The 72,089-nt window shown below is 36.0% G+C and overlaps 1 protein-coding gene across 2 annotated transcripts; it reads left to right on the forward strand.

Annotated features, from left to right (window-relative positions):
- Positions 1 to 13,137: 13,137 nt before the first annotated feature.
- LOC149831603 (polyadenylate-binding protein 7-like) lies at positions 13,138 to 49,647 on the forward strand. 2 transcript variants are annotated; one of them, XM_090014015.1, is made up of 10 exons: positions 13,138 to 13,470; positions 13,584 to 13,702; positions 14,167 to 14,360; positions 14,601 to 14,857; positions 14,961 to 15,070; positions 15,279 to 15,468; positions 15,601 to 15,911; positions 15,988 to 16,116; positions 48,999 to 49,190; positions 49,271 to 49,647. In XM_090014015.1, the coding sequence occupies exons 1-10, from the start codon at positions 13,281 to 13,283 to the stop codon at positions 49,466 to 49,468; spliced, it is 1,890 nt and encodes a 629-aa protein (XP_089870141.1). In that variant the 5' UTR covers positions 13,138 to 13,280; the 3' UTR covers positions 49,469 to 49,647. The 2 variants fall into 2 exon arrangements, with proteins under 2 accessions (XP_089870141.1, XP_089870142.1); XM_090014016.1 differs by lacking the exons at positions 48,999 to 49,190; positions 49,271 to 49,647 and adding an exon at positions 16,292 to 16,484.
- The last annotated feature ends 22,442 nt before the right edge of the window (positions 49,648 to 72,089 follow it).

The following is a 72,089-nucleotide window of genomic DNA, read 5'->3' on the forward strand; positions in this document are numbered from 1 at the left end:
CGTGCAACGCATGGCCACACACACCAACAATATGTTCCCTCCGAAACACAGGTGCATCTTCAGGGGTCCGAATGAGCACTACATATGTAAGCACATGGGGCTCGTATCACCATGTGTGTTGGCATCAGTTAGTATCAGAGTTCAATGCAGTTGTAAAGACTTAAGTACCTTTTTCCGTTATGAAACGATGATTCTAGAAAAGGACAAAAATGTCATTCATCCAGAAAAAGGATGATTATCTTAACTCTTTAAAGTCCAAACATTATGTTTTTGCCCTAAGCAGTAAACTTCTCTCCTGTAACAGGAGCTTCTCACAATATTTCACCCTAAATGTTCTGGATCACCCTTTGACAATACACCATCTGCTGTAACAAGAGCTCCCTTTGACGATGCACCATTTGCCATCATCTGCTGTCGTCGGAGCACCTTTACCGTCGTCTGCTACCACCGAAGCACACTTTGCCATCGTCTACTACCACCAAAGCACCCTTTATCGTTGTCTATTGCCGCCGAAGCACCTTTTGTCATCGTTTGCTCATGAGAAACAATTAAACTACCAGTGAAATCAGTATTCTGTCTATTGTTCATCATGATACTAGGGTGCAAGCGTTGAACTGAGTAGACAGAGAATATCAATTTATAATAGAGATAATGGTAGCAACATCAAACTGAGTAGACAAAGAGCAAACATTTATAATGGAGATCAGATCAGAGAGTAGTAATTTACAATAAAAATCAGATTAGAGAGTAGCGATTTACAGTAAAAATCAGATAAGAGAGTAGCGATTTATAGTAGAAATTAGATCAGAGAGTAACGATTTACAGTAGAAATCATATCAAAGAGTATCAATTTACAGTAAGTAGTGATTTACAATATAAATCATATCAGAGAGTAGCGATTTACAGTAGAAATTGGATCAGAGAGTTGCGATTCACAGTAGAAATCAGATTAGAGAGTAGCAATTTACAGTAGGTAGCAATTTACAGTAGAAATCATATCAGAGTAGCGATTTACAATACAAATCAGATAAGGGAGTAGCGATTTACTGTCGAAATCAAATCGACGCTGCCACCATTATCTCCGCTGTAAATTGTTATTCTTTGTCTACTCAGTTCGACGCTTGCACCCTGGTATCATGATGAACAATAGACAAAATGTCGATTCCTCTAGTAGTTTAACTATTTTTCATGAGTAGACGATGACAAAGGGTTCTCCGACGGCAATAGACGACGACAAAGGGTTATCCGACGGCAATAGACGACAACAAAAGGTGCTTTGATGACAACAAACGATAACAAAGTGTGTTCCGGTGACAACAAATGGTGCATCGTCAAAGGGAGCTCCTGTTACAGCAGATGGTGTGTTGTCAAAGAGATCCATATCGTTCATCATCGAGTTCATTTCTTGCTGCAAAGCGATTCTATGTGTAACTGAGGATACATCCTCTCCAAGCAAACATGCTCATTAGTAATGGCAGCCCACTGCACCATTTTTCTCGGACAGAGGTTGATTCTTAGATACTCTAGCAATGGTGCACTCTTGAGAATATGCTTCACATACTTCAGCTCAGGCACTGTCCTCTTAAACGAGCTGATGGGCTACATGAGTCGCGGGAATGTGCAAAGCTATTTATTGAAGGACATTTTCGTCAAATGAATATTTATTTTATGGGAGGACATTTTTGTTAAATGCATATCTACCTTTTTTATATGTTATTTTATTATAAAAATGTCATGGGTAACATTGGCATATGAATTATTGCGGTCCCCAAGATATTCCTCCGTACACATCAGAACACACGAATTTGTCTTTGAGGGAGAATAGACAACATGAGTGAGAGGGAGGAATAAGAAGGGGAGAGAGAGTGTCGATAAGAGGAGAGATAGAATATGATAAGAGAGAGGATAGGATAGGAGAGAGAGAGAAAGAGGAAGGAAAAATAGAGGAAAGAGAAAGATGAAGGAAAAATAGAGGAAAGAGAGAGAGAGAGAGAGAGAGAGAGAGAGAGAGAGAGAGAGAGAGAGAGAGAGAGAGAGAGAGAGAGAGAGAGGATGCTATGTGGCGCAGGGGCGTAGCTAGGATTCATGTGAAGGGGGGGGGGGCAAACAGGGGTGTAGCAAAAACTATTTTATTTGTGCGATAGTCGGGGGTTCGGTGGCAGCACCCCCATTTTTTTTTTTGAGATAAAATAAAAAATGGCTACAATTATTAATAAAAATCTATTTCATATGGACAAATCAAACTATTTGCTGCAGTCAGGGCTGGGCTAGGACTGGGCTGAGCTACAAAAATGGATAAAAATCTATTTCATATGGAATCAGGGCTGGGGTAGGACTGGGCTTTTAAAAAAAAAAATTAACTGTTTCGGGAGGCAGGACTCGGCTACAGCCCAGTCCTGCCCCCCCTAGCTACGCCTTTGACGTGGCGACTCCCCATGGAGTGGGAGGTCGCATCCATGGGATGTTCCTAAACTGCACCTCACTGACAATATCTCGGTTTACTGAAAGATTCCAAAAAAATGCTTCGTAGTTGCTCCTTTGAGCTTCGGGTTTCGTGGATCTCTATTCAACCTACTGCGAACACGTCCTGCTTCGTTAAATAGGTTTTTTGGATTCTTTGTCAATCCAAATCCAGTTCATATCGATACTCTGAAGCCTACACTGAAACCAGATTTCCTGGGTTTGGATCATTACCCCGTCGCAAATCTTACATAAATATATCCAAAAATTCTTATTAAAAATTTCAGTTATTACATGGCGGGCTGTTGCCCACCCCTACCCATCCCTTTAGATACACAGATTTTCTGGCAAACATATTAAATGAGAAGCATTGCCATGAATATCTTGGATATGGGTCATGTAAGGTGGGTGTAGAACTTAAAAAACCAATGGCTCACAATACACCAAAAATTTCCAACTCAGAAAAACATGTTTTTTTCTTATCGGATAACACAATCTAAGATGCAATCATCAAAATTTTTGAACTCAGAGAAACATTTTTTTTGGTTGGAAATGACACAATCCCTAACAAACAAACAATGCTGAATGCATTTATGAAGTCAGATTGACTACCCAAAGAATGCGTATATGATTTCTAGATACTATTAGTACAATAGATAGTAGAAGATATACGGATCCATTGTCAGCTCTAAACTCAGATTTGAATTCAGATTTAAAATCCTAGAGATGAATCCGGCCTGATTTTCTAATAGGTTTTGGACATCGACACCGAACTTGACTAAATGGATTCAATTCTGTCAGATTTCCGTGCCAAACCTGTACTGTTGACATCTCTCTAGGAATTTGTTTGAATATATGAGTGGAACATGCAACAGGTTGTATCGATGTGGACCTCGTTCCAGTGTATTAACCAGCATTTATTCATTTTTCTGAATAGTTACAAGCCTGTTTTTCAAATCATAATGGTTTCAGGCTCCATCTTCTTTGAAAATGGAAAGCCCATTTATATATTTCTAGCCCCACTTGAAAAGCCCACTTGTATCCTACCCATTTCTGCTCTTTTGTAAAATTTTCTCGTCTCCTAGCAAGAATTTGATGAGATAGGAGCCATGAAATTTGACCATTATCTCATTTGTCTAGAAAAGAGGTAGGTAAAAGATTTGCAAAATCATATGGGGATTGAGTCCCAAAAATGGCAGGTAAAGATTTGCAAAATCATATGGGGATTGAGTCCTAAAAATGTCAGGAAAAGATTTGCTAAAGGCCCGACTTAGTTGCCTATATGGCCTTGGGCTCAGTATGTAGGGTGGTCCCTCTTCCTCCGAGACTGAGTCTCCATATAGGCATCTCATTCCACAAAAAATAAAGCAGGAGGCTTTCTATAGGTCGAAGGGGCACCCATGAAGTTGTATGTCACCAAGACGGCGACTCTAGGAACGATAAGCTAAGAACATGGTCAGGTCTTCGATCCCAAGTGTGGTTTCTTCATGTAATAAAAGAAAGTTCAAAGATTTTGGCTTATCTTTGTATTTGCTCACACTTGCATCTAATTTACCAAAGTTTGCTGGGAACAAATAAAAGCTATTGAAGGTACTATAATATAATATTGAGCTGGAAATCATAGGAGCAAGTTGTATCAACTCAATTTGTTTACATAAATGTGATATATATATAGGTTAATCTTACATTAAATTAGTTGTGTTTAACATTAAGTAATTTTTATTTTATAAAAATAACTAAAATACCCTTAGAATGATATTTTTTAAAATGCATGATTACTTTTTGAGGCATTATAGGTATTCTGAACTTAGAGTAATTGAAAGTCAAACACTTTTTTAAAAAAAAGTAACTTTAAGCTATCAAAGTTACCTTTTTTTTACCTCAAAAAGTACCCTTTTATTTGTTAAAAATGTCAATATTTTAATGGTGTTATAGTCATTTTTATAAGATTGAAAGCATCAAATGTTAAATATAATTAGTTTAGTGTTAAATTAACTATATATATATATATATATATATATATATATCACACCTTTGATCAAGTTTCACCAACATAAAATTATGATTTTTAGAGTCATAAAATTTTGATACACTATGTGAGCTGTTGATTTTTGTGCCCTCCTAAAAGACCTACTTTCACATTCTAACCACAATGGGAAACCTGTTTTCTACTAAGCTGTTAGGGATAATGTTTTGGATGGATCGGTCACCCCAATGTCTTTCCAAATGGACTCTCACGTTAAAGTCTAGCTGAAGAGAAAGACATCTAATGACTCAAATGAAGATCATGATAAGTCAGTTTTGATAAGAGTCCTCAAACTGCCTTCTACTAATGTCCAACTACGCTTACCTAATCCTAAAGATTGTGATAGAGAGGAGTCTCCATCCAAGATTAGTATTTCTAATTCAAAGGCTAGTCTAGATGTATTGGACTCTCATTGTAATATATATAAAGGCAATAAGAGGAGAGGCTTTATTCAACGTTTTTTAATAGAGAGATTACCGTGGATATAGGTGATTACCGAACCACGTTAAATCGACTTTGTTTATGTGTAAGTTTATTTGGTATATCGTGAGTATAGTTTATATTATCGTGCAAGTGTGATTCATATTATGATATGAGAGCCATAATCGTTTTATTATCAATGGCAAGCTCACCGTCATCCACCAACAATACTCGACAGCATGGAAGTCAGTCAGAAGCTTTAGATAATCTCAATATGGTTTTACCTCAACCGAATTTTCAATTCGGGCTTTATCATTTTTTGACTATTAAATTAATGGCCGATAATTATTTGTTATAAGAATCATAATTTCTTTTCATCTTGAAATCGTATGACCTTATTATTCTCATTGATGAATCAAAGCCATGTCTATTGAAATTCAAAATGGACTCAAATGAAATCAATCAAGATTTTATATTATAGCATTGTCAAGACCAACTTTTACTTAGTTGGATTCTATCATCGTTATCTGAATCGTTTCACACTCATGTTGTGGGACTCTCAATGTCCCATGAGGTTTGGACTTAATTGAAACTTGCTTATATTGCCCAGTCTCAGGCCTCAATTATGCAGTTGAAAAATCGTCTATTTAAATTAAAGAAAGGTTCTCAAAGTGTTGAGGAATATATACAGAATGCAAAAAAAAAAATTATATCAACTAACCGTTGCAACCAAGTCAGTCTCTGAAGATGACTTGGTGGCACATATTCTTCGTGGCCTGCCTTCTGAATTCAATTTGTTTTGTACGACTATTACTACTCGTATTGAACCTATCACACTTAATAAACTTTATAAACTTTTGTTGATTCATGAAGCACAACTAAGTAAAAATGAGTCAGTTCCTGATGTGACCATGCCTATGGTAATCTTATTACTCATCAAAATCAAAATTTGAATTGGTATGGTGGCTATAGAGGCAAGAATAATAATGGAAATCATGGTGGTTATAGAGGAAGAAATAGAGTATATTCTCCAAAGTATAATCAAACTTGAAGTGAACAAAACTATGGAAGTAATATGAATCAATCAAATAAAGTTGTTTGTCACACGACAAGAAAGTATTTTCAATATGCCTTACTCTATCAATCGAGCTCTCCACAAGCTTATCATGTTGTCCCTATGATGTACGATGATAATTCTTGGTACCCTAACTTTAGCACAACTCACCACATCACCAGTGATCTTAGCAACATGTCTTTACATTCTGAATATCAGGGCAATGACACCCTAAAAGTCGACAATGGCTCAGGTTTGCAAATTCATAATGTTGGTATGATTCATTTTCCTAAAGCTCACTTTCTTCTCAAAGATGTATTGCATGTTCCTCATATCACAAAGAATTTGATGTCGGTCAATAATTTGACCATAGATAATAATTTATTTGTTGAGTTTCATCCTGATTGTTGTTATATCAAGGATAAGGTTTCGAGGAGACTTCTAGCCAACAAAAAAAGTGATGGAAGCCTTTATCGTATTTCTCTTCAAGCAGGACAAAATAAAGAAGCAATGGTGGGTGAGCGCACCATATTTGATCAATGGCATCAATGCCTTGGTCATCCTTTATCTAAAATTGTTTAACATGTGCTTCTTTGTTTTCATTTACCTTTTCAAAAATGGTTTGAAAATAAAGTTTGTGAGGCATGTCAAATCGACAAGAGTCATAACTTGCCTTTTATTTCTTTCTCTCATCGAGTCTCTAAACATTTGGACTTATTTTTTTCTAATGTTTGGGACCAACCCCTATTTCTTCAGTTAATAATGAACATTATTATATCAGTTTCATTGGTGCATATTCTGGATATTGTTTGATCTATATGCTACATAAAAAATCGCAAAGTGTTTGATGTTTTTAAGCAATTCAAGGTGCATGTTGAGAATGTTTGTAATGGCAAGATTAAATTTTTTCATACTGATTGGGACGGTGAGTATTGTAATGTTTCTACTTATCTGCAAGTTTGTGAGATTGGCCACTAGGTCTCTTGCCTTCACACACATAAACAAAATGGCAGCGAATGCAAACATCGACACATCGTCAATGTTGGCCTCACACTCATGGCCCATGCTAGAGTTCCCTTAAAATTTTGGCCTTATGTTTTTCAAACTATGGTCTACCTCATTAATAGACTCTCTTCGACCACCATTGCTCATGCAACTCATTTAGAACTTCTTTTCAAAAATTCTGTTGATTACAAATTTTTGTATATTTTTTATTGTGCTTGTTTTCCTTGCCTTCAGCCTTATCGCCATCATAAGCTCGATGCTGGGTCCACCCTACGTATGTTCTTAGGCTATAGTCCCCAACACAAGAGCCATGCGTGACTCAACATGACCACCAACTTATTATTTCTCGGTATGTTGTCTTTGATGAATCCCATTTTTCTTTCTCCCAAATCGGTCGTCTCTCTCTTATCTCCTCCTCAGTCTCTCAGTCTCATTCTCTTGTTTCCATTGCCTTACCCCATCCTTTCAACCCTTCTCTGGCTGCCCTTATACCTCTACCTTCACTTTCTACTTCTTCCCCACCACCCTCCCTTCCCCTACCGGTTTCTGTGGACTCACCTTCACCTCTATCCCCCTCTCATTCTATTGATCCTGTCCTGTCTTTTGTTCCTATTAAACTGGTGTCTTCTCCTTCTCCAAAACTAGTCCCCACCCATCACATGATAACTCAAACCATGGATGCCACTTGCAAACCCAAACTTTACCTCTCCACTAAATATTCCTTTTTCGTCGCCCTTCTCTCTAAACTAACCCAGGACATGGAACCTACCTCCTTTACCATAGCTAATCAAGATCCTCAGTGGCAGCAAGCCATGTACTCAGAGTTTGATGCTCTGATAAAAAATGGCACTTGAGTCCTTGTTTCTCCTGCTCACCATCATGTTATTGGATGCAAATGGATTTATAAAGTTAAAAGATAGTTTAATGGTTGCCTCAAATGCTATAAAGCTCATCTCATCGCCAAGGGTTTCAGTCAACAAAAATGTGTGAATTATTTTGAAACCTTCAATCCAGTTGTTAAACCCGCTACTATTCGCATTATTCTTGCTCTCGCAACTAGACATAACTGACCGATCTGGCAACTAGATGTTTAAAATGCCTTTCTCTATGGTATTCTTAATGAAGAAGTCTATATGGTGCAACCTCTTGGCTTTGAAGATCCTTGATTTCCTCATTATGTGTGCAAGCTACAATGTGCTTTATATGGCCTCAAACACGCTCCTCGCGCGTGGTTTCATTGGCTTAGCATTTTTCTCTTAAGCATTGGTTTCGTTGGTTCCCAGATGAACACCTCTCTCTTTATTTTTTGAAGCTCTTCTATTTTTATTTTTGTGTTAATTTATATGGATGATATCATCACGACCAGGGACTCTCCATCTCAAATTTGCTCTCTTATCTCTGATATGGGCCGTGAATTTGCCCTCAAGGATTTGGAACCGCTCCATTTCTTCTTGGGAGTCAAAGTTATCTCTCTTCCCATCGGGTTGCTTCTCTGTCAGCGCAAGTACATTTTAGAGCTTCTCAATCGGATTAACATGCTTAGCGCCAAACCTGTCACTTCTCCTATAGCCACTAATCTTTCATTGTCAGCTTTCAGTGGTACTGCCTTTGAAGACCCCACATTATATTGCAACATTGTGGGTGCTTTGCAATATATTACTTTGACTAGGCCCGATGTTACCTTTGTAGTGAATAAAGTGTGTTCGTTCATGCATCGACCTACTATTGATCATTGGCAAGCGATAAAGTGTATTTTACGTTATCTAAAGTCCACGATTTCCTATGGGTTGAATATGACTTGTTCCACTAATGTTGACCTCTCTGTGTACACCGATGCAGACTGGGCTGGGTGCCTAGATGATCGAAAATATACAAGTGGTTAGCAGTATTCATTGGTCCTAATTTGGTATCTGAGAGCTCCAAGAAGCAAACCACCGTCTCTTGCTCAAGCATCAAAGTTGAATATCATGCTCTCTCCAACTCTGCTGACGAAGTTACTTGGGTTAGTTATCTCCTCAATGAACTGGGTCTTTCTGGTCCTCCCCCAATCATCTGGTGTGACAACATTGGTGCCATGTACCTTGCCTCACATCCTATTTTTCACTTTCGCTCCAAACATATTGAAATCGATGTTCATTTTGTCAGCGACAAAGTCGCCAAGAAGGAGTTACAAGTCCGATATTTGCATACTCATGATAAACTTGCTGACCTATTCACAAAACCGTTATCTTCTCAACATTTTTGCTTGTTGAGATTCAAACTCAATGTACGCCTTAGCTCATTGTGTTTGCGGCGGGGTGTTAGAGATAATATTATGGATGGATTGGTCACCCCAACGTCTTCCCAAATGGACTCTCACGTTAAAGTTCAGCTAAAGAGAAATACGTTTAATGACTCAAATAAAGATCACGATAAGTCGGTTTTGATAAGAGTCCTCAAACCGCCTTCTACTAATGTCCAGCTGAGCTTACCTAATCCTGAAGATTGTGATAGAGAGGAAAGGTCTCTAGCCAAGATTAGTATTCCTAATTCTAAGGCTAGTCTAAATGTGGTAGACTCTCATTGAATCTATATAAAGGCAGTAAGAGGAGAGTCTCTATTCAACGTTTTTGAATAGAGAGATTACCACCGAACCAAGTTAAATCGGCTTTGTCTATGTGTGAGTTTATTTGGTGTAAAGTGAGTGTAGTTCATATTATAATGCAAAGTGATTCGTATTATAAGCAAACCATGTAGACCACACCTGGTGGATCTAATCTACAAAATGGAAAAAAAGGTAAAAAAAAAAATTACCTGCGATTTCTACTAATAATATGGTAACTTCAATAGCAGTAAAACTTTACCCTAATATCGGTAAGTCTCCCTAGACAGAGTGAACTTGCTCGTTAGATAAAGATTTAGGTTTTATTTTTAAATTGAGACACTAATATGAGAGTAAAGAGCAAATAAGATTTGAATATGCAAACTTTTCCCAAATAATGCGAGACCTGTCTGATCAGGTTTAAATTTTTGCACACCTTTGAACTCAACCTAGACCACTTCCTTCCCTAACCATTGAGTTGGCACTTAGCATAGACATAGTGAGCTTCCCAACATGGCCCACATTCTTCAACTATGAACTCATTATACCATAATGTCTTGCTACTGTAGAGTCAAGTTCTCGAAAGATACCAAGCTCACTCTATTCATAATAATTGGGCATTATGATGGTTAAAAAACAGATGAAAGTAGTTCATGTTGAAGTCAACATCATGAGTTTGATACCCAGGGTGTGCGTCCTTTGCTGCAAGGCCGAAGCATTGAAGAGGCCTTACCAATGGGCAGGGAGGGGTACCCGGAGGTTTTACACTCACAAGGAGGTGTCGGTGATGGGATGAATGAGCTCATCTGTAACTGTCCTGCATGTGTTCTTTCTTTCATCGTTAAAAAAGGGTTTATATTTGATACGATCGATTGTACCTGCAATCTAGTTTGAATCTCACTATGTGAGTTGTTGTAATAAATCTAACATCATAGATGTGCTCTTCATGTTTTATTTAGTAGGAATTGATTCTCAGATCATGTTTTTTGGGCGAAAAAATATGTTTTTATGAGTTAGAAAAAATAAATGGCTTCATTGCCGTTGATTTTTTGATCACCAAAAAAAAAAACCTGAATACAGGTCAGATTCCGGCGATCGAAAAGCCGATAAACAATAAACAACCTGTATCCATGGTGTTAGATGTGAGTAAAAAAAGATCAAACAAGGGGGTTCCGAACCCCCTTTGCTAGGTCGTTTGCACATACAAACAACTGTAGCAAATGTTAACCCTAAAAAAAAAAGTAGGTTAGCAGTTAGCACTGCTTTTGGTAACATCAGTCTTATAACTAGGATGGAAAACCCAATTGGATCTCAAGTACTGACATTCAGGACCAAATTTTGATCCAGTGGATTATCTCTTAGACTTACAGTTAAAGTGATTAAATTTGGTATTTTGAAGAGTACCACAATTTCTAGTAGCTCCAATGATTTTCTAATGCTTAGATTGATTGTTCTATGTAGGGCTAGTAAATGAGCCAAACTAACCAAACAAAGGGTGCTCAAGCTTTTCTCGCTTTTGTGGTGAGCTGAGCCAAGCTCTTGTTCATGGTGAACCTGAGTTAAACGAGCCAAGCTTGAGCTGACTTATTTACCAAAAATATATAAACCTATACTTGAAAGCTTGCGGCCCTGAGTTCAGGGATCCACTTAGACATACAAATTCATTGAAAAATAAAAAAATCCATTGGAAAAAAAAATTGCCATGTCTGATGAAATGGTTGTTGCTATCACAGCTCACTCAAGGTGCATTTGATTGCTTTAGATCTTAGATTCGAGCTTCTTTCAATGGATATTAGATCCAGTGTGTGTGTATATATATATATATATATACACACACACACTGGATCATGTTTTTATATATATATATATATAAAAACAGTGTGTGTGTATATATATATATATATATATATATATATAGAGAGAGAGAGAGAGAGAGAGAGAGAGAGAGAGAGAGAGAGAGAGAGAGAGAGAGAGAGGATCCCATATTCATGAATCTCTAGTCTGATCTGGCTCCCTTAAGCTAAGTTGTCAATAGGTCATGTATGACCCCATCACAACCTGAGCTGGATCTGGTAGGGTCAGGGTTTGGTAACAAAGGAAGGGGTCCAATTAACTATCCACAATGGACCCCTGAAATTTTATACCAAGGCAATTAAGATCCACAAATTTTCAATGCAAAAAACTTAAGACCCAGGTCCAGACCTGGTACCATGACTTCCTATTCAGATCTGGGTCAAGATGCACCCATTTTAGTTGGACGCCCGACCCATTGAGGCCCTTATGTTATATGGTTCTAGAAGAAGAACCACTAGATTTGGACCTAGTCCTGCTCATTTTGAAGTAGGGAAAAATTGGACTTAATTAGTCAGACCTCTGATCCAAAACTCACACATTATTCACCAAATATGGATCTTAATGTAAGACCCAAATATACATTTTAATTGGATTTGGATTTACATGATTGCAGTTTTTTGGATTCGGATTCATATTTATGTGTACCTTCTTTTGGATTTACACACAGATCTTGATCGTTGTGCACTTTTTACATGTAAAACTCGTTCAACTCCTTTTTCTCATATCTAATATTACGTTTGATTTGATTTCCAATTCAACTATACTACATCAGATCTAGTTCAGATTCGGACATGTTCCAAATATTAGGTTTTAAATTTAGATGTATCATGATCCAGGCCATATCCGACCCGTTTTCTCCTCTATAAGAATTTAAACTGCTGCCATTGAGAGAGACCTTTGCACCTTCATGAATTTAGTCCTACCATATATATATATATATATATATAGAGAGAGAGAGAGAGAGAGAGAGAGAGGACCAAACCATGGTAAAATAAACCATGGATGGAAAGGGGTTTCATAGGGATTCAAAAATACCACGTCCTCGTAAGGCAACATATTGATGGTCATTGGTTAAAAATAAGGAGTCCGTTCCAGCCCCATATCACAACTTGCCAATTAAACCTGCCTTCTCTTCTCACCCGCCACCCCAATTCACAGCATTTTGGGTGAAGGTATACAAACACCACGAACACTAGGTCACAAAGACACGGCTAAAAGGATTCGAAATAAAGTGATTTTTTTATTTAAATTAATATATAAGTGGACACGACAGGTGAGTAAAGTTGGAGTATCCGTGTGACACGTTACAAATGAGAACAAATGGGCGCAGCAGCACGTATATAGCAAAAAAAAACAATGGTGGTGGGGCCCAGCTGCGTAACGGTAGTAAGGAAGTGTGGTTAAGGTGTAGGGTTAAGGAGGAGGGTGTGGGGCCCAGCTGCGCAACAGTAGAAGGGAGGTGTGGTTAGGATGTGAGGTTAAGAGTTAAGACTGGGTCTTCCTCTTCTCACCACATCCCCCAGTTTAACCCTTCTCTCCGGGGGAAGGGTATGGGCCCCACCCCCAACCCCAATCCTTTCAACCCAACCATATAAAACCCCTCAACTCCCGCGCTCTCCCACACGCGCGCCCTCGCACGGGCAATTCTCTCTCTCTCTCTCTCTCTCATTTTTATCTTTCTTCTCTCTCTCTCTCTCTCATTTTTATCTTTCTTCTTCTTCTTCTTCATCCTCTGTCTCTCAAACCAAGAAAAATCCAAACGCTAGAAGAGACAGAGAGTGTGTGTTGAAGAAGGGAGGCGAGGCAGAGGAGGAGCCAATTGAATTCTACCATCTGCATGAGAGTTGTAGAGAAGCGCAGAGGATAGAGAAAACTCGGCAATGACGTCTGCTGCCGTCCTCACGCCCGCTTCGCTGTACGTCGGCGACCTCCACCACGACGTTACAGACAAGGATCTCTTCGAGGCCTTCTCACCCATCGGCGGCCTCGTCTCCGTCCGCGTTTGCCTCGACTCCTTAACCAGACACTCCCTCGGATACGGATACGTCAACTACATTTCCCATGCAGACGGTAATTCCATCGATTCCTCTCTGGTTTTTCCGTGTATTTCGTTTATCGAGTCGGTTCATGGTTGGTTCCGTCGTTGATTTTGTTGATTTCTCTGGTTTTTCTCGGTTTCTTAGCGTCAAGGGCGATCGAGACTATGAACCATTCGCAGTTGAAAGGTAAAGCAATTCGGATTATGTGGACCGAGCGGGATCCCAATGTGAGAAAGAGCGGGGTTGGGAATTTGTTTGTGAAGGTGGGTTTGCAATATTTTTGGTTTTTTTGATCAGTTTGGATTGAATTCGGTTGAGAACTTTTGATTTTTTTTCAGTTCTTATTTCAATTGAGTTCCTTGCTTGTAGTATTTGAAGAATTTGGGTTGTTTTTTTATTTGGATTTGTTTTATGTGTGAAAATTGCATTGATTTCAGTTCATCTGAATTTGGATTATTTTAATTTGCTTGAATATAGTTTTTGCGTTTTCTTCACAGAAATCGGAGACTATGGGTTGTAAAAGATTTGAATTTCGATTTTTCTTAGATTACAGTCTTGTTTTTTTGTTTTTAAGTTTAGATTCTTTCTTATACGATTTGAAGAATTTGGGTTGTTTTTGTTTTATTTGTGAAAATTGAATTGATTTCAATTTAGTCAAATTTGGGTTGTTTTAAGATAGAAAAGCTCGGATTAAGATTCACTGTTTTCTTCTTTTAATCGCAAACAGAATCTGCACAAGTCGATGGATAGTGTCAGGCTGAATGAAATTTTTGGGAAATATGGAAACATATTATCCTGCAAAGTAGCTGCCGACCAACTTGGCAAGAGTAAAGGATATGGGTTCGTCCAGTTTGATACAGAGGACTCTGCAAACAATGCCATTGAGAATCTCAGTGGCACCGTTGTCGAAGGAAAACAACTGTACGTTAACTCCATTGGAAATTTTGTGTTTTTTTGTTGGTTTTAGGTTCTGTTACCAGTTATTTAGTTCTGCGTCCATGGTCGATGAATGGTAATGAGTGTGATAATTGTTTGGGTTTCTACATGCTTACCAAACATTATAATTGACACTGTTTTCTTCTTGGTAGTTTGGTTATGATTTTTCATTTATTATTATTTTTTTTTGTTTATCATGTGAGAAGCTTATTATCGGCAATGTAGGTTTGTTGGTGCATTCATTAAGAAGGCCGAAAGAAGGATTACAAGTCCAGATACTAAATACACAAACTTGTACATGAAGAATTTGGATCCAGAAATGATTGAGGAGGTTCTTAAGGAGAAATTCTCTGAATTTGGAAAAATTACAAATCTTGTTATCATGAGAGAGGATGATGGGAGCTCCAAGGGATTTGGATTTGTAAATTTTGAGGACCATGAGGATGCCAAACGTGCTTTGGAAGGCATGGATGGGAAACTTGGTAAATCAAAGAAACTTTGTTTGGCATTTCATTATTTTCCTCTCTTGTGAAATTGGAATATTAAATCTATTTTTTTTTTTAAATACTTTGTAAATTATGCCAGTGGGTACCAAGGCTTTATATGTAGCAAGAGCTCAAAAGAAGGCGGAGCGTGAGGAAATTCTACGCCGTGAGTATGAGGAAAGGCGCAACGAAAAAATTCTCAAATTCCAGGTAGTCCAAATTATGCTTTTGTGGAAGATATATTCCATGTTTATTCTGTCTAATCTCAAAATTTCTTCCTTGTTTTCCTAGTTTTCTTCTGAACTTAATTTGCCCATGAGTTCCTGTTGAACAGACATCTTGTGACATTAACCAGATATTGCTCTTCTTCCTCATCTTTTTCAACTTCTAATCGTGGTTGAGATATCTCATTGTTCAGGGTTCCAATGTGTACGTGAAGAACATCGATGATGCAGTTGACGATGATGAGCTACGAGAACATTTCAGCAAATATGGCACTATAACATCTGTGAAATTGATGCGAGATGATAAAGGAATCAGCAAAGGGTTTGGGTTTGTGTGCTTTTCCTCTCCCGAGGAAGCCAACAAAGCAGTTGCCACCTGTCATGGTATTTACAATATTTCTCTTTGCATTAGATTCTTATTTTCATTCTTTTCTCCTACCATGTGCTGCATGCTGTTATGTTTTTAATCAGTTCTTTATTTGCAAACTGAATTTGATGCCCTTTCTGGTGATCAAGGTAACATGTGTCATGGGAAGCCCTTGTATGTTGCTATTGCGCAAAAGAAAGAGATTAGGCATGCACAACTGCAACTGCAGTATGCCCAACGAATGGGAGGATTAGCAGGACCTATAGGACCTGTCATTCCTGCTGGATATCCTCCATTGAACTACTATTCAACTCCTCCTCCTGGTGTTATTCCACAAATTCCTCCTAGACAGGGACTTATTTATCAACCTCTGGGTATGAGACCAGGATGGCGGCCTAGTGGCTTCCCGTCAGGGCCACCTCTTGCCCGACCTGTATTCCAGCCAATGCCTGTACCGTTGGTGAGTATTTATCCTTGTTATCTACGACTTGTTTCATGTTCCTTTACCTGGTCTCTTATTCATATTTGAAAAACAGGGTCCAAATAATCAGAGGCATTATAGACAAAACAGGGGACGCATGAATGGGCATTGGGTTCCACAGAATAGTCAACCTGTGATGCTTACACAGCACATGCAACCGGTAAAGGACACTGAAAATCAGCAAGTAAGCTCTGCTTTGTTCTCCACTGATTTCTGCTTTCATCTGAATTCTTGCTTTCAAAACTTTCCTATCTCAGACTTGAGAATTTTGTTTTTCATCTGGAAAAGGTTTACATATGCTGTTCATGTATTGAACTTACATGGTGGCACATCATTTAATGTGTATAATTGTATACCAGGAATTGTATGAACTCGTGTCTTTGGAGAGCTTGTGCAGTATCATACAGAAATTATATTTGCTAGCTACAAAGCTTCTTTGAACAAGATTGTCCAATCACTGGAAAGATGCTCATTTTGCTGTTAATGGGTCAACTTGACCTGTTTCCATTTCCTGCAAGAGGCTTCTCTAGATGGATAAGATGAGATTTTAGATCAAGCTCAGTTAGTTCATTTTTATACCATTAAAAGTAGCTTTGGGATTGTGACTCAAAGTAGACATCTTTTGGAATTTGTAAATATTGACAGATGTTCAAAGTAAAATAATGAGATGGCCTTATTGTTGACCTGTTCTTTGTGAGAGAAATGTGTTTTATTAAATGTAGAGATATTCATTCAGCCTCTTATGATTTTTTTCATAAGTATTCCTACTTAAATGGTGTGACTGCTGTCATCCATAGCTTGATCTTCTGCAAACATTGGTCATAATAAGTGCTAAAATTCTTAAAACTTTTTCTAAAGCAAGTTTTCTGATGTTAGTTTTCCACCCTTTTCATTTGACAATCTCACATTAAGATGGCTCTGAGAGAACAATATCAGAGGTGCTGCTTTTGACAAAGACTTCCTTATATATTATTTGATACACATCATTCTTGCATATTTTCTTTGTCAGATATTTGCTAATTGGCTCAAGCCTGCAAATTCTGTAAAACTGAGGAGAAATAATTGATGGTTTTCATTTGCTCTTCTGTGAAAGAGAAATGAACCTTCTTCAGTTAGGTCTTATTTTTGTTAATCAGGATACTGCATTGGTTAAAAGTATCATCTTGCATGTCCATTGCAAATCGTTAGATTATAAATTTGTCATTCCACAAGCATTTGAACTCAAACTCTTACATGTATTTGTTTTATCATTAACAGCTGTTCAGTCTCTTGTCTTTTATGTACTAAGCAAAGTGTATAGACAATAATCTACCAATCTATGTGATCCTATTTAGGTTGAACTGATAGCTACATTATGGATTATAATATGCCTAATTTTCCAACCAGAACTCGATATATTGTACTGGAACCAGTTTGTGGTCATTGACAACTTCTTTATCCATTAAAATGGTAGCTACTAACTATAGCTTATGTTAAATTAACAACTGAAACATACAATTTTAAAATATAATATATCAATTTAGGGTCTGTTTGTATATTGTTATGCGGTAGTTTGTATTTTATGTTGATGCCACAATGTTGTATTTCATGTTATAGCACATATGGCACACAGGTAGTTGCATACCTTTTAGGGGATCTTAGGAAAGGCAAGAAAGTTAGGTTATTCTTTTGCATAAATGTTGTAAAGAGACAGTGAGGTGGCATTGGGGTTGGTTTCTATTTTAAGGGGATTCCTACAGATTTTTATTCTATGTATAGCCAAAAGTGCTAGGCAGCACGTAAGGTGCCTGTACCTGTTGGTTTGCTGGGAAGGCCTATCCAGTGTCTACAAGCTCAAATAAAAAAGGATTTAAATTTTTATACAGATTATAAAAAAATTGAAAAGATCAAAAAGTTAAAAAAACACTAAATTATGAATTTTATATTTTGTTAACATTGTACTGCAAAAAAAGATTTAGTATTTTCTTGTTAACCACCACCTGGTGCACGCCAGTCAACTATGTGCTGCCTATACACTAGCTACTCATTGGCCTAGTGCTATGTTGCCTATGTGAGTGCTTGGGAAATTTTTCTACTACATATTTTCTAAAATTTGAAACATTGGGTAAAAATATATTTAGTCCAAACTGAAATATATTATTTGCAACTCAGAGAAGTATGTCTTTTTGAAATATGGTAATAAATCCAAAAGAAGATAGCCACTACTTATAGATTGTCCTGTTAAGGAAAATGGTCACAGTCTGTGACAACATTAGTACCTTTGTTTGCTAATAGACACACTCTTGTTATAAGGATAATGAAATGGTGGCTGAAATATGGAGCTTTTTTTAATGGCTTAAGGTGCATGAACGATCCTTCCACAACAGCTTGGATCTATTGCAAATAAAAGAGAGGGCCTAAAAATGAAGATGGTGAATTAATAGCTCTTGTTCATTATGGCTTGACTATGTTAAACACTTAACGATTAATAAAGCCGTTTGTTTACTTCCACAGTTCCACTTTAAAGTGGGCCTTGGTGTGCAGTTTGTGACTCATATGCATAGTCACAATAATGCATTTCTTCTATTGAATCTTGTTGCACTTGTATTGAAGAGCAATAACACCTTGTCCTTTTGGTACTTTGCTTTTATCTGGCAAGGGATGACCATTGTGTTTTTTTTAAATCTTGATGAGGATGGAAACCACCATTTTTTTTAGATGCATTGTAATTTTCCAGTTCGGGAGGTGCATGTTTACCTTGTAAAACCCCTTATATACTCCCTCCTTTCCCACAAAAAAAAGCCTTTTGATTGCTTTGACCTTGCAACAAAGGACACATGTTGGATTATGATCTGGATTTGGACCCAAATTCAAATCCATAATAGGTGTTGTGGAGTTATAATAGGAGATGTGCTTCATCCATGATGGAACACGTGTGCAGTTTTATTCTTCTCCTAATTGGTTGTCATTCCTTTCCTAATTGGGTATGTAACTGCCCAAAGAGGGACTTTATGTATTTTCTCTTATTTAAGGAGCTTAATGGGACATTCAACCATAAACCAACACAAGAGAGCTCTGGACTTGTTGCAAAATCTCTTCTCCTCCTCTCTTCTTCTATATTTTCCTTAGTGTTGAAGTGGATAAAAGAAAGGATTATTTAGCTCTCTTTCTCAACGCAAATATGCTCAAGACCTTTTGTGGTTGATTGCAAATCCTCTTAGATGCTTGAAGCCTGGAACAAAGAACTGTCTAATAGTGACAGAGAACTCATTGATCGTCCTAAAAGCTACAAAAGCCTTTAGAAATCATGACCTAATGGTTGTATTAATATGCTTAAGTTTACATTGTGGGTCGGGTCAGGTCTGGTGTAATATCCGAACTCAGATACAAGTAAAAATACAACGGACTTATACATGAATGAACTCGGGTCTGGTACAGGATCCAGACCCGAAACACTGTTCACCTTTTTCACCCCTCCTCAAGTTGATCATGGTTATGGACCATGAACAACTTGCCTTTAAGCATCCAAAAACGATCCTTTGTTAACCCTTTGGTAAATAGGTCTGCAACTTGTCTTTCAGTATTGACGAACTCAGGCTCAATCTCTTTTTCTTCAACTTTCTGTCTCACAAAGTGTTGGTCAATCTAAATGTGCTTAGCACAACTGTGATGTACTGGATTGAATGACATGTTTATAGCACTTTGGTTGTCACATAGCAAGATAGTGTGGGAGATCTTTTCTCGTACTTCAGTTAGTAGATGCCTGATCCATGTGGCTTCGGCAGTAGCAACAACCATAAATCTATACTCAGCCTCAGTACTTGATCTAGCGATAGCATTTTGTTTTCTACTGCTCCAAGAGACTAAATTTCTTCCAATGAAGGCACAATATCTTGATGTAGATCTTCGTTCATCAGGATCTCCTGCTCAGTCTGCATCACAATATACAGTGAGTCTGTGCTCATCTTTGCCATATGGCTGTGGTGAGTATATCAATCCATCCCCAATAGTCCCTTTCAGATATCTAAGGATCCTCTTGACGGCTTCCATATGTCCAGTACGTGGCACATGCATAAATTGAGGCACTTGATTGACTGAATAAAGAATATCAGGTCTAGTGAATGTGAGGTACTGTAACATTCCTATTATGCTTCGATACCTGGTGGGGTCATCACACAGATCTCCATCATGAGCGCTAAGTTTTTGATGAAGCACACTCGTTGTTTCCAGAGGTTTGCAGTCTTTCATGCTTGCCTTGCTGAGAACATCTACGGTGTACTTGTGCTGAGTGAGTGTCAAGCCATGAGCCTGATTATCAACTTTTACACCAAGAAAATAGCGTAGAGCTCCAAGATCTTTCATTTTGAACCTCTGACCTAGTAAGTCTTTTACTTCTTGGATGTGGGCCGCAGAGTTTCCTGTGATAATTATATCATCGACATAAATTAATAACAGAGTGGTCACAGTCTGACTTCTGAAAATAAACAATGAGTGGTCCAGCATGGAACGTGAAAATCCATGTTTTTGAATCTCTAGTGAGAAGCTATCGAACCAAGAGCGAGATGCTTGTTTCAGACCATAGATAGCTCTTTTTAACCTGCACACATGAGTTTTACAATTTTGTTCTTGATATCAAGGGGTTGCTCCATGTACACTTCCTCCTTCAAGTCCCCATGCAAGAAAGCATTTTTTACATCAAGCTGACTCAACTTTCATTCATGTTCAACAACCAGAGAAATAATAATTCGAATTGTTTCCATTCTTACAACCGGACTAAAGGTCTCATCATAGTCTTGCCCTGCTTCTTGAGTGAATCCTTTTGCCACGAGCCTTGCCTTGTATCGTTTAATGGTTCCATCTGGCTTGTACTTTATCTTGTATACCCATTTACATCCGACAACATTTTTGTCAGGTGGTCTGAGAACTTCTCAGGTTCCGCATTCATGCAAGGCTTGCATTTCATCATTCATGGCTTCTTCTACCCACTTGGTAGAAGTAGCTGCCTGGTAGTACATAGTGGGCTCATCTTCCTCATTGAGAGCAGTTAAAAAGAGTTGAAGATCCAAGGAGAAGTTGTTATAGCTAACCCACTTGTCAATGAGATGTCGTATGCGGTTTGATTTTCTGACCTCAAGGGTATGAGAAGGAGTCAGATTGCTGACTGGGACATGATCTGAATGACTTGATGTTGTCGGTCTCTGTCTAGAATAGACAATGCCTTTGTATCTGCCCGGTACTTTCTCTGAATTCTGTGGCCTCGATGTCCCAGTGTTCTCAGACATCTCTTCTTCTTGCTGCACGCAATCTGATGAACATACTTCATTGGAGCCAACAAAAAGTTCTGAACTCAACCAAGGATAGTAAACTTCAGTTGGTATATTCGTTGCATCAGCTCTGTCATCAAAATTTTGTTTTTCAAAGACAACATTTCTTGAGATTCTGATACGTTTGTTGGTGGGATCATAACACCTATATCCTTTGTAGTCATCTGCGTATCCCACAAACCTACACTTCTGGGCCTTGTCCTGAAACTTGTTTCTCAGGGACCGATCAATATGCACATCACAAACTGATGCAGTGCGGAGGCGATGTTCTCACGATAATGGGTGCTCTCGCTGTCGCTCCTCGATGCAGCCACAGGAGACAGACTACAACGTAACAGGCCTGGCGCTATTATAGTTCTCCCACGCACGATCAGGCGTGCTGCAGTAAATAACACAAACGAACTGCACTTGATGCAGTGAACAGGGGAAATCACAATGGTCACGCAAAGAGGGGCTGACGCTGATGGCTTTATGCGATGCACAGTCATGCAACGTGAATAACGTAGAAACACGTGAAACAATGACAAAAAAAAATAAGAAACTGGGAACAAGGAACCCAACACTACGTATCTGAAGGAAGAATCCACTAATAATGCCCACAGAATGGGTTTGCCAACAGGGAGTAATGAATAAAAACAACAAAAGATCACTAGGTCTGAGTAACGTGTTATTAAAAGACTGACATTGCTGACAGGAAAAGAGAAACTGCTGCAACAAAACAAAGAGTAAAATGTAAAACAAAGAACATTAACGTAAAAGTTACTGTAGAAAACTGTGTAAACTGAACATGACAGGAATAATAAAAAAAATGCTGAAAAGGAAAAAAAAGGAACTGCTGTTGAAAGAAAAGGGACGGCTACTGCTGCAATTCTCAAAGTATATCTTTCACGCAACCCTAGAATAGGGTATTTAAAAGGTTGTTAACGGATCTGGATCTCGGGTCCAATCCTTGGACCCGAGACAAACCCAATGCTGCTGACGTGCTGAAACGCTGTCGAGCTGGAACATTGTTGACGTGCGTGTGCATGCTTCAGACCTTCGTTCTGATGAGTCTTTACCGTCCCATTGGTGTTGGCCTGGGTCATTCTATAGAGATCGAACCCGGTTCTGCTCTGCATCATTCTCCTCTGGTTGGGAAGAAGTCGGCTCTGACGACTTGTTGTCACTACGATATGCATATAAATCAGACACATTGACGATAGGCAACATGTAGCGATATTCCTGGACATCTCCAAATCAAAGCCTGTAGATGGGTTTGGAAATTGACCGTATATACTATCTGCTATGACACCCCATGGAGGCACAAGCTGAATTTCTGTTCCTCCAACACGCGGTCTTAGGGGTCATCCATAGAGAAATCCCTGGATCTCGTCCCAAAAAATAATCCAAACAGATTCAAAAGCTTATGGTAGCAGCTAAACCGAGTAATGTCTAGTGATCGCCCAACACAGCCAGATTTGTAAACCTTACACAAATGTTTGGTCAGGTGGGTTAAGTCCCGAATTGTGGAGAATGCCTGGTGAATCTACAAGACAACTATAACCACTTAGCATACGATTTCGGAACCCAAAAGTAGTAAATTGCATGGTGGACATGTCAACATGGCCTCCGGCCATCGCAAGGTTTGAAACAACATTAGGGAGTATTAGTGATTGGGAATCAATGTTAGCACCAAACAAGGCATTCTGGTAGTCACGGGTGCAATTTTCTGGTTCCACTCCAGTTTCTTTACCATTTGAATCTGCAAAGAGAGGCTTTTGGCATAAGGCAGACAAAAAGGACAATTGTGGTTGTTGACTACTTACAGGATGAAATGGCTCATTATCGTTTTGCAACTGTCGTTGCTGTTGTTCACTGAATGGTTGAAACAATTGCTGATGCAAAAGGCGACTCTCAGCCTGGTTATCAAACATTGTATGTGCTTCTTATTGGAGCATCGTGCAATCGGCATCCCTGTGCAGGCTCGCTTTGATGAACTCTGGTGGCACAACTGACAGTTGGAGGTTCGTTGGGCATGGGTTGACTGCCACCGCACTCGGAAGGCCAACAACATCGACGCCCAATCCACCACTCGCTTTCAACGTGGACGTTGGGTGCATCTCCACCGACGACTCCAGGACAACAAGCCGATCTTCGAATCCATCCACACGCTTCGACAGACCGGCTGCCTCCTTTTCTAGGCATAGCATATCTTCCTGCATCTCCGTCAACTTGTTGAGTAGTCGCTTCATGATCTCCTCTAGTGCCTTTTTGCTCATAGGACCGTCCCTCACTTCTTGCATCATGCCGTTGATGAAGGACGAGGGGCTGGGCTTTGATACCATTTTGATGCAATGCGGAGGCGATGTTCTCACGATAACGGGTGCTCTCGCTGTCGCTCCTCGATGCAGCCACAGGAGACAGACCACAACGTAACAGGCCTGGCGCTGTTATAGTTCTCCCACGCACGATCAGGCGTGCAACAATAAATAACACAAACGAACTGCACTTGATGCAGCGAACAGGGGAAATCGCAATGGTCACGCGAAGAGGGGCTGATGCTGATGGCTTCGTGCGATGCACAGTCGTGCAGTGTGAATAACGTAGAAACGCGTGAAACAATGACAAAAAAAATAAGAAACTGGGAACAAGGAACCCAGCACTACGTATCTGAAGGAAGAATCCATTAATAATGCCCACAGAATGGGTTTGCCAACAGGGAGTAATGAATAAAAACAACAAAAGATCACTAGGTCTGAGTAACGTGTTATTAAAAGACTGACATTGCTGATAGGAAAAGAGAAACTGCTGCAACAAAACAAAAAGTAAAATGTAAAACAAAAAACATTAACGTAAAAGCTGCTGTAGAAAACTATGTAAACTGAACATGACAGAGGAATAATAAAAAAAATGCTGAAAAGGAAAAAAAAGGAACTGCTGTTGAAAGAAAAGGGACGGCTGCTGCTGCAATTCTCAAAGTATATCTTTCACGCAACCCTAGAATAGGGTATTTAAAAGGTTGTTAACGGATCTGGATCTCGGGTCCAATCCTTGGACTCGAGACAAACCCGATGCTGCTGACGTGCTGAAACACTGTCGAGCTGGAACATTGTTGACGTGCGTGTGCATGCTTCAGACCTTCGTTCTGATGAGTCTCTACCGTCCCGTTGGTGTTGGCTTGGGTCATTCTGTAGAGACCGAACCCGGTTCTGCTCTGCATCACAAACACATAAAAAAACACGCAGATCATGATAACTAGGATGAGCTCCAAAGAGACAGTGATAAGGAGACTTATTTTCCAGAATGGCCATGGGAAATCTATTTATCACATGCACGGCAGAATGAAAAGCTTCTGTCCATAGGTTGATGGGAAGATTACTGTCATGAAGCATACTCATGGCACTTTCAACGATATGTCTATATTTTTATTCAGTAATCCCATTTTGTTGAGGAGTGTGAGGGCAGGACACCCTTCTTCCTATTTCGTTATTTCGAAGAAAAGACATAAAATCACGGGATGAGAATTCCCCACCTCCATCACATTGGAAAAATTGAATGAACTCAGAAAATTGATTTTTGACCAAGGAAAGGAAATTTTGAAACAAAGAGAAGACTTTTGACTTATTTTTTATGAAATATATCTAAGTGTATCGAGAATAACTATCAACAAAGATTAGATAATATCTGCTTTCAGACCCAGAGACAATTGGGGCGGGTCCCCACACATCAGAACAAATAATCTCAAAAGGTTTTGAAGCTCTCTTATTAATGGAATGAAAAGGCAATACATGACTCTTGCATGAAAGAGAACTATAACATTTATGACTGCTCTCATCCTCATTAAGACTTTCTTTTGGAATTAGATTATTAGAAACAAGTTTCTCAATAAAATGACTCCCACAATGTCCTAACCGACTATGCCATAAGAATGACTTATTACATTCAGAGATGCTAAAAACACTGGCAGAAGAGGATGAACACGACTCTAATGAAGGCTTCAAAATCATGTGAGCAGGGTGAACAACATGACATGGAGCTTCTTCAAAGACATACATGTTGCCTCGTCTCTTTCCTTCAGCGAATGTTTCCCTCGTGCATAGGTTCTTGACCTGCACAGAGAATGGAGTGAATTCAACTGAAGCATTATTATCATCAATAAGTTTGGAGACAGAGACAATATTTTTCTTAATGTCAGGAGCATGAAGAACGTCAGAAAGAGTAAGAGTGGAATGTGACATGTGAATGCCAGTCTTTCCAACATGAGAAACATGATGGTGGGATCCGTCTCCAGTGACAATCTTACTTTTTCCGAAATAAGGAATAGGGTTAGAAATTTTACCTGCATCGCCGGTTACATGAGTTGCTACCCTTGAATCGACAAACCATGTGCCTTCATCACTCTGCTTCAATTTTAACTCTGACAAGGCAGATATCAGTAAATCTTTAATCTCTCCACTATCTCTGGTATTTGTGAACTTTCTTTTGGTTTCTGTCTGTGGACCCTTTCCTTTATTCTCTGGATTATGCCAACAATTCGCCTTGATATGCCCCTTCTTGTTACAAAGGAAGCAAGTAGGAATGGATCTTGGTCCCTGTGCATGAGCTAACATGTTTGGAGTGGGAAGCAAACCACGCCCTCCGTGTCCACTTCGCCCTTGTCCTCCTCATCCCTGTCCTCTACCACAAGTCACTCATGTGGTCAAAACTTCTTGAGTATTTGGATGATTATGAGTTTCTTCAGAGAATCCCTTCAGAGTCATTTCATACTGGATCAATTTGACTCGTAGCTCATCGAAGGTAGGAAGAACAGGAAGGCACAATAGTGAAGTGACTATCATATTGTAGTCAGATCCCAATCCACTCAGAGTTTGTGGCACCATGTCATTATCACTAACGACACACCCTATAACTGCAAGTTGGTCTGTGATGATCTTTATCTTGTTCAAATATTCCATGATGGTCATAGAATCTTTTCTTAGCAACTGAAATTCCTTTTTTAGAAAAACCACCCTTGAGAAACCTGTGAATACGTCTGAACCAGTCGTTCCCAGAGTTGTAGCGCTGTACAGTTGTCAGGAATGACAACGAGAATCTCTTGAGATAGAGTTGATGTGATGTATGCAACAATTGATTGATCTTTCCTTTTCCAATTGAGAAATTCAACATTTTTGATATACACGATTGAACTCGCCCCTTGATCATCTTTTTCTTCTCTCAGGACAAATTCTGGTGGGACTGAAGTGGTTCCATTCAGGTGACCTAAGAGACCTTGACTCCTTATGAAAGGAATAATTTGTCTCTTCCAAATCAAGAAATTTGAGGTGTTTAACTTTTCAGAAACAAGCTGGTTGAGAAAACTTGAAGAAAGGTTTGATTGAGAGTGATAAGAATCCATTGAGAATGAGAATCAACAGGCGTATCCACGAAAAATTTCAACCCACTTTTCCTTTTTTTTTTTTTGGAACAGAGGGTCGTAAATTGTCAGAATCAGAGGATGCAGGAACTGATGTTCAACTTGTGAAAACTGATATTCAACAACGTGTGAAAAACACCTTCACACGTTAAATATACCTCTCCTTTTTGACAAGTGTAGAAACGAGTAATCAAAGGATAGATTGCACAACGAAGCAATGAGAAATCATGGGAAAAACTGTAGCATTCGAATATGCAGAGATAGATTTGGAAAGGTAGGGCAAAAGATGATCAAACAATGAATAAAAGTAATTCTCGTGAATCGGTTCACATGAAATCCTGTAGCCCCTCTTTTTTTTTTGCACGATCTGGGTTCACGTGAATGGATTTCACGTGAATCACAGATTGACAAAAGTAGTCCCACGCGAGATGTGAGAACACAGGGGACTTCAGAAAAAGGAAAAAAAATAGATAAGGAAGGGGAGTAAGAGAGGAACGAAAAACCTTAGATTTTCATATCGTCGACTCTGCCAAAATTCCTTTTCAGCCTTTAGGGGATCTAGGCTCTGATACCATGAAAGTTTTTCATCTGTACCTGTATTGAGAGAGAGAGAGAGAGAGAGAGAGAGAGAGAGAGAGAGAGAGAGAGAGAGAGCCCAAAGTGGCGATTGCGGCTGTCACGATTTTTTTTTTCCATTTAGAAATCGTGACCTAATGGCTGTATTAATATGCTTAAGTTTACATTGTGGGCCGGGTCGGGTCTGGTGTAATATCCGAACCCGGATACAAGTAAAAATACAGAGGACTTATACATGAATAAACTCGGGTTTGGTACAGGATCCAGACCCGAAACACTGTTCACCTTTTTCATGTGACATACTAAAGTCGTACTGATGGATGGTATTGTGTAAAAGATTCCATTAAAGATTGTAACATTCTCTGATGCAGATTGGGCAAGAGAACTGAATACTAGAAAGTCTATCTCTGGATATACCATTTGTTTGGTTGATTATTTGATTTATTGGAGTAGCAACAAGCAGAAAAATGTATCCAGGTATATTACGGAGGTTGATACAAAGCCATTATAGCATTTTCTATTGGGATGTGAGGCTTTGGGTATGGATCAGAATCTGGATCCAGACCCATGCTGATAGTTTTATAATGTTTGTAATAGCCATGTGTTTTATTATTTTTCTGTTTACTTTAATGCCCCCATCTTAATTGTATTCTCAAGTATATTAAATAGGGGTACTTTTATAAGCTTTCATTACTAATGATATATGGCAACCATGACCCACAATGGGGTGTCTGACTGATTTCTGCAGCCCTAATTTCTCCTCTCTCTCATCTTTCCTCTTTTACTCTTTTGCATATGGTGAAGAGCTGCGTCGATTAGATCTTGATCTTCCATCGAGTAAGTCCAGAAATATTCTTGGCTTTTACTTCTTTCTTATTTTCTCATTTTATGGATTCCTTCTTCCCTAATACCTTTTCCCTTCTATTTTTCATCTCTTTATCTGTTTTTCTTAAGAAATATTTGATTCAGATCTGAACAGAGATTTGATTCAGATCTGAATGAAATCAAAACAACAAAAAAATATAAGACTTAGGTATTGAGAATATTAAAGGAATTTAGTGAGAAACTTTGGGAGAAGGATGAGTATTTGATTAAGATCTGAATAAGTAGCGAGAATACAAAAGAGAAAATTTTATTGAAGCAGAATAAAACCCAATTGATATTGGGTTTTCTTTCCTCCTTTTTTTTATTAACGTCAATAGAGAAGAAAGAAAATCTCTGTTGTGGACTATCGGTGATCAAAAAGGAGATGAGTAGGGATATTTTTAAATAGAGAATGAGAAAAACAGATAAAGAGATAAAAAATAGAAGGAAGAAGGTATTAGGGAAGAAAAAATCAATATAATGAGAGAATAAGAAAGAAGTGAAAGCCAAGAATATTTCTGGACTTACAAGATGGAAGATCAAAATCCAATCGTAGGCTCTGATACCATGAAAGAACTCAGTTCTTCATCGTGTGCAAAAGAGCAAGGGAGGGAAGATGAGAGAGAGAAATTAGGGCTGCGAGAATTAATCACATGCCACATTGTGGGTCATGGTTGCTATATATCGTTAGTAATGAAAACTTACAAAAGTATCCCTATTTAATATACTTGAGAATACAATTAAGATGGAGCATTAAAGTAAAGAGAAAAATAATAAAACACATGGCTATTACAAACATTATAAAACTGCCAGCATAGGTCTGGATTCAGATTCTGATCCAGACCCGAAACCTCACGTCCCAATATTTTCATCAAATGTGACGTGAATGGGAAACTTGCTTGTTACTCTAGGTATTCCTATCTAAAAGGCAATAAGCACACAATTGCAATATTGGTCAATTCATCCCGGCATGATAGAATGAAACATATTGAGCTTGACACATTTTGTGAGAGAGAAGATCTATGTCACATGGGTGCGGGTGAGGGGATTCGGCACTTCTAAAAAACCTGGGTGCGGCAGGGGAAAAATGTATATATATATATATATATATATATATAGAAGGGGGTCAGAGGTGAAGACTTGTTACCCACGTTCTGCTTGTTGTGTACTTTAGCTCAACGGGACAAAATTGATGAACTGAAAGGATTGGCAATCTGATCGACCCAGCCTGCTGCGTTCTGCTGACTGTCATGATTCAATCATGTCTGAAACTCCCTGGTCTTCACGAAAAAAAATATAAGTGAAAGGTTTGACGTGGTTTGTTGGAGAGAGAGTCTTCACGAGGCCTACAATGCCACTGCCACGCTACTGCCTAGGGTTCTTCAAATTTCATTTTATATACAATTGCACACAGATGACAACTAAAAGAAATTTATTGGATTTGACATGTGGAAAAGAGAGGTCTACACAAGGCTACGGCTAGAGCACCTCGTCAGGAGAAAAGTGAATACTAATAGTCACCAAGGCTCTACTCTACCACCATCATTATCATTTATTATCATTTATTATGGAGAGAGAAAATCCTTGACGAAAAAAGATTTGGTTGGTTGAAGCATAAAGACTTCAAAAGGCTCTTGAATTTTGGTTTTAATTTTTGAGGAAGATGGATCATCATTTCCAAGTTAACAGTATGTTTTCCAACGCTGTGAATTAATTGTTTGGAGGCAGGAATAGCATGGGATGCCAACAAAGCTCGTCAGATGTTGTGGACACAAGTGCCCCTTTATAAAACAAGAGCAGCAGCAGCAAGCAGCTGTCCAGAAATTTTTTTTTTAAATTCTGCAGCCCATTTCGTAGGGCAATTTTTTTTTTAAAAAAAAATCCAAACAAAAATGGACCGAAATGATCCTGGGTGCGGTCAACGCACCCAGGATCGGGTTGACCGCACCCGGTGTCGCACCCACACCCGCGTCGAGTCGCGTCGACGCGGGTGCGGCACCCTGCTAGCCAAATCCCTGTGACATAGGAGAAGATTGAATCAAGAGTTATATTCATTTATGGAAAGGATCAAGTTGCAAATTTTATTTACTAAGGCATTAAAAAGAATGAGGCATTGGTATCTCAAAACTAAGCTATTCATGGTCATCACCCATGTATAGCTTGAAGAGGGGCTCTTGTAATGTTTTCTGGATTTGGATCCAGATTCACATCCATATTGGGTGTTGTGGAGTTATAATAGAAGACATGCTTCATCCCATGATGGAAATATGTGTGTCGTTTTATTCTTCTCCTAATTGGATATGTAATTACTTGTCCAATTGGCTATCTAACTGCCCAAAGAGGGACTTTATGTATTTTCTTGTAAGGAACTTAACTTAAAGTCCAACCCAAAACCAATACAGGAGGTTTTTGGACTTGCTATAAATCTCTCCCCCCCTCCTCTCTTCTATGTTTTCTAACATGCACCCCAGGTATGGAACTTTTGTCCTAGAACTTAAATGCCTTAAGCCAATCCACGTATCCAGATGTGCGGAGCCCTTGTGGGTGACCACTATGGCATTTATATCTTTTTCCTTTCTTATTCCTTTTAAAAATAGGAACGCTTTAAGCTCCTATGAAAATGTCATCTTCCTCTATTTTTCCCATTTCACTTTGTAAAGTTTGTTAATATTATTCTGAATAAGTATATAAAACCAATAAACATTGGTTTAAAAAGTAAAATCAAATGGAGAATAAAAATGAGCCTAGTATTTGAACTAGACAAAATGGGATCCATACTTGCATAGTGGCTATAATAAGCTTATTGAGTTAGAAAATTAGGACCCTAGCTTATTTTGAGTAGTCACTTGGGTCCGGATCCTTATGAAGATCTAATCTCAGTCTCCATTTATATATTTGTCACACATGTACAAGTATGGGTGCATGGTACGACATGGTAGTGGCTGGTATGACATGGTCGAATGACATCAACTATTCATCCATAAAAGCCTAAGGCATACCAAGGAGACAAATAGTCTCTTTGTCCACTTATGGAGCTTGGTAATCCTTTTCATCAATTTAATCATGAGCTTAAAAGGCTTATGAATACATCCAGAAGTCCCCAATTCTGGAAAGTTATTTCTATTCATTTTTTTCTTTATGTGAAAGGAAAAACATTCCTGACCATTAGGGCCCTAATAAGCTAGTCATAAAGCTAGAAATAGCAATGTTAGTGTTAGGGAATTGACAAGTACCAAGTAATGGAAAATTTTCAACACGATATTGACAAAGAGAGATGTTCATGATGGAGTCTCAGGGCAGATTTTTGGGTTGGATTCACTTACCAAATTTGAGTGGCTCCATGTCACAACTTATTAAGGTAAGTGGCTTGTCACAACAACACTATCAAATCACCTTACATTAGAGAGAGTGAAGGCTTGATCAACCCTCCCCTTAAACAGAGCGCAGTTAGGTTGTACATACCAACCAATGTTGTTAAAATCAGTTCACAAAATGAACTAGTTTTTAAAAAAATGATAAAAGTCTATCTGCATCAAAACAATTATTTTTTAATCAGTCCATTTCAAAAGTTGATTTTTATTTTAACTTTACTTTTTGTATATATATATATTTAAGTATGTAAGTGAATTAATTTAGGGCAGAATCGGCCCAATTTTGGGCAATTCGACTAAAGTTCAGCTGATTTTTTAATGGGACTGAATTGAACCAGATATCATTTCAGGAAAGGACTGATTCGATCTTGTTCAGCTGATTCAAATCAATTTTAACCAATGTCACCAATATCGCCGATATTCTGCAAATATCATGATAATATTATTGATATAAAGTTAGCCGATATTATCTTAAATTTATCGTGATATTTCAAAATATCGCCAATACTTAAAATATCATGATATTATTGAGATAATATCATGAAAATATCACTATATTTTTGGAAAAAAATCATTTTTTAATATTTTAACCATACATTTTCTATTATTTTGTTTCTTTTTATATTTTAAAACCTTCTAAAATTTGTTTCCTTATATTTTTCAAGAAAAATCATGCAATACTATTAGTTTCCTTTTTTGTTATTATTTATATTCTTTCAGTATTTTTAAACTCTTGAGATTTTCCCAAATTTTTACAACTTTTAAAATCTCTCTAAGAAATACCCTTGCCAAGAAAATACCTTGAACGATATAGGCCACAATAATTTTAACACTAATACCAACTTTTTGGTTTAGAAGCTAAAATAGGATGGCAGGCTATGTCACAGGGACTCTGCAAACTGGGTGCCGCACCCGCGTCGACGCGACGCGACGTGGGTGCGCGTGCGGGTGTGGCACCCGGTGCGGTCAACCTAACTCTGGGTGCGTTGACCGCACCCAAGGTCATTTATGTCCAACTTTTGGACTTTATATATATATATATATATATATATATATATATATATATATATATATATATATATATATTGCTGCACCTCCGCACCCCCGCACCCAAGTTTTTTGAAAGTGCCGCACCCGCACCCATGTGACATAGATGGCAGGTCAAACTTTTTACAATAGGGCCATGCTTTTGAACGTTTTGCTTTTGCTGGTGATAGTGAGGGTGCAGGATCAGAGGATGGATACCAGGACTAGGATAGAGTTGGATGCAAGGAATGCTGATACTCCTAGACGAGAGAGAGAGAGTTCTTCATTGAAAATGGAAAAAATTTGGAAAATACGACATGAAAATATATTATGTATGTACATGTGTAGTGCATGCATATCTGAAAGCACCCATCACTAGATTGTAGAAGCACTAGTCTTGACATGCATATGCTGCGTATCTTAAAGCATCCATGTTATGTAGCTCTATATGTATTCTTTACAAAGAAGATTCCTGCCCATGTTGGACTTGAGTCATGCCCAATGGACTTAGAGCTGGACCATGTAAGATTTTTTCAAGGTTATATTATATAAGCTTATGATGGCAGTTCTGGGGATAGTGCTATGTAGATCATAAAGAAAATAAATTAACCTACTTTTACTGCTAAACTTTTTGTAACTCATGACAGTAAAGATAAATTATATATAAGTGACCCTCTTTATTTTGTGGGATATGCCAACTTTTGTTCATTTTCACTCTTGTGTTAACTTGTTTTGTTTTTCTAAAGTTACCACTTTTGTCTGTTACTTATTCCTTAGGTAACAAGAAAGAATGTAAACAAAATGTGGAAATGAATGTCAGTTTGGTTGGTTTTTAAAACAACTAAAATAAGTTCATGTTAATTTTGGTTGACTAAATAAATTTGCTAGGCCAGAAGTCCATTCATGAAATTGTCAAATTTTAAGCTAAGCCTCATCATCTAAATGAAATTTGAGGACTAATTGTTTACCTCAATGCATTTAATGCTGCCAAAAGGACACATCTATTGCAGAGCTCACAAAGATATTCATTTATGCCAAAATGCAAGAATTGCATGGCAAAGGTTGGTGATCAAGAATATTTCCACCATGGCACTAGAATGAAGGCATGACACCAGAAAAAAAAATGAAGAGAAAATGGACGATCGCAGGCCTTTGCTGAAGCGTTTGGGCTGAAGGTGTATGAAAGAAAGTGCTAATTGCTGGTGCTTAATTTTGATGATCAGATTTTGATGGCTGCATCCTCCATCTTTGGATGTCAAGGGAATCTATCAATGAAGTATGTATGTTACTGACAAAGGCGTGCTCAAAAGAAATGCATTTGGATGACATAGAAGATAGAATGTTAAGGAAAGAAAACTAAGATCTGGATGGCTAAGTATCTTTTCCCCAGCAGGAAGGTTGATTTTTATTAGACAATGATAGGGAGTCTTCTTGTTTACTGCATGTCTAATTACAAGGTTCCCAGAAATGTTAATAAGAGAATCAGTGAATACTTTGGAGCAATTAAGTGAAATGGTGGAGACATGAAATGAAGGCGGCATCTCGTCAATGTCTTCTGATGGAAGGTGGATTGGATATCATTAGCGTAGATCTTTTCAATAGCACTCTTCATGAAGTGCCCGTGGTGCATTGGATGCGAAAACAACTATTGGATAAGGCTCTTTAGGCTCAAATATGGGCTAAAGGATTGACCTTGGAGGTGGAAGGAGAATTACAGATAGCATACAGGTTCTAGGATTTGAAGTAGTGCATCTCGGAAATTTAAAGAGTGAATCTCCATTAATTGGGATTAGGTAGGAGCACATCTTTTTAGAAAGACCAATGGATTGAAAATCGTGCATTGTGTGAATCCTTCCCATTTATTCTCACTGTGGCTAGATTTCAATTGGCATTGAATGCTTTTTAGCAGTAAAAGTCTTTGAATGGAAGAAGACTTCTTAAAATGGACAATGGACTTTGATGGGGCTTTTATGGTAAGATCTTTCTATAGGTCCATGCGACACAGGAGTGTGCATATACTTCCAATCAAGGCAATCTAGGGTTTTGGACTATCCCAAAAGGTGAAAATCTTTAACTGGATGTTCTTACATGATAGTATTTTTACATAAAATAAATTGAAAAAGTAGGTCCATGCTAGTGAGTCTTTGTTACATTACATGTATCCTCATAAGGAAATAATACACATCTCTTTGGTGAATGCATAGTCTTTCAGAAACTGTTATGCCTATATTGGGATGATCTCATGATTGGATAGGTGAAGACAGAGACACACGATCATTAATCATTGTGTGAGGACTGAGCAGAAAAAAGAAAATGCTGCTACATAGTATGGAGATGGCTGTTACAGACTTGGTGGGAGATTTGAAGGACTAAATAGGTATTCTCATTATGTTGCATGTACAAAGAGATAATATACTATGGGCTAGGGTCAAGTGGCTACTGTCGGATTTGTCATGGTTAGAACGTAGGAAACTCGGTTTATGGTTAGGAGATTGATAGTTGTTTCTCTCTAATTCTGGCTTATAGTGAGCATTTTATAGTTAAGGTTTCACTGAGCATTTATTTTTGTTGCGGAATTTGTCATCACTTTTTTCTGTTTTATTATGTCTAGCAATATGGGACATTCCATTGATCATGTCCAGCAATATGGGACCGTCATATGCGACCATCATAAATTTGGTAAAAGAATAACTGAGTCTAAGGAGACAAATTAAAAGACATAAGTAAGCTGTGAAAAGAGACATTCCATTGATCATGATCCATTCACTGACATCCAAATCATTTTTCCCTTCACCAATTGATCGTCAACACAAGAATCTAAACATGTTAATAATGAAATACTGCAGTAGAAAATCATAAGCACCTTTGTGCTAAAGTAAATCATCCAGGTTGATGAAAAAGATAAAAGAGAACAAGTTTTAGGATTTCAGAATTTCTCAGAAACTTCTAAAAATATCATAGTTTTAGTATGTCTTCAAATTTACCCAAAATGCATTTAATGTGGGTTTGAAAATCTAAAATGACAAAAGTAGTTTGTTCTTAACCCATAAATTTTTTTGAGAATGTAGTAAAAAACATGTAGTTTTTTCACAGTATCATGGGGGTTTTGAAGGCCGATATTATCTCTGTTGAAATAGATCAGTTGAATTTCTTATATTTGATCACTAACTTGAATATTTCTTGATATGATTAGGATAGGTTCATCATGTTTAATTTATTAAAAATATTCAATTAATACCTTTTTTCTTTTGTTAAATTAACAATTTGTTCATGTTATAAATGCTATTTACTGATCTACTATTTTCCTAATTTATTTATTTTGAAAGAGCTAAAGCCAATTGATTCATTTATTTTTCTTTTTATATTTTTAAATTTTCAGTGAGTTACCTAATAAAACCTCAAAAAACAAAAAAAAAAACAATATCCAGAGAGAAGTTCAGAGTTATATTGAGCCAAGCCTTTCACTTTGCTTGAGCTTGCACATTTAATAAATGAACGTCAAGCCTCATTTACAGTTTTTTTGTTGAATGCATGTTAAAAGGCTCAACATTCACGCTGTTGCTGACTTTTGGTAGTGGAGGTAGAGGTGGGTCCATGGTGGTAGTGGTAGTGGTAGAGGTGGAAGGTGAGGGGTGGGGGAGGCGGATGAGCATGGACCCCCTTATTTTTGAAATCTATACTTATTCTTATTTATACTTAAAAATAGGTATGAAACACAAATAAAAAGAGTACATTGTAATGAAATGGTAGTCTTCAACAAATGCACAAATAACTCACAAACAAGTGTCTATTGGAGACACTACAAGCATGACCCTTGAAAGGGTATAAAAGGAAGAACACTTGAAAAATAAATAATACTTTATTCATGAACAAAAATGCTTAAGAAGCATGGTAATATACATTGAAGGGGTTCACCCCTATATATACAAAAAAGTGGGAGAGAGGAGAGCTCATTTTGAGCTCTCCAAAAGAGACGTTGGATTCCAACGTCTCTTAATATAGCTGTTGGACTACAGTCCAACAACATTTATTATTATAGCTGTTGGACTATAGTCCAACAGCATTTATTATAGCTGTTGGACTACAGTCCAACAGCTATTTGCACAGTCAAGTTCCAACAGGAACTTGACTGGATCAAATATCTAGTTTCTATTAAACTAGATGCTAAAAAAGAAAATAAAGAAAAATAGAAAAAGAAAATAATAAAAGAAAATATAATAATATTAAATAATATATATATATATATATATATTACAATTTACATTTTAACACTCCCCCTCAAACTTACGGTACAATGAGCGAAAGTTTGTCTAAGAGGAAGTGAAATCTGGGAGCAGCGAGAGGCTTGGTGAAGAAGTCTGCTAATTGATATTCTGATGTAACATATGGCAGATCAATGGTTCCATGTAAGTATTCCTCTCTGACATAGTGACAGTCCATCTCAATGTGTTTAGTGCGCTCATGGAATGTCCGGTTGCTTGCAATGTAGATCGCACTTTTGTTGTCACAGCACATCTTTGAAGCTTGCGTTGCTTTAGCTCCCATATCCGCCAGCAATCGTCTGAGCCAAACAACCTCCATAGTGGTGGTTGCCATGGCTCTGTATTCAGCTTCGGTGGAGGAAAGAGAGACTTTCTGCTGCTTCTTGCACCTCCACGAAATTAAGGTTTCACCTAGGAACACACAAAAACCAGTAGTTGAGTGTCTATTATTGGGATCACCTCCCCAGTCAGCATCGGTATATGCAATTAAATTTAATGAAGATGAAGCAGACAAGAAGAGTCCTCGTAAAAGAGAGGATTTTAAGTATCTAATAATACGCAAAATCGCTCCCATGTGCACGGAGGTGGGAGCATGCTGAAACTGACTGACTGTATGAACCGCATGAGTTATATCTGGCCTAGTAATGGAAAGATAAGAAAGAGCTCCAACAAGCTGTCTATAAGGAGTAGGATCATCAAGAAGTTCTCCATCATCAATTTTCATTTTAACATTGACCACTTCTGGAGTGTCTACTTTCTTATCATCTGTAATTCCAGACCTGGAAACGATATCAAGAGCAAATTTAGATTGAGATATCAAATACCCCCGAGGGGAATAAGCAACTTCAATGCCTAAAAAATATCTTAATAAACCTAAGTCAGTCATTTCAAAGTGAGTTTTAAGAAGAGATTTGATATTTGCAACTCCCTGTTTGTCGCCTCCGGTGATGATCATATCGTCCACATAGAGAAGAAGAATAATGATGCCTACATCAGATTTCTTAACAAACAAAGCAGTGTCAGTTAAACAAGGTTGAAAACCAATATCAAACATAACATGACTAAATCGGTCATACCAGGCTTTTGGAGCCTGTTTAAGACCATAAAGAGCTTTTTCTAGACGAAGAGCTTTACCCTTAGGGATACTAATACCAGGTGGGGCTTCCATGTATACTTCTTCAACGAGATTCCCATTCAAGAAAGCATTTTTGACATCTAATTGAAACATAGGCCATGTTCTAATGGAGGCCAAGGCTATTAAAGTTCTAACAGTGGTCATACGGGCCATAGGAGCAAATGTTTCTTCATAATCGATGCCATACTCTTGAGCATATCCTTTTGCTACTAAACGGGCCTTATATCTTTCCAGGGTCCCATCACTTTTGGTTTTGACTTTGTATACCCACCTACAACCTATAGGTTTCTTACCCGGAGGAATATCTTGTATCGTCCAAGTATTGGCCTTTTCTAGTGCATCCAATTCTATTTTCATGGCTTCTATCCATTCTATATGATTTTTTGCTTGAGAATAGGATGATGGTTCAACATATGATTGTATTAATGTAATGGCGGCCCTATACGTGGGTGAAAAAGATTCATAAGACACAAATTTTTCTGGAGGTTTAGAGATTCTAGACGTTCTTCTAGGTGAGACTTCAGAGTATTTTTGTAATGCACATGGAAGATTTTGCTCTCTACGTCTTGAATATTGTAGACTAACATCCCTATGGATTTGCTCTTCATTATCATCATTTTCAACAACAATAGGACTTTGATCATTGTCAAGGTCACATCCAACATCACATTCATTGGATTTTGAAGTTGGATCAATTAAAAACGAGTATTCAGTGACATCCTTGGATTTTTCAAATTCAAAGAAGCTTTTTTTTCCAAAAAAGATACATTTCTTGACACATATAATTTGTCATTTTGAAAATCGAAACACCTGTAGCCTTTTTGATTATCAGCATATCCTAAAAAGGCACATGGGATTGCACGAGGAGAGAGTTTGTCATTTCTGTTGGTGAAAACAAAACATTTGCATCCAAAGACTCTTAATCTAGAATAATCTGGAGTTAAATTAACAAGCTTTTCTATTGGAGTTGTATTCTTTAATGAGGAAGATGGCATCCTATTAATGAGGTAGGTGGCAGTTAGGATCGCTTCAGCCCAAAAACTTTTTGGAACTTGATTTGCAATTAGCAATGTCCTAGTAGTTTCCATAATGTGCCGATGTTTGTGTTCGGCTAGGCCATTCTGTTGTGGAGTGTGTGGACATGATCTTTGATGTGTAATACCATGTAAATTGAGATAGTCTTTGAATTCGTTGGACATAAATTCTCCCCCTGAATCAGTGCGAAAAACAGAAATATCATTTTGAAACTTATTTTTAACCATTTTATGAAATATTTGGAAGTTAGCAAAGACATCAGATTTATGTTTAAGAAAATAAATCCAAGTATGTCTAGAAAAGTCATCAACAAAAATGACATAATATGTATAACCACCTTTGGAAATAACTGGTGCGGGGCCCCAAACATCCGAATGTATTAACTCAAGTGGTCGTGAGGAAACAAAAGTTCTACTAAGAAATGGTAACCTTTTCATTTTGCCAAGAATGCAGTCTTTACAAGAAAAATTTTCAGAATTACAAAATTTTTCCAAACTTGGAAAATATTGAATTTTAGACATATGAGGATGGCCCAGCCTTTTGTGCCATAAATCCAATTCTAATTTCTGAATATTATAACAAAATGCATTCTTGGGTAATTCCAAAAAGTCCATGTAATAAAGTCCTCCTTCTCTATGGCCTTCCCCAATCAGCTTCCCTGACTGACGATCCTGTACCCAACAACCATGAGAAGAGAAAGAGATATTACATCCATAATCAGATATTTGCGAGACAGATAAGAGATTCAAATTAAGTTTAGGGATATATCTAACTTCTGGGATAAAAAATCTTTTGGATTTTTGAAGATTTTCAAAACATCCTATTCCTTTTACTTCGAGAGATGTGCCATCGGCTGTAAAAACCTTTGACACACTTGAGTTATTTTTAAGACATTCGGATAGACTATTAACATTTGGGGTCATATGAAAAGAAGCACCAGAATCTAAAAGCCAAGGAAAGTTACCTGGACCAGAGAAAGATGCAACTGGAGCTCCAGTTGAGGCTTCGGTTGAGGAGGATACCCCTTTGAGAAGAGGTTGAAGGATTTCCATCAGTTGAGCCATAGACACAGGTGCATCTTGATCTTTTGACTCAGATTCAACAGATGCAACTCTTTTTTCTTCTCTTCTTTTTAACTTTGGACATTGAGGCCTATAGTGCCCCGGTTCATGACAATGATGACAAATAACTTTTCTTTTATCAAAGTCGCCATTTTGCCTTCCAAAATGAGGCGGCTTGTAAGTACGAGTATGATTTCCCGGTCTAGATACAGCTAAAACAGAGTCATCATCAACTTTTGGAGTACTTTTTCTAAGTCTATTTTCCTCCATAGTGAGCTCTTCTATAGTATCAACAATAGAAGGAATTTTTCCACGATGTAAAAGGGCCGATTTGGTGGATTCAAACTCCGGCCTTAGACCATTCACAAATTGATAGAAATGTTCCATATCGAGTTGCTTTTGGCGAAGCTCGATGTCTTCGGCACAATGCCATTTGGGCTCAAGAAGCGCCAACTCTTCCCAAAGTTCGGACAACTCATTATAATATTCTCGAATAGTTTTATCTTTTTGAGTCATTGTCCGAACTTTATCTTGTAAATTGCATACATGTGCAATATCTTTAAGGGAATACATGTTTTTGAGGTATTCCCAAGCCTTATCGACATGCTCAAACTTAGCTAGACTAGAGTATTTTTTAATGTCTATGCTATTGATGAGCCATGACATAATTTTTGCATGCCCTATCCTCCATTCTTTCCATTTCTTTTCATAAGTGGCTAATGCCTTACTCTTCTCTTCTTCCGTTAGAGGAACCTCTTTAGCACCCTCTTTCTTGGTAAGAGATAGTTTAGGTTCCAAATCGGAACCATCCACTATACCCCATAAACCTTTTCCCCAAATGTGGTGCTTCATAATCGAAGCCCACATTACATAGTTAGTATCATTTAGCTTCATAGGAATGATGGTGATCTTATCATTGTCATCCATCTTTTACAAGGGTAAGAGAGAAATAAATAGGAGGAGAGAGAGAAAAATAAAAAGAAAAGAAAAAGAGTAGACAAAGGAATAAGAGAGGATACAAAACCAAATTTTTTTTGTAGCACAAGTTCGCCTTTCTTCAAACAAATCTTCTTGAGCCAAGAACAAGGTGATGAAACACCTTTTGTAAATGTGGCACGGAAATCGAGGCGAAAGCACTTCAAGATCTAAGGATTTCGTAGCTCTGATACCATGTAATGAAATGGTGGTCTTCAACAAATGCACAAATAACTCACAAACAAGTGTCTATTGGAGACACTACAAGCATGACCCTTGAAAGGGTATAAAAGGAAGAACACTTGAAAAATAAATAATACTTTATTCATGAACAAAATGCTTAAGAAGCATGGTAATATACATTGAAAGGGTTCACCCCTATATATACAAAAAAGTGGGAGAGAGGAGAGCTCATTTTGAGCTCTCCAAAAGAGACGTTGGATTCCAACGTCTCTTAATATAGTTGTTGGACTACAGTCCAACAACATTTATTATTATAGCTGTTGGACTATAGTCCAACAACATTTATTATAGCTGTTGGACTACAGTCCAACAGCTATTTGCACAGTCAAGTTCCAACAGGAACTTGATTGGATCAAATATCTAGTTTCTATTAAACTAGATGCTAAAAAAGAAAATAAAGAAAAATAGAAAAAGAAAATAATAAAAGAAAATATAATAATATTAAATAATATATATATATATATATATATTACAGTTTACATTTTAACATACATCCAAGCAACTATTTAAATGCTTAAAATATGCATATGAAAAAATAGCCTAATTATAAATACAACCAAATGCTACCCAGGTATGTGAAAGTTTTGTATCTTCTCATGCGAGGTGCAGTTTGTCTTGAAACTGGAAAATAACAACTCATAAGATCCTAAAATTATGAAGTTTTAGATTTTTATAAAGGATAACATAAAATAAAATTATATAAATAAATTTATATCAAATTTGACCAAATATCTAAAGAAGTTAGCTGCAAAAAAAATATAACAAGAGTAGATATTCTCAAAATATTTAAATGGGTGCAAGTTGGTCTTATGCTCCAAGATGTTTTTTTTGTTACCTTTAGTTACTAGATAGGTAAACTGCCAAAAGATTGGATACCCAGGTTATGGGAAATGAAATTTCTCTAAGTTGCAACTAGTGCAGGCAAATCAGCCCCAGGCATCTTCTGTTAAAAATAAAATTGTATCCAAATACCCAATAAGGGTATTTTTGTCTTTTATCATATAGTACAGTCCACTAAGGACTGAAATGTAATTTAACATTATAATAAATAAATAAACTGTCATACAGCTTAGGCACAACAGTCATATTTATGACTGTTGTGCACAACAGTCAAAATATGACTGTTGGGCAGCAGTCCAACTAGACGTTGGACTGCCACCCAACAGTCATAATAATGACTGTTGGAAGGCAGTCCAAAGAGTTGGACTGCCTCCCATGTGTTGGAGTGAGGCTCTATAAATAGAGCCTCACTCCCTTGTTATTCCTCAATGCTTTTAGAAGCATTTGAGGGTTTTCTCTAGAGTTTTTTCCCATCTTATAGGCTTGTATGCCTCTTGTGCTGTTTGGTATTTTTATCTCTTTTGAGATTGTATTTGGTCCATTAGTGACCAACTTTAAGTGAGTTTATTAAAGCCCTTTGTTGGCATTGTGTTTGTTTCCCTATTGTTCTATTGTACCTTGTTTCATTACATGGTATCAGAGCGAGGTTCTTGAAAGAAGGAGAATCTCGTGAAGGAAGTGTTTTTCGATCATTGATCATTCACTATCTTCTCTAGTCTAAACTCAAGTATTCATTATGGGAGAAAGAGAGTTCGCCACCGTCATCACCTACAAACTCAATGAAAACAACTACTTGATGTGGGCGACGGCTATGGAGAATCATATCAAAGGAAAAAAATTGTGGGGTTTTGTTAGTGGTTCTACTAGTGAACCACAACTCAAATTGACTAGAAGAGAAGGAGATCAAGTCAAAGCCTTGTCCGAAGAAGAAAAAGAAAAAGCCTTGGAAGAATTCCAAAATAAATTGGAAGATTGGTAGACAAGCAATGCACAAATACTCTCATGGTTTATGAATACCATGGAGTTCAAGATCGCCACCAATATCATCAAATTCAAGAAGGCATGTGACACATGGAGCTTTCTAAGAAGTACTTTTATCCAAAAGGATATGGCTAGACTTTATTATCTCCAAGATAAGGTACGTAATTCAAAACAAGGAGATAAAAGTGTAAGAGATTTTTACGATATTTTATCTCCTATTTGGGATGAATTAGCCATGTTGGAACCAAAATGGGAAGGTTCGGCTATTGATATGAGAAGGACCCAAATCGAAAGAGAAAATCTTTTCTCCTTTCTTTATGGCCTTCGACCGGAATTTGAGCAAGTAAGATCTTCCTTACTTCATAGGACCACTTCTCCTTCTATAAGTGAGGCCCTTGCTCAAATTTGTCAAGAAGAGACAAGACTTGGAATGCACAAGTATTAGATGAGGTCCTTGCCATGGCAAGGCCCAGAAATTTTGTGAAAACATATAAACCACCTCACTTTGAGAAGAAGTTCAATGGAGGACACAATGGAGGAGGATACAAAGGAAAAATTATTTGTCATCATTGTAAGGAACCCGGACATATAAGACCGGAATGTCCCAAATTTAAAAAGGTGGCCGCCTTAAGTGAAGAACCTCAAGAATCAAGAAAAGGGGGCAGCTTCAATGAATTAAATCTTGCTCAAATAGCAGAAGCCGTCTCACAACTTCTTAAGGCTGCACCTTCTACATCCGGAGCTGCCATCTCTTCCTCGTCTCCTCCAGGTAAGACCTCTTGGATTCTAGACTCAGGTGCTATACTTGTTTTGTAATCATGTCAAAGATATTAATATAGATCTTTGGCATAAAAGATTAGGACACCCAAGTATATCTAAATTATCTCTTTTTCCATTTTTGGAAAAATTTTGTATGTGAAGATTGTATACTTGGAAAAATGCAAATGATACCTTTTGGGTCTAGAACCTCTGTGACACATAAAATTTTTGAATTAGTGTATTCGGATGTGTGGGGTCCTGCCCCTGTTATGTCAAAAGGTGGTTATTCGTACTATGTTACATTTATAGATGATTTTAGTAGACATACTTGGATTTACTTTCTAAAACTCAAATCTGAAGTTTTTTCATGTTTTAAAAACTTTCATAATCTAGTTAAAAATCAATTTAAAACAAACATTAAAGTCTTCCGCTCCGACTCTGGGGGAGAGTTTCTTTCAAATGAATTTCAATTATATCTAAAAAATCATGGAATTGTGCATAAAAAATCATGCCCTAGGACACCTCAACAAAATGGGATTTCTGAAAGAAAACATCGTCATATCATTGAAACTACTAGAACCCTACTTATTTCAAAAGAAATTCCAAAGCAATTTTGGGCTGAAGCTGCCCTAACCGCAGTCTATCTGATAAATAGAATGCCTTCTCAAACTTTGGAAAACAAGTCTCCTATTGAAAAACTCTTTAAAATTTCTCCTGATTCAAAAAGGCTAAGGGTATTTGGTTGTAAATGCTTCGTGCTTCTTGAAAAATATAACAAACTCTTTCCTAAAGCCATAAAATGTGTCTTTCTTGGTTATGCTGATAATAAAAAAGGATATCGATGTTATGATAAAACAAATGATAAACTCTATGTTTCTAGAAATGTTACCTTTCTAGAAAATGACAGTGGATTTGATTTTGAAGTTCCTAAGAAAGAATCCGAGTATGCTTTCTTATTTGATTTGTTACCCAATAAAGGTATTAGTAATGATATTGAAACCTTTGAGTCTATTAATGACTCAAGTAGTGAACCATCTCAAGATCTTCTTCAATACTCTAGACGAAATACTGGGAAGCATCCATGTGTCCTTGACAGATATAATCAATTAACAAATACTGAAGAAACTAGTGTTAGAAGGTCAAAACGAACACATAGGCCTCCAAGTAGGTTTGTCTCATATGAATCCTTCTTACCAAACTACAGGACATGTCTTCTAGCCATTCATTCCTGTCATGAACCATCCAACTATAACGAGGCCAAAAATATAAATGAATGGGTTGAAGCCATGAAAATTGAATTAGATGCATTACACAAGGCTCACACTTGGGCAATTCAACCTCTTCCTATCGGAAAAAAGACAATAGGGTGTAGATGGGTGTTTAAAATTAAAACAAAAAGTGACGGGTCTCTTGAGAGATATAAAGCAAGACTTGTTGCAAAAGGATATTCTCAAGAATATGGTATAGATTATGAAAAAACCTTTGCCCCAGTAGCTCGTATGACTACAGTTAGAACTCTAGTTGCTATAGCATCCATTCGAAAATGGCCGATATATCAGTTAGATGTTAAAAATGTATTTTTGAACGGAAACTTAAATGAAGAAGTATATATGGATCCTCCCCCTGGTCTATCTATTGAAAAAGGCATGGTCCTTCGTCTTTAAAAAGCCCTATACGGGCTTAAACAAGCCCCTAAAGCATGGTATGATCGGTTTAGTGGTACGATATTAAAACTTGGATTTAAATCTTGTTACACTGACACTGCTCTTTTTGTGAGATCTACAGGTACCTCATTGATCATTCTTCTTTTGTATGTTGATGATATGATCATCACAGGGAATAATCAAAAGAAAATTGAAGATATTAAAATTTTGCTTAAAAAATCTTTTGATATGACTGATCTTGGTTTTTTGAGATACTTTTTAGGAATTGAAGTAGCCTACTCACCAAGAGGATATATTTTATCTCAAATCAAGTTTGCAGCTGATATTGTTGAGCGTTCAGGAATCACGGACACAAAATATGCTGATACTCCTGAAGTAATAAATGCGAAAATGCGAGCTGAAGATGGAGTATTATTAGATGATCCAACCCCTTATCGACAACTTATTGGATCGTTGATGTACCTGTCCATTACAAGGCCAGATATTGCGCATGCCGTATATTCTGCAAGTCAATTTCAACATGCGCCCACAACCGTCCACATGAGTGCAGTATTAAGAATAGTTCGATATATCAAGAAAACTATATCTAAAGGACTATTCTTATCCTCTTCCTCATCTTTAAGTCTTATTTCTTACACTGATTCTGACTGGGGAGGATATCCCAATAACCGTCACTCAACTACTGGCTTTTGTGTATTTTTAGGTGATTCTCTCATTTCTTGGCGATGCAAAAAACAACAGAAAATGTCTTTATCCTCTACGGAAGCTGAGTACAGGGCAATGGCTACCACAACCACTGAAGTTGTGTGGATGAGAGCACTACTTTCCGATATGGGTGTTGATGTCTCAGAACCTTCAAAGCTATGTTGTGATAATAAAAGTGCCATTTATATAGTCAACAATCACACATTTCACGAGCGAACAAAACACATTGAGATGGATTGTCACTATGTTCGCGAAGAATATTTGAAGGGGACCATTACATTGCCATATGTCCAGTTCGAATTTCAGATTGCAGACTTCTTCACCAAAGCGCTTCCACTACCTCAATTTTTGTATCTTCTTAGCAAACTTGCGGTGATTTCCCCATAAGTTTGAGGAGGAGTGTTAAAAATAAAATTGTATCCAAATACCCAATAAGGGTATTTTTGTCTTTTATCATATAGTACAGTCCATTAGGGACTGAAATGTAATTTAACATTATAATAAATAAATAAACTGTCATACAGCTTAGGCACAACAGTCAAAATATGACTGTTGGGCAGCAGTCCAACTAGACGTTGGACTGCCACCCAACAGTCATAATAATGACTGTTGGAAGGCAGTCCAAAGAGCTGGACTGCCTCCCATGTGTTGGAGTGAGGCTCTATAAATAGAGCCTCACTCCCTTGTTATTCCTCAATGCTTTTAGAAGCATTTGAGGGTTTTCTCTAGAGTTTTTTCCCATCTTATAGGCTTGTATGCCTCTTGTGCTGTTTGGTATTTTTATCTCTTTTGAGATTGTATTTGGTCCATTAGTGATCAACTTTAAGTGAGTTTATTAAAGCCCTTTGTTGGCATTGTGTTTGTTTCCCTATTGTTCTATTGTACCTTGTTTCATTACATCTTCTGGTCATGGAAGTGCTTAACATTATCACACCTTATTAAATGGCATCTTTGACTGATCATGTTGCATGAATCTCCATCACAGGTGTGAAAATTTCCATTCCAGAACTGGATAATGCTCAAATTTTAGGGTAGTCTAGGCATATTGCTATTCCAGTACATTATTCTATAGAAGAGAGAGTCTAGCAACAAGTTACCCCTTCTACTCACTTTTATAATAACCTGATTGGTTTATTTCACAATCATTAACAGAAATTTTACATCTCTTCTTGCATGATGGTTGAAATTCTTGGTCATTATTTTATGCCATTGCAGTTGAAGGGGAAGTTTTATAGGACGACAATTAGACCCGCTTTACTATATGGTACAGAATGTTGGGATGCCAAGAGACATCATTTTCAAAAATGAGTGTAACTGAGATGCGTATGCTTCGATGGATGTGTGGAAAGACACTAAAAGATAAGATTCGAAACGAGGAAATACGTAAGAAGGTAGGCGTTGCATCCATTGAAAATAAGATGAGTGAGAATCGTTTGCGATGGTTTGGGCATATTCGGCGAAGGCCTAATGATGCTCCGGTTAGAAGGATGGAGAAATGGGAAAATATATTAGCTAAAAGAGGTCGGGGTAGGCCTAAGAAGACTTGGATGGAGATGATAAGAAAGGATATGAATGCTTTGAACCTCACCGAGGACATGACATTGGATATAAATGAGTGGAGGAGAAGGATTCATGTGGAGGACCCAAAATGATTTTCTTTTTGGTTCATATCGCCGACCCCAATTGTTTGGGATGAAGGCGTTGTTGTTGTTGTTGTTGTATAGTACATAACTATACCTAGTATACATTTTTACAATTGAGAACATGCTTTATTCTAATGTTTTAAGAGTAAGCAGCATTCAATGAAAAAGATAGAATATTGAGCTTATTTCATTAATTTTTCGTCTCTGCCCTTTTATTCTTTATGTATTTTGTAGCCTTGTTATTGAAAAATATCAACTTTAGCAATTGTCAAAGTATGTGATCTAATTTATGTGAAGCACCTTTCGTACTTGGGAACAGTTTTACATATGACCGATAACTAAGATAACAATTAGAAACTAGGGTGTCATACTAGACTGATACAGAATTGTAAATTTTCTTTTTGTTACTCTCTTAAATGGATTTAATATACCTGACCATCTATGTCACATAGACACAGCTTAAAGGGCATGGAACAGGCTATTCCTGTAACTCCCACCAAGAATTGTGTGTAAGTGGTCATGATATAGGGGTTAAACTGGAGTATCCCTATGACATGGCCAATCATTCTTCTATGGCAGATTCTGCCTAATAAAGTGGGATGACACTGAACTTCTACCATTAAGCAATTCACTTGTTTGTTGGCCATCCAACTATAGTGAAACCTATGAATATGTATTTCATTATATTCTGAACCCTAATTAGACCTGTAGCTTGGGTTAAGCAATGCACTTGTTTTGTATGCATGTCATTTTGACCATAACAAGGGGTATGGTCATTTATTTCTTTGTATTCTGTGCCCTAGTCAGATCCTCACTAACCACCAATAAGTTTGCTGGGAGAAAGTTGAGAAAGTTTATTGTGATGAAAGTGCTGAAGCTTCCCTTTTGAGAAGTGGCATCTTGCATATTCAGCATAGGGTGTATATGAGGTTGAATTTTTTCTGGGACAAGGAACAGGTTTTATAGGATCATGCATCTATTCGTGTGTAACATTCCATGACTTTCCCATTTACACTCGTGCAAGACATTTCTGGCTCCCAGTCATGTACACTGTTGCAAATGCAAATCCACTACTAAGATTTCTTTCTTTCTTTATATTTATTTTCGCTTGGTGGTGTGATAATTGAAACTTTCATATTAATTTTCTGTTTTTTATGCAAATGTTTGTATCTGATTCTAGATGCATTTCTATTTTATGTGCTCTGATTTTTATTCTCCATTAATATTCCAGCAGCGGAAGCATGTTCCAAATGGCCAATTACGCGAGGTGAACAATGGACCAATAGGTCATCCCATGTCCACACAAACTGGAGCAGGTGCTCAAGGAATGGAAGTTTTGACCAGCATGCTTGCTGCAGCTTCTCCACAGGAGCAGAAACAGATGCTTGGCAATCGCCTCTTTCCGCTTGTTGAAAAGCTCCAGGTAAACTGGTTCTTCATGGAAAGTTGCTAGCATTGATACTTGAAAACGACGCACTGACGAGTTTGGTTATGATATTGTAGTTTGGGCTTGCTGGGAAGATAACTGGGATGCTTTTGGAGATGGACAACACTGAGTTGCTTTTGTTACTTGAATCACCTGAATCTCTAGTTGCCAAAGTGGATGAGGCAGTGCAAGTTTTGAATCTATCCAAGGCTAAAGTAGGGAACCAGGATGTTCTACATTCTAAATTTTTGTCTGCTGAAGTTGCTGTTAATTGAATACATATCAATAGGTATTTATTTACAGCAAAAACTAGCTAAATATCTTTTCCATTGTCAGATTTTGTAGTGGCTGATACAGGACTCTTTTGACAAGGTACTAAAATACTATATTTTGTTATGTCTTTAGAGTATGAGATAAAGTAATATAGCCGGTCAAGATTATTTTTATGCCATAATTTCCTTTGGCCACAAGTAGTTCCATACATTTCATCCCACCTAAATCTTTGCAATGATGATATGGTGGGAAGTTGGAGGCTCTGATATGAATTTTTTTCTCTCCAAATTTAGCTGAAGTGTATTCGTGTTATGCTGACCACTTCTGATCCAGCACCATTTGCCAGAAGATTGGATTTGTTGGGTTAATTAGTTTATTCTTATTTTCAGTCATGTTTGGGAGAAAAACCCTAAAAGCAAATTGAGTCCCCTATATATATATATATATATATATATATATATATATATATATATATATATATATATATATATATATATATATATATATATATATATATATATATATATATATATATATATATATACAAGGGGGACCATCCAACCAAAGGAAGGTCTAAAATCTACAACTAATTACGATTGGACAACTTCTCTACAATGTCTGAGTGTTTCATCAATCGAACCCTATATATTTGTTCTTTATAATTTATTTAGTAAGAAATATGCTTTACATGACTTTACCTCTTCTAAACATCTTTTTTGAAATGCAAAAACTGGATGGCTCAATGCATTTAAAACATCACATACAAAGTATTGTGGGACAATTTTTAGCGCTTTTAAAAGCACATCTAAATATTGAAAATTCATAATCTAAAACATGTTGCATACTAAGTGAATGGTAAAAATCTAATATATAAAGTCCGATTGATGAAAAACTCAATAGTTAGAGAAGGGGAGCCGTCTGAACGTCTTTGGTTGTAGATTTTGGACCTTCCTTTGGTTGGGAGGTCCCCCTTCCCTATTATAGAGGTGGGCACTGGTCTGGGCCAGCCCGCCATGGGCCAGTAAATTTTGTCTTGGCTCGGCCCGAAGCGGGCTGACACGGCCAGCCTGAATATATATGGGAAATGGAAACCTACTAAATTATACATGATAGTGGATTTTAATGAATTTCTGATGATTTTTTGAAATTCTGACCATACATGTGACCTATATGTTTGTTTTTGTAGGAATCACTTCTTGGAACATTTGATTTCGTTGCATGGATAGATTTTTATAAGGTTTCAAAATCAATAGCCTACAATTTTCATACATTTTTTAGGCTCTAAATACCATTTTTTCCATCCAAAATGCATGATATCCCAATGTTAATTTCTAGTAAATCAATCGTGTTGAACACATCTATGGGGTTGAAGTTTTGAAAAAAACACATGAAATCCACTATCATGTTTCATTTAGTAGTTTTTTTATTTCTCATATATATATATATATATATATATATATATATATATATATACACACACACACACACACACACAAAAAATGATCATATTAGGCCCCATTTCTCATTTTGCCCCATAGGTTTTAAGTGTTTTATGATAGATTTGAACCGTTAGATGTATTTAACATGCTCGATTTAGTGGGAATCGACTCTTGGATCATGTTTTTTTGACAAAAAAACATGTTTTTCTGAGTAAGGAAAAATTGGTACCTTCATAACCATTGATTTAGGATCACTGGAAAAACTTGTTACAGGTCAGATTCTGGTGATCCAAAAGCCGGTTCCCACTAAACAAAACCTATAGATTGTTAAAATTGTATCACTCCTTATATATATATATATATATATATATATAAAAACAAGATACATATACATATATATAACACACACACACACACACACACACACACACACACATATATATATATATATATATATATATATATATATATATATATATATATATATATATATATATATATATATATATATATATATATATATGTCTTCTCCTTTATGTAACCCCCATCGGTATTTCTGTCTTTCTTTCCATTTTACGCATATTCATACTAATGAATATGATTGAAATTATTTTTCATTTTCTTTTATTTTTATTTTTATTTTCTCTTTTTCTTATCTTTCTACTTTTTTCCTTTTTGACAAAGTCAAACTTGGAGGGGGTCCAACACTAGACGTTGGAGGGGCTCCAACATCTGGTGGGAGCCCCTCCAAGGCATCCTTTCTATTATAAATAGGAGACCCCCCCCCCCTCTTAAAATGTATTCTTTTTACTTGGAGCATTGTTCTCCTTTTGTTCAATAAAGATGATTTATTTTTGTATTTGTGCTCTTCATTTGTACCTTTGTGTACATTGTTGTTCAAGTTTTCTTGTGCACATATCCTTTTGTGGTGATTGTGCTTATAGTGCACATTATCTCTTTTAAGATATTTTCACATGGTATCAAAGTAAGGCTTATAGAAGAAGAGCTTAGATTTTCTCGCTCTTTTGGAGGTTGCCTAGAAGAACGTGTCCTCTCTTCATCTTGCTTGTTTGAAGATCCTTGGTGGTAAGTTTTTTTGGAATCTTTCTATTTCTCTTGATTGCTTTTATGGGGAAAAATGATTCTTATTTCTCCCTTGGATTCAAATTAAATGGATCCAACTGCCATGTTTGGGCTGACAGCATGAAAGCTCACATTAAGGGGAAAGGCCTTTGGGGATATGTCAAAGGCACCATTCTCGAATTCGGACCTAAAATCACCATCTTTGAAAAGGGTAAAATTAAAGTTCTTGATGGTGAAGAGAGAGAAAAAGCTTTTGAAGAATACAACAAAAAACATGAAGAATGATAGATGAAAAACTATAAAATTCTTTCATAGTTTTTTTCTTCCATTGAAACAAGAATAAATGCAAATATATTGAAATTCAAGAAAACATTTCAAGTATGGGAGTATCTTGAAAGAATGTACACTTCAAGAGACTTGTCCCATAAATACTATCTCCAAAAGAAGGCATTAACCCTCCAACAAGGGAAAAGGTCTGTTAGAGAATATTTTGTCGAATTATCTACTATTTGGAATGAACTTTCTCTTCAAGAACCCAAATGGAGCGAAGATGCAATTGAGATGAGACACAAACAATTAGAAGATGATCACTTCTTCAACTTTTTAAATGGACTTAGACCCAAGTTCGAACAAATTAGATCCTCTTTTTTGTCTTCTTTATCTTCCTCTCTAGAAGATGTTCTTACCAAATTAAGTGGAGAGGAAACTAGATTGAGAATGAATAAAACCAATCAAAGTGTGTTGGTTGTTCCCTCTAAATATGAGGATGAGGGAGCTTATGCCATTTTAAGACCGAAAAATAATGTAAAAACATATAAACTTCCTCATTTCAACAAAAATCAAGGAGGAAGAGAAAATATTGGGCAATATGGAAGAAGAGACTATAATAAAATCATATGCCACTTTTGCAAAGAACTGGAATACATTAAGTCGGTTTGTCATAAATGGAAAAAGATGATGGCTATGTCTATAACATTCCAACCAACCAAAGAGGAGGGACCATCAACTTTCAACAATGCTACATTATCTCTAAATCAAATCATGGAAGCTCTTCAACCTCTCCTCAAAGGATTCCGTTTTGGGGGCCGTCATGTCAACCTTCTCTCTCCTCGGTAAGACTCTTTGGCTCTTAGACTCGGGTGCATCCTTTCATATGACTCCAAATGTTTTTGCTCTTTCTAAATTCTCAAAAAATTTATCTTCTTTTGTCTCTACCACGGATGGGGCTTTTCTTGGAATAAAAGGAATCAGAGATTTCAAAAATCAAGGTTTTTTTATTCTTAAAGTTAGATTTATTCTAAAGTTAAATTTAAATTTGCTTTCGGTCTCTCAACTATCGAATCATGGGTGTGATATTAAATTCTCATCAAATAAATGTTGGATACAAGATCGTGGGTCTGAGAAGTTGATTGGGGAAGGCTCTAGGAAATGAGATCTATACTTTATGGAATTTCTCCAAATTTTCAAATACTCTTTTTATAATATTGCCCAATATAAAGATATAAATGTTTGGCCTAAATGCCTTAGGAATCCAAATATTGTCAAACTTTCTTATTTGTATTTTGCTAAAAATCTATATAAAGACAACTTCAATTGTAATTATTGTATTCTTGGAAAAATCAGAAGCTTACCTTTTGGACAAAGAACCCATTTTCAACTAAGCCTTTTGAAATTGTGCATTCAGATGTATGGGGACCAGCACCCGTAGTGTCTAAGGGAGGGTTCTCGTATTATGTTATTTATGTTGATGATTACTCAAGATATTGTTGAATATATTTTCTCAAACATAAACATGAAATTTTTTCTACCTTTAAGGTTTATCATATGATGATACAAAATCAATTCAATAGTAAATTACAATTTTTTAGAATCGATTTCGGAGGATAATACCTTTCAAATGAATTTAAAAGTTATATTGAAAATAATGAGATTATTCATCAAAGATTTTGTCCCAAAACACCACAACAAAATAGTTTAGCCGAACAAAAACATAGACATATAATTGAAATATAAGGACCTTACTTATTTCTCAAAAAAATTTAAAAAGATTTTGGGCTGAAGCGGCTCTTGTATCGGTCTATCTCATAAATCGTCTTCCATCTAAAAACTTGAATCAAATATCTCATTTTGAAATTTTACATCAAAATGAACCCGATTATAATAGACTAAGAATTTTTTGTTGTAAATGTTTTGTCCTCACCGACAAAAATGATGAACTATCTCTCAAAGCTATTCTTTGTGCATTTCTTGGATATTCGAAAACACAAAAAAGATTTAGGTGTTATGATATCCAAAATGACAAATTATATGTTTCAAGGAATGTGACTTTTTTAGAAAATATATGTGGTTTTGAAGAAAATAAAACTCATGAAGATACTGCCGATTACTTCTTTTTATTTGAATTATTATCTAGAAATGAGGATCTTTCTAGTGACGATGAAATGAACGATGATGTTCATATAAGTGAAAGTATTTCTTTACCAATCCAACATGAAGAAGAGACAACCGATAAACCAATTACATATACACATAGAGATAGAAATACCTTTAGAAGTGCAATAGAGAAGTATAGTGATCTTAGTGAACCTTTCTAAACCAACCACTCACAAAGAACCGAAAGACCTAGAAGGAATCCTTCTATGTTTATATCCTATGAGTCATTTTCTCCAAAACATAGGGCATGTCTTAGTGCCATTCATTCGTATGAAGAACCTAGGAACTTTGAAGAAGCAAAAAAATGAATAGAGTGGAGGAATGCAATGGATAACGAACTTAGAGCACTCAACAAAGCCACAACTTGGGTTTTTTAATGTCTTTCAAATGGAAAGAAATCAATAGGACGTAGATAGGTTTTTAAGGTCAAAACCAAGAGTGATGATACTCTTGAAAGATATAAAGCTCGTCTTATCGCAAAAGGATATAGTCAAGAGTATGACATAGATTATGAAGAAACTTTTGCTCCTGATGCGCGAATGATCACCGTAAGGTGTTTGATTACTATTGCATCTATTAAAAAATAGAACATATACCGAATGGATGTTAAAAATGCATTCTTAAATGGGGACCTAAATGAAGAAATTTACATGGATGCTCCTCCGGGCATAGATATACCGAAGGGTAAAGTCCTTTGTCTTTAAAAAACACTCTATGATTTGAAACAAGCCCCAAAGCTTGGTATGATCGATTTAATGAAGTAATGGTTCAAAATGGATTTGCTTTACTGCTATATGTTGACGATATGTTGATAACATGTAGTGATATTAAGGGAATCAAAAATATCAAAAACACTCTAAAAGAAAGATTTGAGATGTTAGACTTAGGGTCTCTGACATACTTTCTAGGCATTGAGGTTGCCTACTCTCACAAAGATTGTTTTTTGTCTCAAACTAAACTAGCATGTAAGATTCTTGACAGATCAGGCATTACAAATGATAAAATCTGTAACTCCTGAAGTTGTGGGATAAAAAATAAAGATTAATGATGGGATACCTTTGAAGGATCCCACTCCCTACCGACAACTTATGGATCACTAATGTATCTGAGTATCACAAGGCCAAACATCTCACATGTTGTGCATACTGCAAGACAATTCTAGTATGCTCCTACATTTGTCCACATGGGGACCGTTCTCTGAATTATCAGATACACAAGGGGTACAATAAACAAGAGAGTGTTTCTTTTCTCATCATCTCAATTAGATTTATTTGCATATACTGACTCTGATTGGGGTGGTGACCCAAATAACCGTCACTCCGCTATAGGTTTTTGCATTTTTTTAGGTGAATCATTTGTCTCATGAAAATGCAAGAAACAACAGGTGTCCCTATCATCTACGAAAGCAAAATATCGAGCCATGGCCTCTATAACCATAGAAATTGTTTGGATTCATCAATTGCTACAAGACATAAGAATTCAAGTTCAGGGACCCACAACATTGTGTTGTGATAATAAGAGTGTAATTTATATTGCAACAAATCACACATTTCATGAGTGCACAAAGCACATTGAAATGAATTGCCACTATGTTAGAGAAGCATACTTGCAAAAGGTTATAGATCTTTCCTACGTGACTTCAAAATACCAATTGACAGATTTCTTCACCAAGGCACTCTGCTCTCCCAGATTCAACTTTCTTCTTGGCAAACTTTCAGTCATTGCTCCCTAAGTTTGAGGGAGGGTGTTAAATTGTATCACTCCTTGTATATATATATATATATATATATATATATATATATATATATATATATATATATATATATATATATATATATATATATATATATGTGTGTGTGTGTGTGTGTGTGTGTGTGTGTGTGTGTGTGTGTATCTATCGCTATATATATAAATATATATTTGTCTTCTCCTTTATGTAACCCCCAGGGGTATTTCTATCTTTTTTTTCTAATTTACGCATATTCATACTAATGAATATGATTGTAATTATTTTTATTTTCTTTTGTTTTTCTTTTCTCTTTTTCTTATCTTTCTACCTTTTTCCTTTTTGACCAAGTCAAACTTGGAAGGGGTCCAACACTAGATGTTGGACCCCTCCAACAATTAGATTTCTAACCGTTGGAGGGGTTCCAACATCTAGTGGGAGCCCCTCCAAGGCATCGTCTCTATTATAAATAAGGGAACCCCCCCCCCTTCTTAAATGTATTCTTTTTACTTGGAGCATTGTTCTCCTTTTGTTCAATAAAGATTTTTTATTTTTGTGTTTGTGCTCTTCATTTGTACCTTTGTGTACATTGTTGTTAAGTTTTCTTGTGCCCTTATGCACATATCCTTTTGTGGTGATTGTGCTTATAGTGCACATTATCTCTTTTAAGATATTTTCACAGATCACATCTACGGTGTTAGATGCATGAAAAAATACTTAAACTATGATTTTTGAAGGGGCCTAACGAGACCTAATGAAAAAGAGGGCCTAATATATATATATATATATATATATATATATATATATATATATATAATACATGTGTGTGTGAATATTCCGACTTCCTCGTGTCCTTCCTCAAGTCTGCATAAAATATATGCTGACTTCTTCAAGTCTGCATAAAATATATGAGGAAATCCACATAAAATATGCAAACTTCCTTAAGTCTGCTTTAAATATATGCGAACTTTCTCAAGTCTGCAGAAAATATATAAAGAAGTCCGCATATATTTTATGCAGACTTGAGGAAGTTCTCATCTATTTTATACAAATTTGAGAAAGTTCGCATATATTTTATGCAAACTTGAGGAAACTCACATATATTTAATGTGAACCTCCTCAAGTTTGCCTATATTTTATGTGGACTTTCTCATCCTCGCTTATGTTTGTTGTTTGCATGTTTAGGAGAAACACTCTATCTTTCATATAATGTTTCTCCCCAATCGTTCATCAGATCAAAGTGATCTTGGTGGCTAACGTCTTGATTTGTCTTTTTTTTTGTTTTTTTTGGATTTTCAATGAAGGTAGCTAAAAAATAGCATACAATAAATGAAAAATGTGCAACCCTAGAGGGTGTAGAGCATGTTTATATTTTGGTTTTGGAACTAAAAAACAGAAACCCTGAAAGGGTTTTCGGTTCTAACTCAAAACATGAAATTTATAGGCTTGCCTCTCAACTTTTCAACGATTATAAAAACATAAGTTTTTGACATCTGATTGAAGAGATACAAATATGAGAATAAATATTATTATGTAAAAAACAATCACATAAGAGAAAGTTTGCATATATAAAAGGAAGTTCGCATTGCAAAGGATAAAAAAGTATTTTTTGATATTGATATTTGTGATTTTGGATACAGTGAAAATATAAAAAATTGTAAGGTTTTTAGGGAAACACATCAAATTACCCATATGGGATGGTCATTTTCTGTAATATATATATATATATATATATATATATATTCTGGGTATGAGAAGTCAAGTAATGAATAAGGTGTTTTTTGGTTAGTAAAAACCCTTGAGGTTATTGGGTATTACACTCAGCTAGGGTTGGTAAACGAGTCAAGGAATCTAAAAGCGTGTTTGGGGTTGGCTTGTTTACCAGCTTGGCTTGTCTCTGAACGAGACAAGCTGACTCGTGTAAAAAATTCTATGTTATTTAAATATAAAACACACACACACATCTATATATATATATATATATATAGGGTGCACTTGGAGCACGTACTTTCACCTAATAGAAGCTTCAAATTGTAAAAAATTGGAGTGTTTTTTTGTTGATCAGACCCTATACATATTATCTACGATCATTATTTAGCGGTAAACAAGTTTTGGATCATGTAATTATGGCATACATGTAGGTTTTTTAAGATCTTAAAAAATCAAAGGTTCACAATATACCAAATTTTTATTACTTAAAAAAACCTATTTTGATGTCCAAAAAACATGATTCCTATTAAATAAACAAAAAATTATGATGTCTAGGAGGTGGGAGTATATCTATAAGGTCTGATTGAGAAACAACTATGATGTCTAGGAGGTGAGAGTAGGTGCTCCCAGAGCATAATAGCATTAGTAATATATATTATATTACACATAAAATTATATAATTTATATATATTACACTAAAGTTCATATATATATATATATATATATTCAATGCATTCTTCTCTTTATTTGTATAGTTTATGCATTCTTTCTGTACATATTACACTAAAAATATATATTGCACATAAAAAAAGCATGTATTTGATCTGTACAAGCTAATCGAGCGGAAGAGTGAAAGCTAAATGAGTTGCTGGTGGCTCGGTTTGCCAGTTATACGAACTGAACTGAACCGAGTCATGAGCTGTGCTGCGTTCATTTACCAGCCGTACACTCACGACCAAAGATCTTGTGAATTTCGAACTAGCAGCATTGTTTCTCGATATGCCATAGCGTATTGCATATCAAGCATCCTAGTACTAGAAACTGATATAAATATATTTGTTTTTTTGATGAAGAGACACCTTCGCCTAAGCAAGGGAAAACCATGGGTGGAGCCCCATGACCACTCGGCCTTGGCCCACCTCTGAAAGCTACAGACGCACTTGTGCACCAGTAGGGTTTGATCCGATGTCTTCAAGTCAATGTCTTCACAACCACCTCGCTGGCCACATGGGCAAGCCCCAGGGTGGTCACTAACTATTTTTTATTCGTATCTTTACAACAAATATTACTGAAATAAATATTTTTCTTTTCTTTATGTCAAATTTTACAAAGTATAATCAATTCTTTTAGAAATCATATTAACCTTTACTAAAGCTTGCCAAAAAATTCTTGTGAATGTATCAAGCAAAGCCCACAGAGTTTTACGCTGTCAGGACAGTTATCATAAGAACGGCCGCACGGCTAGGTCTCTCATCCGGGGGCAATTTCTCCTTGTGCTAGTACACATACTTGTGTTTGGAATGATACATTATTGTGCTTCCTAGTGCTATCTGGGACCGGATTGACTGTAAACAGGTAAGATGGCACCATACATGATGGACGGTACACAGCCCATTAGAAATTGACCCACGAATACTTCATTTTGGTTCATGTCTATTTATATATAAGTCATATTAAATGCATCATAAAAATGACTGTATACTCATGTGTGCAGTCGTATCCATATGTGATGTAGTTATTGAAATTTATGTTTTCATTATAAAATCTAAATATACAATGAATATTTGATGTTAGAAGTTTTTAAATTTATGTTTTCATTATATAAACACAGTATATATAGGTGTGCTTGATGGGGTTTTCAGGCTTTTTCATTTTATTTTTAAATTCTGACGGTACAGATGTAATCTATATACTTGATTTTATAGGGATCAGATCTTGACGTGTTCAATTCCAACACATGAGTGAGTTTTTATAAGGTTTGAAAAATCAACGGTCTAAAATCTTTGTAAATTTTGGAGGCTCCAAATATCAATTTTTTCATCGAAACACATGATCCAGGTGTGGATTCCTTGTAAATCGACTATGCCCAACACATTTACAGGGTCGAAACTACAAAAAAAAAAACCAGAAAAGCAGAAAAACCCATCATGCACGTATCACAAGCACCTACCTCTCTCTCTCTCTCTCTCTCTCTCTCTCTCTCTCTATATATATATATATATATATATATATATATATATATATATATATATATATATATATATGAAACTTTAAATTCATTTTAAATAAAAAGTATTAACAAAACGAGGAGAAACCCTAGGGCTAGTGGTGGTGGTCCGAAGATAATGATGCTTTGCCGTATTGCTTCACAATATGCTGTCACTACTCTTAATACATGGAGGCGCATTTTCTTAATCCACTGGCTTCTTGTTTCGTGTTTCATATCATTTTTTTTTTATATTTACAAGGATAAACCTCTCTTAGGATCATAGACCTAGCAGCGCTGGCTCTGCCTGCCGTACTTACGATCACTGTCCTGCCTGCTTCATATCACTTCTTGCTTCATGCATTTTGTAGTGCTTCTCAAACCTCTCTTTCTTAACCATGGTAATGCCGATCTTATTCACAAGAACACACACTTCGTGCTAACTTGGTATGGACAAGCTTTTCTGAAATTGATGCAAATTAGTCCTTTCCAACGCTATCAACATGGTCCTTTTGTTAGGAGAACTGGCAATTGGATCTTGTTTTTTCATGAAAAATACAGTTTTTTATCCTTAAAAATTAACAAAAATTGTATACCTTTGATTTTTGAAGAATATAAAGAACCTGCTCCCTTGTAATCGGTTGATGCAAAAACAGGTTCCCACAAAACCAACTTAGTAAATAATATCAATTAGGGGTGGCAGTTGGGTTGGGTTGGCGGGTCAGCATACTTCAACCCGAACCCGACCCATTTATTAAACGGGTCAGCTGTGGTAAACACGAACCCGGCCCGTTTATTAAACGGGTAACCCGACACGACCCACCAACCCGTTTATAAACGGGTTGGGTCAGGTAAACAGGTTGGCGGGTTAGCGGGTTGTGTCAGGTTTTGCCACCCCTAATATCAATATCATCAAAATTTCAAAGAAAAAATCTATAAAATGAAAAGGTTAAAAAAGGGCATCCACATCATACTATCATACTGATGTTTACTTTCAATTGTGTGTGTGTGTAAGTAAATCTAATATGGTTTGAACCACTATGCCATATTTGGTGCACACCTTTGTTAGCATAGAAGTAGCCACCAATTTGGGATCTAACCAAACAAATGTGTTTCTCATTATTTTTTATCACCTTATTAGGTTTAATCATTTAAAAAAATTATTAAATTTAATTTAAAACTATAGAAAATGATTACACTATATGACAAAAATGACATATTTTCCAAAATACTCTACAATTCTTGAAATTTGCCCCATGTACAATATCACAAATGTTCAGCTTTAAAAGGATAATTTTATCCTTCGCATGACTGAACCTCTTGAGGTTCGCATCATATATCGCTATCGCAAACACTCACTTAAATGTAGATTCGCACAATCGGACCTTATGAAGTTTGCATAACCAAATTTGCAAACCTCCTGTTAAACTGAAACCTCAAAACTTCACAAATACTAAATTTGCATATATAACATGAAATTCTCAAAATATAGTATGAACCTCATGTTAATATATTGTAACTTTGCAGATATTGTACTAAATTAACATATATAACATGATCTTCGCGAGATATAGTGTGAACTTTCTATGATCCTCAAGGACATCCGCAAATATGTGGAGATCTGCACAAATAATATGTTACAAATTTCTGTGAATTTCGCACTCAGAAACAAAGTATGCAAATTAGGTATTAACTTCATAAATCATGTAATTACGAATATGTGATTTTTCTGAGAAATTTATGAATTTTCTGATACATCACAAATATTAGAGATGAATACAATATGATTTTTTATGGATTTTTGTACGAGCATTAAATGTGTCCTTCATTGTATAAAAATCAATTGTTTCACCCAAGGGCCATTTTTGTATAAACTAGGCTTTTTTGAGGTCCCCAACGTGCTTTTCCATGAAAATATTTTCCAGTAACTATTTTCAGCAATTCATCAATGACACTTCATCATCAAGTTTTTCAAAATCATCAACAAGTTTTTCTAGTATATCATATCTTTAACGGTTAAACCTGTTGTTTTTATAAAACAATGGCTTGAATCAATTGTTTTTTTTTTAACATCAGCATGAGTTAGTTATTTTATGAAAGAATTGCATGGCTATTTAGTTACCTTTGTATATTCAATAGTTTATTTCATTTTTTTCTTTAATTAAATCATTTATGTGTGAGTGTGATTATATATTGTGTATCATGTATTATAAACATGATTAGGGAACACTCTTTGTTTCTTTTAGTTGTTTTCTTAATACTTCAAGTTTTTTTGCATTGACACTAGGCTATTTTGTGTTTTTTTGCAATGATTTTCTAATACCATATGCCTTGTCTCTGTTGCTCATCTGTTTATCTATATTCTTCGTGTTGTTATTGTAGAAAATTCTAAATTTGAGAATACTGACTTGAAAGGGGGGCCACACCCACAACATCTGATAGTATTGAAACACAAAAAAAAAAAGCCAAAAAAAATTTACATACTAGATGATAGTTCATATTATGAAGTGCAGAGTATGATTGACATGTGAGTTTTTTTTGGCTTGTATTGAAGGTGCTAGTTGTTGCGAGTTTGAGCATAGATGTTTAGGTCTCAATATATTAAAATTGTATCTTTTGTAAAAAATGTCGAACACCCAAAATTTTGGCCACAGAGCAGGTTTCAAGGTTGAAGCATGGCCCATATCTAAGGATGAATGTAAAAAAATTATTGACGCATTTGTTGCCACATTTATGTCTCCTATCCTGGAAGCATTTAAAGAAGGAGAGGAGGGCACAATGGTGAAGAAGTTTTACTCATTGGTTGACTCTAAGGTTGTTGCTAACCTCAATCTCCAGATAGGAAAAACTGAAGATGTGACCACCTATAGTGGCAGTGGTGAGATGAAGATGATACCTCAGCAAGGAGAGGATGCAAACTCTAAGGTTGAGGTTAATCTGGAGGGTTCTCAGAAAGTGGAGGTAAGGGTCTTTCAAAAGTGGAGGCGAGTGAGGGTGCTTTAGGTGGATTTGATGCTCAACTAAAGGTTGAGGTTGCGGTGGAGAATACATAGAATTAGATGCAATAGGGAACAAGGTCCAATGCTCTGAGGAGGGGGTTGTAATGGGGAACAAGTTCCTGTGCTCGTGGACAAATACTTTGTTCATTTGTTATTTTGTATATACATGTTTATAAGATGTTTGTAATCCTTGTTAATTTTATATTTAATTAATAATTAATTAAATTATCATATATATATATTTCAATTAAATCTTTAAAAAATTATATTTGTGTATAATTAAATAATTAATTTGACTGATTCTAACAAAATTAATTATGACTATAGGATCTACAGTCTCAAGATTCAGAAGATCTAATAAATTGCATGAATCAGTTCTACTGGTTATAAAACACATGAATGGTTAGTAACACTAATGAAGGAATCAAAGGGCTGGTTGGATCCAATGCGCTTTTCAAATTTCTTAAAGATTTTAAACACATTTGTGGTGTTTATCTAAAAGCATATGAGAATGCGTTTGAAGGTAAAAGGCTGAAGTTATCATGTCTGAGGAATCATATTAACCCTAACATGGCGAAGAGAATGAAGGAAAAGCTACATTGTGTTATAGAGAAGGGCAATGTCTACTTCTTTAGCACATGCATATTCATTGACATTGGTGGAAAGTCAATCTACAAATTTAACTATTGCAAGACTGGATCACGTTGATGAATATGCACGAGGAGCAACCTCATCTGCATACCTATATGAAAGTTTGAATAGCGTGAGGCATGAAAGAAGAAACATGGTTGGCATGTTGGTGTTGTTTGAGGTATTTATTCCTTCATTGTACTCAAATATTATTTAATATTATTGATATATTATATTGTGTATTAATCATTGTAATAATCTTCTAGGTTTGGATATGAGAGCATATATCCATTAGAATCCTTGTGGTCGTCTTCTTAAACTTTTACATATTGCAATGTAGAGTTGGTCACACAATGAATAAAAAGGTTATGATCGAAGAGTGTTGGGTCCTCTCGTGAGAAGAGGAATGTGTTGCATCATTGTGCGGGCTGATCTGGGCACATATAAATATTTTTTAAATAATGTCCTATATTTTTTATAAATAATTTGATATAGGACTAATCTTGAATGAAACTTTGGTCTATAGGTAACTTGGTGCCCCCTATGAAGACACAAAGGAGGGCCACTCGAGTGTGGTTGTGCAAACGAAAGACATCGCAAGGAGGAGTATTTGGTTGTACAACATGAATGAAGTTGTGTGTTAAATGGCTAACCGAGTGGTTCATTATTTTAATTTTGTTCAGTAACCGTTCAATCATCCTTGTGCAATTAATAGAAAAATCTTGTGCATAATGAAAAACTAGATAAAGTATTACCCTACAATCTTCTTCTCTGAACTTAAAGATTGGTGCAAAGGCGATGAAGACGTTGACTTATCATCCATGGTACGTGCCTACAATGATGAGGATGTAGTTGTTGCCAACCTCCAATTTGCAAGCATACCCTTCACAAAGAGGGCTATTGAGGAGGAGGAACTTGGGTTGAGGAGTCTAAAGCACATAAAAACTGCAAGTGGAGCAAATGACCAATTGACTATTGCACTAGCTAAACAAATATGCTAAAGGAGTTGTTTCAAGTAGTATGTTATACGTACTTAAGCTGGCCTTATCACTAATAACTATATGGTCATTAAGGACCTACGAGCATAACAAATGCATCCACAATAGTGACTTCTTTCTTTGATTATTTTGTAAAAAATTTGTTATGAGCAAATGATTTATGATGTGCATTACTACACAATAGTGAATTGTCTTGTAAATAATTTGAATGTAACAATTATTCATTGTAAATCATTAAATTATCTTTGATTTAATTGTGAATCTATTGTAAAGTTGAATTATAAATCATTAAATTGTCTTCGATTGAATTATGCATATGTTATAAATTAATTTTGAATATAATAGGTGAATTATGTAAATGTTGTAAATTTGAATTTTGCAAGTGAATTATATATGTAATATCTCACAATTTTGGCCTTTATTTTTAATTTAATAAATAAAATTTTTATTTAAATAATAATACTTTTGATATAAAAAATTAAAACAATCTATATTATATATAGTGGTTGACGTTAATTGGATGTTGATATGAATCTTGGACCCATTACCAAGATCCATGATCCAATATTAATATGGATCTTAGACCTATTGCCAAGATTCATGATCCATTGATGATATGGATCTTGGACCTGTTGCCAAGATCCATAATCTATTTATGTTAAGGTAAATTAATTTTATTATTTTTTAAAATTAGATTATATTAGTAACAAGATAGCAACAATATATATGAGTCCTAGTATAGAAAGACTTCTATTTTTATAAGAAAATAGAAGGCTTTCTATTTCTAGAACACATGAGACGTCCCCTTTAGTGGAGTCACTTTGTTCTATAAAAACTTATATCAACCTTCTCTCTCAATATCAATTTTGAGAAAGAAGGAAAGGGTTGAACACAGAAAAAGAGAAAAAAAAGAGAGGAGAAAGAGGCCGGAACCATGAGAGAGAGAGAAGCCTTCTCCTCTAACGTCTCATTCTTCTTCTTCTTCAGCTATTTTCGCAATCTGAAAGCAAGGTATGGTTCTTTCTTTTTGAGATCGGACGGTCAAGAGATTAGCCTAAACAGTGCAAAGCATGGGTTTGAGAAGATGATCGAATTTGTATATTTATGCATGTATTTTTTACTCCTCCTAAATCATGGTTGTCCCTGATGATTTGAATATCAACTTTCTTGATTGGGTTTTGATAGACCAAAAAGAGAAAATCCAAATCCTTGTAATAAGATTTGCACATATATATATATATATATATATATATATATATATATATATATATATATATATATATATATAGATATGTGTGTGTGTGTGTGTGTGTGTTAGTCTGCATTTTTCTGATCTTGAATTGCGCTCATTTTAGGTTGGGTTCAAGGGTATTCTTGTGTGAAATAGATTTATTGTGTAAAATTTTTAAATCTGCATTTTCTTTTAAAAAGAGTTCACATTGATTTTGGCCTCAACTGTTAACTGGTGCTTGTTCATAAAACTATTTCTCTCTCTCTCTCTCTCTCTCTCTCTCTCTATATATATATATATATATATATATATATATATATATATATATATATATACTTCATTTGAGTTATTTTCAAAATTGATTATAATCAGTTTTCTCTTATCATATTCAATATGTGCTTGTTTTATTCTCGATTTGTACATGAATGATTAGTTAAATTAGCTCATGCATAATAGTTAATAAATCTGCTACCGCATTATGGATATTAGATTTGGCCATGCATACTATTGTATTGGGCCTGCATATGCAGATTGGTTAAATTATTTCTGCATATTCATGACTTGAGTTTTCTTTCCAGAAATTATGAACTATGAATATGCATCTAATTATATTAGAAGTCAACATGTGTTATGTTTTCAATTTTAATTTCTTTACGGTCTGATTTGCATATCACGATATGTTGATTCTACTTTTCATGTCTGTCCTAAATCTTTTTCATTATGTGTGGTCCATATTAATACTAAATAAATGAAACTTAAGCAACATTTAATAAACTTTGGGTAAGGGCATGATCTTAGTAGTTTGTCTTTATGTGTTTCGAACCCGATTCTTTGTACAAACTGATGCAGTCTATGCACTCTTTTGCAAGAATTCATACTCTTTTTTTGGGTTGTTTTCATGGTTGAACAGAAACAAACTTATGATACTAAAACTCATATCCGCGAGTATGGCAGAATGCTAAAGCTTGTCAGCCAACTGATTAGACTTTGATATATGTACACACACACACACATGTGTGTGTGTGTGTGTGAACCCTAATAGTTCTAAACCAGTTCAACTGAAAGAATAATCTGATTATATATATATATATATATATATATATATATATATATATATATATATATATATATATATATATATATATATGTGTGTGTGTGTGTGTGTGTGTGTGTGTGTGTGTGGCATTAAGTATTCAAACTTTGTCAAAATCGTAAGTTTGTTATGTGTCTGAAATAAATAAAAAATCTGAGTCTTACCTATATCATGTTTGGGTGGGTCGAGCAATATATATATATATATATATATATATATATATATATATATATATATATATATATATATATATATATATATATATAAAGTGCTTTAGTCAATGTATTTTGAAATCTTTGTTATCTGGTTGTTTGTCCAATGATTTGATCATCCGTACCATAATTATTTTTTTCTTTTAGTCTAGGTTTCGTACACAAATTCAGTTATGTGTTTACTATGATTCAAATCTGATTTTAATATTTTGTTTATCATGCCTTAAGAAATCTAATTATGGTAGTTGTGGCTTTGCATACATGAGATTGGTTTTATGTATGGAGTTTGCTTCCTTAAATTGAGTAAATTGTCTTGTTAGATAGATTAGAAATCAAATTCGAAGAATTATTTGAAAGATTTTTATTAGAATTATGAAATTTGGTCGATCATGGATATTTAATTGAATCCAAACCCAATAAGTGATAAAATTAGTCGCTCTTAAAAAGTTTGGATTCTAGACCAATATGATATATTTGATGTGCTTGATAAAGTTTGCATTCGTTCACTAGCTATGAATATGATTTGGTGTCATATCATGTGCACTGTGAATAATAAGTGTATTTGTCTATGGATGATATTCTCACTGAAAAATTTGCAATGCTATTTAATTTATTTTAAATTGTTCAATGGTTATGTGTGAACCACTGATGGGTCTTTGGAGGCTAGGAGCATGTGTTGCTTATGCAATAGTAAATTATAAATGTATTGCAAAAACTATTTTGGTATTGCTTTTGAATTAATTACATTATTAAAATTGATAGGGCAAGGGCCTGAATCTGTTATTGCATAATGAGTTGTGTAATTGTTATTGTATAAAGAACTCTTAATTATTAAAGAATGATAAAAGAGACAAAACCGTGTAATAATTTTTCTTATTTGATGGCTCTTTGAAAGGGTAGAAACCTCATATGGCGGTTATGGGGGACCATGAGGATACTAATCATCATGTGTATTATTTTTTCCTAAAAACCTGATGTGTGGTTCGTGTTCCCGACCACGATTGTAGAAAACTTTCATCACTTTGTCGGGGGTGGTGGTGTTAGACTTAGCTACAGTTATTGGGATACCAAAAAAACAACGTCAATGGATGTTGATTTTCTTGTCGTCCTGACATTAGGTGATGATTCTTAATGTTTCCATTGATGGTCATGATTTTTGGCATCAATCGATAAATATGTATAAAAACTAGTAAATAAAATACAAATTATGTGTTAAGATACCACTAAAAACTACCTTAAACCTCAGAAATTTGGCATGTTTTGAGTATCCACGAGTTTTATATAAGTGAGAACTAAATTGTATGTATTAAGTAGGGACATGCATGCAAAAGCAATATTGATAATTAAAGTTAAAAAGTTATTCATGCATGTTGCATTGATTCATGCATTCTTAAATGTTTAGTTTAGCATAAAATTGTTGGTTGGTTGAATTATAGTGCTTATACTGAAAGCTTGTTCTAAATATGTGTTGTTTATTGAGCCCTTTTAAACTTATGTTCGATTTGATTTATGCTAATTTTCTTACTATTGGATTTCAAGAAGATTTCATACAAGAACTTTAGTTCTTACCCATTTTTAAAAATCCTTTTCAAGTACTGAGGCACAATGATGGAGGGATCAACCGGCTGGAGGAAAGGAGGAAGGGTTATGAAATAGTGGCTCATTCTGACTGTCTTGGGCAGTTTTTATTTGAAGAAAACATGTAAACCCTAAATAGAGAATTATTTATTAAATCTTATTCAATATAAATTCACAATTTGATTTGTTTTATGTTTGGAATGATGGTTGTGTTGTGTATATTAAATTTGTAATATGCCCTGGGTCTTTGGGATATTTTTTTCAATGTTTTGAAATTATTTATTTATAAAAAAATTTGCATTTTTTGAGGGTCAGTTTGGGGTTGTTACAATGTAAATGTTGTAAATTAAATTATCAATTTGCGAGAATGAGAAAGTTCAAAAAAAAGGATTTGTCAAAAATGATCAAGATTTACAAGAATGAGGAAGTCTACAAAAATAATTATGTGCACATAATAACTAAGATTTATGATAATGAAGAAGTCCACAAAAAAAGATTTATGAAAAACAATCAGTATTTGTTAGGATGAGGAAGTCTAGAAATAACGAACGTGCAAAACTAACACTTAACTTCACAAAAACAATTATGTACCCAATGACTAATATTTACGAGGATGAGAAATCCCACAAAAGAATTACCAAGATTTGCGAGGATGAGATAGTCCACAAAAAATAATTTACGAACATTGACCAAGATTTGCAAGAATGAGGAAGTTCACAAAAAAATATTTATGAAAAATGATCAATATTTACTAGAATGAGGAAGTTCACGAATAATGAATGTGCAAACCTATCACTTAAGTCTACAAAAAATAATTATGTGCACGATACCAATATTTATGAGGATGAGAAAGTTCACAAAATAAGTTTGCAAACAATGATCAATATTTGAAGGATGAGGTAATCTGCAAAAATAATTTGTGAACATTAACAAAGAGTTGCAAGAATAAGAAATTGCGCAAAAAAGATTTATAAAAAATAACCAATATTTTCATGGATGAGGAAGTTCGCAAATAAATTTTGCATATAATGACTAATATTTATGATAATGAGAAAGTCCATAAAAAGGTTTTGCAAACATTGATCAATATTTATGAGGATGAAGAAGTCTGCAAAAAAGATTTGCGAATAATTACCAATACATTTTGTGCATATCCTTGTTACAGAACATTAAGCCTGAAATAAAGTTAAACATACAAAAATATTTAAAAAATATCTAAAACTTACAAAATATAATGTATATAACAATGAATATTAAAAGAACATCAACAATTTAAAAATATTAAAAAATCTATCAAATTTACACTCAATAATCTGTCAAAATTACATCCAATATTTTACAATAGTAATCAACTCATAGTCCTCAAAATTATCTGTAACTCAGCTTTCTAGATCTTGCCATCCGGTACCTCATTGTTCGATGTCGTATCCTCTGACACCTCATTGTGTGATGTCTCATCCTTTGCCTTTTGTTTAACCTTTGAACATTTTGTATTTTGTTGCGGGTTTTTTATTTGTTGTCTCTCCATCAACCTTTTTTTTGGCATCTTTCGAAGCTGCCTTCTTTTTCATGAGTTTATAGAATTGAATCATATGCTTCTTATACTCTTTTATATTATTATGAAAAAAGAGTTATTAGCAAAACAACTAACTATAGATTAAATCTAAAAAATATAACAAAACAACACATACAAACATTTACTTGCATGAAGTTCAATTCCTTGTTACTGCCCAAATATTGCATGTATTATTCATATACTAAGTCAATAATATGTATATGTATGAATTGAATTAACAAATATATATAAAGTAATTACTTTTTTTTGTTGAGGAATACTATAATAATCATAAATTTTTAATATGAATAATTAAAATTATTTGCGTAAGATTATATAAGTTTGGATTTAAGAGCGATCCAAACCCATGAATTCTGGTTTAAATGAGATTTGGAACAACCCGGACTTGAGAAATCCTGTCTAAACCGAATATGGAGAGGTACAAACTACATAGAATCAATCCGAACTGGATTCGGTCCGACCGAAACTCCAAAAAATACCGTAAGTGGGTCAAACGTGTAAGCAAGGTTTGGACCTCGATCCAAACAACCCAAGCCCAAAAAGGCATTACTAAAGAAAGAAACTAAAAAAGAGTAAAAAAAGAAAAGAAAAAAAAAGAAGGGGCATAGAAGTCTTTTTCCATAAAGACGAACCCTCTCTCTCTCTCTCTCTTCTCTTTCATTTACACATACCCAACCCCCTCTCTGACTCTCTTAGCTCTCTCTCTCTCTCATTTCACTCTCTTCTTCTCGTGGTTTGCTCTTAGAAGAACGCGAAGGAAAAGAAGAGGGAACCTGAATCTCCCTCTCCCTCTAGTCTCACTCTCTCCAACCCTCTCAGTTTCAACCCCCTCTTTCTTTGTCTCTCGCTGTGAAGGAGAGGACATAGAAGAAGAAAAAGATGCTGAAGGAGAAGAGGAAGAGCTTGACCCCAGCTTCATCGTTCTCTCTCTCTCTCCCGATTTCTTTCTCCCTCTCTCTTCTCTGATTTCTCTCTTGTTCCACTGTTCTCTCTCTGCGTTGTTGTTGTTGTGGCCCCCGTTGATACCGGACAGCATCAACTGCAACTCTCCCTCTCTTTTGTGCGCCTTCACTGTGCACGCTGCCACCGCCGAGCACCTCACCTGCGCACAGCTCGCACATTGTCGCGCCCTATCGGAGCCGCAGCCGCCACGCCATGCTGTTGTGGCCCCATTGACGCCGAAAATGCAGCTCATGTCGTCGCTACTGAGCTCTGCTGCTGCTACTGTGCCACCCGCGCCCCCTGTTGCGCCTTACATGTTGTCGCCGTTGCGCTCCCCTCCTGCTATCGGTCCTCCACCGCGGTGGGCGTGCCGAGATCGGAGAAATTATCTGTGCAATGAGTTCGGAAAATACCGAATGTAGGACACGACTATAGAGATGATTCCCCTCTTACCGGGGTCCTACTTACTCAAGGAGTCAAGGGTGCGTAAGTAGATACCCGTGAATGAAAAAATAGGGCAAGCCCTGCCTTAATTTTCCGACGGTATTTTTAGATACTTCTCTACCCATGGGTGTGAGCAAATCAGTTTTTATTTGATACTCGACTGAGTTCGATTCTGTTTAGTTGAATTTGAGAACTCAAAACCACATCCAATTGTAATTGGTGGTGGATATGGTTTTGACTTTTCAATAGTGAATCCAACAAATATCCGATTTGATGGATATCTGAAATCTGTAAGAAAAATGGTTCTGGTATGAACTTTTCAT

Source organism: Nuphar pumila, chromosome 7, assembly GCF_984573655.1.
Source record: "Nuphar pumila chromosome 7, dmNupPumi1.hap1.1, whole genome shotgun sequence".
NCBI classification, from domain to species: domain Eukaryota; kingdom Viridiplantae; phylum Streptophyta; class Magnoliopsida; order Nymphaeales; family Nymphaeaceae; genus Nuphar; species Nuphar pumila.

Coding starts and splice junctions, on each gene's coding strand:
- LOC149831603 (XM_090014015.1), top strand. CDS start 13,281: ATGACGTCTGCTGCCGTCCTCACGCCCGCTTCGCTGTACGTCGGCGAC. Junction 13,471..13,583: donor CTACATTTCCCATGCAGACG/GTAATTCCATCG, acceptor TCGGTTTCTTAG/CGTCAAGGGCGATCGAGACT. Junction 14,361..14,600: donor GTTGTCGAAGGAAAACAACT/GTACGTTAACTC, acceptor TCGGCAATGTAG/GTTTGTTGGTGCATTCATTA.